This window comes from Staurois parvus, unplaced genomic scaffold (genome assembly GCF_062004578.1).
Source record: "Staurois parvus isolate SC_StPar_1 unplaced genomic scaffold, SC_StPar_1.0 ptg001283l, whole genome shotgun sequence".
Taxonomy (NCBI): Eukaryota; Metazoa; Chordata; class Amphibia; order Anura; family Ranidae; genus Staurois; species Staurois parvus.
In genome coordinates this window covers 27,201-99,289 of record NW_028319079.1, presented here as the reverse complement: position 1 = coordinate 99,289, position 72,089 = coordinate 27,201, and the positions used below count along the sequence as shown (strand labels likewise).

Below are 72,089 nucleotides of genomic sequence, written 5' to 3'. Positions count from 1 at the left end.
TAATAACTGTGGGGGATGGACTGGTAGGAGGAATAGAAGATTTTGTTATTAGCTGAGGGCAGGATAGGCTTCCCTAAAGAGACAGGTTTTCAGAGATCGCCTAAAAGAGGGAAGAGTAGGCGATAGTCTGATAGATTGGGGTAGAGAGTTCCAGAGGATGGGGGAGGCTCTGAGAAGTCCTGGAGATGAGCATGGGAGGAGGAGACAAGGGAGCTAGAGAACAGGAGGTCATGGAAAGAGCAGAGAGGACAGTTTGGGTGATATTTGGAGACAAGATCATTGATGTAATTTGGGGCAGAGTTATAAATGGCTTTATACGTTAATGTTTTGAATTGTATTCGTTGGGCAACGGGAAGCCAGTGGAGGGATTGGCAGAGAGGAATGGCAGATACAGAACGGTTAGTAAGGTGGATGAGTCTGGCAGCAGCATTCATGATAGATTGAAGAAGGGATAGCCTGCGAATAGGTCGGCCAATGAGGTGGGAGTTACAATAGTCAAGGCAAGAGATAACAAGGGATTGAATAAGTTGCTTAGTAGTTTCAGACATTAAGAACGGGCGTATCTTGGAGAGGTTGCCGAGGTGAAGTCTACAAGATTTGGACAGTGATTGGATTTGGGGCTGAAAGGACAGATGGGAGTCCAGGATTACACCTTGTACCCTGGCATGAGGGGAGGGACTGATGATTGTGTTATTGATCTTGATGGAAAAGTAAGGGGAGGGGGCGCGGGCTGGAGAGAATAGTATGAGCTCAGTTTTAGGAAGATTGAGTTTGAGGAAGTGGGGTGACATCCATGCCGATATGTCGCTTAGTAGGTTAGTAATGCGAGAGGAGACTGAAGGGGTGAGGTGAGGGGTAGAAAGATAGATTTGTGTGTCATCAGCATAGAGATGGTACTGAAAGCCATGGGAGTTTTTTAAGTGACCAAGGGAGGAGGTGTAGATGGAGAAGAGAAGGGGTCCGAGGAGAGAACCTTGAGGGACCCCTACAGAAAGAGGAAATGGAGAGGAGGAGGCAGCGTTATAGGTAACATTGAAGGAGCGTTGCGATAGGTAGGAGGAGAACCAGGAGAGAGCAGAGTCTCTGAGGCCAAGAGAGTAGAGTTTTTTGAGGAGGAGGGGATGGTCAACAGTATCAAAAGCCGCAGAGAGGTCAAATAGTAAGAGTATGGAGTGGTGGCCATTGGTTTTAGCAGTTAGTAGATCATTAGTGAGTTTTAGTAGAGCAGTTATAGTGGAGTGTAGTGAGTGAAAGCCAGACTGTAAGGGGTCAAGAAGGTTATTGTCAGTGAGGTAGGAGCTCAGGCGATTGTAGACTAAGCGTTCTAGTTTAGAGGTAAGCGGGAGCAGGGAGATGGGTCTTAACTTGTTCAGGTTGGTGGGGTCCAGGAAGGGCTGTTTAAGTATGGGAGTGATGTGCGCATGCTTTAGAGGGGTGGGGAAGGCACCATTAGAGAGGGAGAGATTGAAGATGTGAGTGAGGGAGCATAGGATGGAAGAAGAGGGTGACTGTAGTAGTTGTGAGGGGACAGGATCCAGGGGGCAAGTAGTGAGACGGGCTTCTGAAAAAAACCTTAGTGACCTCTTTGGTAGTAGCAAGGTCAAAAGAGGAAAGTGTTGAGGGAGGTTTAGTATCAGGTATGCTAAGTGGGATGGATGTCTGTGCAGGGGAAATGCCCCTACTAATTGCATCAATCTTGTTTTTGAAATGATTTGCAATCTCGGTAGCAGTGAGTGAGGTACTGGGTGGAAGTGGAGAAAGTAGAGAGTTAAAAATAAAGAAGAGATGACGAGGACTGGATGACAAGGTATTAATAAGAGTGACAAAGTAGGCTTGTTTGGCAGCATGGAGGGAGGAATTGTATGTTAAGAAAGCAGATTTATATCGGGTGAAAGCTTGCTGGGATTTGGTTTTACGCCACAATCGCTCCAGTGCATGGCTATGTCTCTTAAGATTTCTTTAAGTAATGGCTTTGAGAAAAGTCCCCTAAATGTAATAGATTGGTGTGCTCTTGGGTCCCACTGATGCATAACCCTCAACCTCTAAAAGGAAAAAAAAAAAAAATTCCTTTTCCCACTCCATCCCCTCTACTCAGATTAAAAACCACCTAAAATCCCCAAATATCTTACCCAAAACTCCAGTCACATGACAGGCCTGGCCACAGGTCTTTCTTCTGGTCTGTAGTGCGAGAGGGTTCAGTCTGCAGTGCCAACATTACTATCAGGTGATGTGGATAGTGCCCACTGGCTGTCAGAAGAGTCCATCACTGGGTCCTTGCAAAGGACCAACGTGACATCAGGGTAAGGGGTGGACACAAGGCTGGTAAGCTGAGAAGCGGAGAGCATGGAGAGGAACTTCCGATCACCGTTACAGGAGGTGGTGCTGCAAGAATAACATGACCGTGGATTCAGCTGAGTTCTCTGGATTACAGATTTTAAAAAAAAAAACAAAAAAAAAAACGAGTAGTTGTGGATGTTCCTAATGTTCTTTTTTCAACTAGAGCAATGTTTCAACCCTTTCGCTGGCAGGTCCATACATCGTACGGACCTGACTGTGGGGGGGATGGTGGGTATACACAATACGGTGGCTGCAGCCACCAGGATTGTGTGCAAAACCGATTGCTTCCATAGCCCCCGGTAACAGTGCTTCCCCCACATGCGCTGCCGCTGTGTATTCCGGGCTCTGCTTGTCCATCTATGGGCCCGGGCTGACATGGCGTGTGCCGGCAGGTGGAAGGGAGAGAGGAGAGCGGTTTGTCTGCTCTCCTACCCTTCTTGCTGTGACCCTGAAAACGAAGTGTGTGATGTCACTTCCGGGTCACCACTGTCACTTTTAGAATAGCCAGAGAGAAATGTATTTCAATGCATATTGTGAGTTACACCCCGCATGTCTCATTAAAGAGAACCTGTCACCTAAAAATCATCACATAGGGGACTTTGTGACCCCCTATGCAATGAAAAAAAAAAAACTTAGTTAAGTGAAAAAAAATAAAAATTATCTTTGAGGTCCCCCACCCTTACATATACACACGTACAATTTTATCATACCCGGGATGTTTATTAAATTATAATTTATGATTTTGTGTTTCAAGTTTTATCATATCTGGAATGTTTACTAGACTCTTGTTCTGACAGATTTCAGTGAGTTATTCCTAAATTACAGCCTACAATAAAAAAAAAATACATATTTCCATGCTAAAAAATGGTACTGCTTTCAGCACCAAAAATCTGAAATAATCATACCGCCAGGGAGGTTAAATATGTACCTATAAAGATATACTAAAGTAAAACTTCCCACGCACATCATTCATATTCCTGTACTGCCATCCAGTGATGAAATGTGATATTGCACCAACTGCTCCAAAAAAGGCCAAATTACAAGTTTTGGGCACTAAATCTAAAGCACAACCACAGTCAAGATTACTTCTTTCTAGTTTTGGATTGAGTGGGAAAAGATTGAAATCTTTGTCAGGTTTTCTCTTCTATCTTCCCATTCTGGCTGACATCACATAAACAAAATGGCCAAAAAGTGACGGGAAATCTCTGCAGCAGAGAGCAAGTGGCACTAAACAGTGTCCATATTTTTAAATATACACGGTCAAAAACATTACAGGAACCCATTTTAATCAGAGTATAGCATCAAGTCAATGAAACTCCTGGAATATTAATCTGGTCAGGTAACTAACAGAGGGGGTTGTTAATTAGTTTCAGCTGCTTTGGTGTTAGTTAAATTAACAACAGGTGCACTGGATGGGCAACAATGAGACAACCCCCAAAACAGGAATGGTTTTTCAGGTGGAGGCCACTGACATGTTTTTCCTACTCATCCTTTCTGTTTTTCGCTAGTTTTGCATTTGGCTAGGGTCAGTGTCACTGCTGATAGCATGAGGCAATACCTGGACCCTACAGAGCTTGCACAGGCAGTCCAACTCCTCCCAGGATGGCACATCAATACATGCCATTGCCAGAAGGTTTGCTGTGTCTCCCAGCACAAGTCTTAAGAGCATGGAGGAGATTCCAGGAGACAGGCAGTTACTATAGGAGAGCTGGACAGGGCCATAGAAGGTCCTCAACCCATAAGCAGGACCGATATCTGCTCCTTTGTGCAAGGAGGTGTCACAAGTTAGCTTGCAGCCTCTTGTGTGTTTATTCTTACCTCCTTGCTGCTCTTGATTCCTTCACGTGTGTTTGTGCTTACCTGTGGGTGTTGTCTGCTATTCCCTGGGTTTTATGTTCTTCCCTTTCATCACTTCTTGGGCCTCCTCCTAGCTGGCTTGTCTATTTAAGACATGCTCAGTATGTCCCACTTGCCTGAGCAACTTCGTGTTGTTGGAGCTCCCAATGTGAATCCTGTATTGTCTATCTGTGTACCGGCCCCGGCTTTGTTCCTGACCTTGCTAGTTTTCCACCTGTCCTGACCTCAGCTTGCCCATTGGATTCCCTGTGTCTTCTCCCTTGCACCCTGCTCCCGCTAGCGGTCTCCTCCACCTCAGCTGGGTGTACCTGGGGGCTTAGATTCCACGGCCTGGGGAACCCCAAGCTGTGGATCTATAGAGCTCACTACCATAGGCGTTGACAGGAGGAACAGGATGAGCACTGCCAGAGCCCTACAAAATGTCCTCCAGCAGGCCACTGGTGTGAATGTCCCTGACCAAACAATCAGAAACAGACTTCATGAGTCTGTTCTCCATCTCCCCTTCCCCTAACTCCCCCCCCCCAGAGCGCCAAACCATCACCCTCCGCAACCTGAACCCTAACCCCCCTCCACTCAGCTGCCGACCGCTTACACGACAGCATCCTTCCACTGTCTTGTCCTGACCTAGCCACTAACACGTACAACGACTCACTATCAGCTACCCTAGACTCTCTGGCACCCCTAACCACACGCTACATCAAACCCAGACCGCTCCAACCCTGGCAGAACGACCACACTAAATGCCTCAAACGTCGCAGTCGCGCGCTAGAGAGACTATGGCGCAAAACCAGGTCCCCCCGTTCATTCTCCCTCTACAAATCTGCCTTCCTCACTTACACCTCCTCCCTCCACGCCGCCAAGCAGGCTTACTTCGTAAACCTGATTAACACCCTCTCCTCCTGCCCTCGTCGACTCTTCTCCACCTTCAACTCCCTGCTCTCCCCCCCCCCCCTCCTCCACTCAGTACCTCACTCACCGCCCACGAAATTGCCACTCATTTCCACAACAAAATTGATGCAATCCGTCAGGACATAGTCAACTCGCAATCTACCTCCCCACCTAGCCTCCCCCCCATCTCCCCCTCATCTCTTCCCTCCTCTGACCTCGCAACCGCACTGCCCCCCTCCACACCCAAGACCCCGCTTACCGTAACCCCACCAGCTCTGCACTCCTTCAGCCCTACTACCACTGAGGAAGTCACCAGGGTCTTCTCAGAAGCCCGCCTCACTACCTGCCCCCTGGACCCTATCCCCTCTCGACTCCTCCAGTCACCCCCCTCTTCCCTCATCTGCTCCCTCACCCACATCTTCAATCTCTCCCTCTCTACCGGCGTATTCCCCTCCCCCCTAAAGCATGCGCACATCACCCCCATACTCAAAAAGCCCTCCCTGGACCCCTCTGACCCAAACAACCTCAGACCCATCTCCCTGCTGCCACTCACTTCCAAACTCCTGGAGCGCTTAGTCTACAACCGCCTAAGCGCCCACCTAACTGACAACAACCTCCTTGATCCACTACAGTCCGGCTTCCGTCCCCTACACTCCACCGAAACCGCCCTCCTCAAAATCACCAACGACCTACTAACCGCCAAAGCCAAAGGCGACTACTCTGTCCTCCTCCTCCTGGACCTCTCCGCGGCCTTCGACACAGTTGACCACCCCCTCCTCCTTAATAAACTACTCTCCCTTGGCATCAGAGACACCGCTCTCTCCTGGTTCTCCTCGTACCTATCCCGACGCTCCTTCAGTGTCACCTACAATGGTGCCACCTCCCCCTCACTCCCCCTCTCTGTTGGGGTCCCACAGGGCTCTGTCCTTGGACCCCTTCTCTTCTCCATCTACACCTCCTCCCTTGGCAAACTCATACACTCCCACGGCTTCAACTACCATCTCTATGCTGATGACACTCAAATTTACCTCTCCACCCCTCACCTCACCTCCACTTTCTCCGCCCGCATCACTCACCTCCTAAACGACATCTCTGACTGGATGTCGCTCCATTTCCTCAAACTCAACCTCTCCAAAACCGAGCTTCTCGTCTTCCCTCCTGCCCGCGCCCCCCCCCCCATCCTATCCATCACTACTAACATCACCACCATCAATCCCGCCCCGCAAGCCATAGTCCTTGGAGTCATTCTAGACTCTAACCTCTCCTTCCAACCTCATGTCAAATCACTCACAAACACATGCAGACTCCACCTCCGCAATATCGCCAAAATACACTCCTTCCTTACCCCAGACACCACTAAACTACTTGTACACTCCCTGATTATCTCACGCCTTGACTACTGCAACTCCCTTCTCACCGGCCTACCCCAGTGCAGGCTCTCCCCGCTTCAGACCATCCTCAACTCAGCGGCTAGACTCATCCACCTCACCACCCGCTCCACCTCTGCCACCCCCCTCTGCCTCTCCCTCCACTGGCTCCCTATCGCCCAACGCATCAAATTCAAACTACTCACTCTGACCTACAAAGCCATTCACAACACTGCCCCTAACTACCTCACCAACCTGATTCCCAAGTACCACCCTACCCATACCCTTCGCTCTTCACAGGACCTCCTTCTATCTTGCTCCCTGGTCTCCTCCTCACACGCACGTCTGCAAGACTTCTCCAGGTCCTCCCCCATCCTCTGGAACTCACTACCCCAATCCATCAGACTGTCACCTTCCCTCCTCACCTTCAGGCGCTCCCTGAAAACCCACCTCTTCAGGGAAGCCTACCCCACCCTCACCTAACTGCTGCTCTCCTTCATTCCTCCTACCACTCCATCCCCCACAGCCACTTCCTCCTGTACCACTACCCCCTCCCTCCTAGATTGTAAGCTCGAAAGAGTAGGGCCCTATAACCCCTCGTGTGCTGTTTGTAGTTGCTGTAATGTTTCATGTATTGTCCCCCCCTCTATTGTACAGCGCTGAGCAAACCCTTTGGCGCTATATAAACTCAATGTAATGTAATGTAATAATGAGGGTGGCCTGAGGGCCCGACATCCTCTAGTGGGCCCTGTGCTCACTGCCCAGCACCATAGAGCTCAATTTGCTATTGAACACCATACCAGAATTGGCAGGTCCACCACTGGCGCCCTGTGCTGTTCACAGATGAGAGCAGGTTCACCCTGAGCACGTGACAGATATGAAAGGGTCTGGAGAAGCCGTGGAGACGTTATGCTTCCTGTAACATCGTTCAGCATGACCGTTTTGGTGGTGGGTCAGTGATGGTCTGGGGAGGCATATCCATGGAGGGTTGCACAGACCTCTATAGGCTAGACAATGGCACCCTGACTGCCATTAGGTATCGGGATGAAATCCTTGGACCCATTGTCAGACCCTACACTGGTGCAGTGGGTCCTGGGTTCCTCCTGCTGCATGACAATGCCCGGCCTCATGTGGGGAGAGTATGCAGGCAGTTCCTGGAGGATGGAGAAATTGATACCATGGAATGGCCCCCACACTCGCCTGACCTGCACCCAATAGAACACCTCTGGGATATCATGTTTCGGTCCATCCGACGCCGCCAGGTTGCACCTCAGACTGTCCATGAGCTCAGTGATGCCCTGGTCCAGATCTGGGAGGAAATACCCCAGGACACCATCCTTTGTCTCATTAGGAGCCTCCCCCGACGTTGACAGTCATGCATACAAGCACGTGGGGGCCATACAAACTACTGAGGACCATTCTGAGTTGCTGCAATGAAATTTCAGCAAAATGGACTCGCCTGCCGCATCATTTTTTCATTTTAACTTTCGGGGTGTCTTTGAATTCAGTCCTCTGTAGGTCGATCATTTTCATTTCCATCAAATGATGGGACATCCTTACGTTCCTAACACATTACCCCGTCCATATCAGTATAGAGATCCAGCAGGAGATGTTTCCCCATTGAGATCTGATGTGTTTTCAAAGTGTTCCTTTCATTTTTTTGAACAGTGTATAATCCATACACATCTTAATGGCTCTGTAATCTACTTTTCATTAAGTAATTTCTTACTGTGTTTTAGCCTCCATGTAACATCCTCTGAGTTTTTGGACCTCTCCTTTTCCCCCTCACTGTTTGTTTGGAATGAACAGTGTATGTTAGTTGTGATCATGTGCACTGCTCTATAAACACTACAAATACCATAGTCCATGTCAGGGCTCCAGGGTATGACCAGAGGTGTGTGGACTGACACAGGGAAACGCAGGCTTCAGATATGGTATAAACAATATAATTTATTAAGACTAACAATACAAAACGCAGTGCAAAACTAAACATAAACACAGTGCAAACAAACCAAACCACCCACCGATAACAATACATACAATACAAAGAGTAGTCAGGCAGGCAGGGTCAGTAGCAAACGGGCAAACGGAGTACCAGGAACAGGCGGGAGAGTGGTCGGGGTCACAAGCTGGGTTCAGTAACTCACGGGCAGAGCGGTACAGAGGGTCGGGCAGAGAATGGTCAGGGTCACAAGCCAGGGATCAAGCAGGAGAAGTCAGCAGAGGGCAGGGTCGGCAGCAAGTCAGACAGGAACAGGAATACAGGATACACGGTACAGGGGCCCATGGAAAAACACACACCAAGGCCCTGACTGTGAGTCTGGCCATTCCTTAAATACAACCCCTGCAATCAGCTTCAGGTGTTTGGCTGATTGCAGGGGTGAGTCTCTGATTGCTGAGAGCACCCGCTGGCCAGCCCTGGTACTGCAGCCCATAAGGCAGGTGAGTCCCACCATTATTGGCAAGTCCATTCCTGACAGTCCACCTCGGGAGCGAGCAAGGGAGGGTGGCTATGCTCCCACTGACAGTGGAACCATAGAGAATGAATGCAGTCACCCTCTTACAGGGTGCAATTCATAGTGTACAGCTGTCTATGTCCTAACAACCAATGACAGACAGCGGCCTGTGTCTCAGCAACCAGTGATAGATATTCGCACAGCATCATTGGTTCTGACTTTGCTGGTGCCTCCAGCACCATAACAACCAATGTTGCCATGCAGCTCAGCCACCTGTGTGAAACCAATGATGTACAGCTACCTGTGTCCTATCTAACAATGATGTACAGCTGCACAGCATAATTGATTCCTAGGTCGCTGGTGCCTCCTGCACCATAATAATCAATGATGCTGTGCAGCCCAGCCACCTGTGTCCTAGCAACCAATAGCTGCCTGTGCCCTAGCAACCCATGATGTACAGCTACCTGTGTTTTAGCAAACAATGATGTACAGCCGCATATCATCATTGGTTCCTAGGTCGCTGGTGTCTCCTGCACCATAACAACCAATGATGCCATGCAGTCCAACCAATTGTGTGAAAACAATGGCTGCCTGTGTCCTAGCAACCGATGATGTACAGCTACTTGTGTCTTAGTAAACAATGATGTACAGCTGCACAGCATAACTAGGTTGCTGGTGTCTCCTGCACCATAAAAATCAATGATTCTGTGCAGCCCAGACACCTGTGTCCTAACAACCGATCATGAACAGCTACCTGTGTCTTAGCAACCAATGATGTACAGCTGCAGAGCATCATTGGTTCCTAGGTCGCTATTGCCTCCTGCACCATAACAACCCATAATGATGTGCAGCCTAGCCGCCTGTGTCTTAGCAACCAATGATGTACAGCTATCTTAGTAACCAATACACAGCTGCAGCCACACACACCTAGTTGGCTGGTGCTGCCTGCACCATAGCAACCGCTGTGAGGGCCAGCTGCCTGTTCTTAGCAACCAACAATGTACAACAGTATAGAATTATTGGTTCTTTCATCGCTGGCACCACCTTCACCATAAGAACCAATAACGCTGTGTGGCCCAGCTGCCTCCTGGCATCTGTCTTCCTCATTCTCCTTCCTTTGCCAAAAGAAAATGAACCCTAAATTCTAAAAGGGCTGACACTCTAATTTTTTTTTGCAATAAAACTACTTACGTACTGCATACAGTGGGAGCATAGAGAATGAATGTAGCCACCCTCTAACAGGAAGCAGATCACAGCAAAAAAAAAAAAAAAAAAAAAAAAATTTGGAGGAGGCTGAGAGCAATACAAGGGATTTTTTTGCGCTAAGAATACATACATGAATAGAAATATTTTGGGTGGAGCCGCCATTTGCTGATGTTACGCCACCGCTGCCTATGGTCGGAGCAGTGGCCATCTTGGTACACTTTTTATGCTTTTTGATTTCTGTCTCCACATGGATATTTTTTAATGTTCCAATAAATACTGCACTATATGCGACTTTACTGGCTCCTGTGGTGAGCTATTCCCTCTAGGACGGGTGTCGGCAACCCGCGGCTCCAGAGCCGCATGCGGCTCTTTTTCATCTTTGCTGCGGCTCCGGAGCACACTGCCCACCAGGTGACAAGCAATAAGGTTTCAGTGGTCGGCAAGCCGCGGATCGCAAGCCACATGCGGCTCTTCTGTGTGCCGGGCGCCCGCTCCCCTCCCTCCTCTCGGGCGGCCGCCTCAAAAGTCAGGACTCTTTTAATCCGGCCCGCGTGGAACAATAGCTGTCAGGATGTAGGCGGGGCAGCCAGGATGTAGGCGGGGCAGCGTGACGAACTCCTCTCACAGTCCGCCCTGAAGACCGGAACACAGCGTGGGAACACAGCGAGAGGAACGCGCGGAGCAAAGGTAAGTGAATTGAGACAATATGGGGGATGAATTACTATGGGGGATGAATTATTATATGGAGGATTAATTACTATGGGGGATGAATTACTATGGAGGATGAATTACTATATGGGGGATGAATTACTATGGGGGATGAATTACTATATGGGGGATGAATTACTATGGAGGATGAATTACTATATGGGGGATGAATTACTATGGAGGATGAATTACTATATGGAGGATGAATTACTATATGGGGGATGAATTACTATGGGGGATGAATTACTATGGAGGATGAATTACTATAGGGGGGATGAATTACTATGGGGGATGAATTACTATAGGGGGGATGAATTACTATATGGGGGATGAATTACTATGGGGGATGAAGCTAACTGCACGATCCTGTATATAGCATTAAGGTAAGAAACAATATATGCAGTGTTGGATTTGTTTTAAATGTTGCAATGGTTTTGCGGCTCCCAGTCTTTTTTTTTCCCTTCGGAAACGGGTCCAAGTGGCTCTTTATGTCTTAAAAGTTGCAGACCCCTGCTCTAGGACAAGGGCTGACTTCCCATCCGAGTGCCCAGGACGAATTTAGTCTGGTTTAATCTTTTTGCCCAGGACGAATTTGGTCCGGTTTATCCCTTTGCCCAGGACGAATTTGGTCCAGTTTAACCCTTTGCCCAGGACGAATTTGGTCCGGTTCAACCCTTTGCCCAGGACGAATTTGGTCCGGTTTATCCCTTTGCCCAGGACGAATTTGGTGCGGTTTAACCCTTTGCCCAGGACGAATTTGGTCCGGTTTATCCCTTTGCCCAGGACGAATTTGGTCCGGTTTAACCCTTTTGCCCAGGACGAATTTGGTCTTGTTTAACCCTTTGCCCAGGACGAATTTGGTCCGGTTTATCCCTTTGCCCAGGACGAATTTGGTCCGGTTTAACCCTTTTGCCCAGGACGAATTTGGTCCGGTTTAACCCTTTTGCCCAGGACGAATTTGGTCCGGTTTAACCCTTTTGCCCAGGACGAATTTGGTCCGGTTTAACCCTTTTGCCCAGGACGAATTTGGTCCTGTTTAACCCTTTTGCCCAGGACGAATTTGGTCCGGTTTAACCCTTTTGCCCAGGACGAATTTGGTCCTGTTTAACCCTTTTGCCCAGGACGAATTTGGTCCGGTTTAACCCTTTTGCCCAGGACGAATTTGGTCCGGTTTAACCCTTTTGCCCAGGACGAATTTGGTCCGGTTTAACCCTTTTGCCCAGGACGAATTTGGTCCGGTTTATTCCTTTGCCCAGGACGAATTTGGTCCGGTTTAACCCTTTTGCCCAGGACGAACTTGGTCCGGTTTAACCCTTTGCCCAGGACGAATTTGGTCCGGTTTATCCCTTTGCCCAGGACGAATTTGGTCCGGTTTATCCCTTTGCCCAGGACGAATTTGGTCCGGTTTAACCCTTTGCCTAGGACGAATTTGGTCCGGTTTAACCCTTTGCCTAGGACGAATTTGGTCTGGTTTAACACCTTGGCCGCCTTCCATTCTCAGAAGTTTAATGCTTGATTGCCTGTTACCTGTTTTCATCTGGTGAGTGTACATCCAAGAGAGGTGGTGGATTCCTTTGTGTGATCATCAACACATTTGCACTCTGCACCTTCATTTTACTGCGCCTTATGGTTTCACGGACAATGACTTCCATTTATGGATATTTGACTATATAAATAGCACGTTTAACTACAGACATTGATGTAGAGTTTTATCCTATCTATAGATCTCTGATTTTATATTGTATCATCATTTACTACTGCACTTTACTTCATGGATCACCACGGACATTATTGTATTTAGATTCTGCCCGTCATACACTTTATTGTTTGGCATTTGCTTTTTGAGCTGTTTAGTTGATATTTTCATGCTTTTACTTGATGCGCTTTACTGTTTCACTCAGCTCATTACATTCATGATGCACTTTACCATATTGTTTGAATTTTAGATTTCGCATTTACCAATGTTTTTTGCACTTTATTGTGTTGCACTTAACCATTCCGCAATTATTATTTTTTTTTAGTGCTGCACTTTCTTACATATACTATTGTAGGGGATTGTTACCTTCACCTTGTGTGCTAGCTGCTCCCCAGATATCGCCAGCGCTCACCTATATATTAGATTCTGTTATGTATGAATTGATATATATTTTTTAAACCCAGAGTTTTGTGTCACTTTAAAAGCACCCAAAAGATAAGTCTACTGAAATAAAATTCATTACTTTTTACCACAGAATAGCAGTAGGTTGTCACCCTTGAAGCCAATTTGTCCTAACTTGTCTGCCTGATCATCTTCCCAGCTGTCTGAAGATACCCCTACAACTTGTCACTTGATCTGGCCTAAAAGGACATAAAATCATTCCAAGTCTGTGTGTACTATAAAGACACAAAAAAATACCACAATAATAAAAAAGAAAAATTGCATTTATTATTCTTTGCATTCAGGCCTGCAGAGAACTGCAAATGCAATCAGTGGATGGGGGGGGGGGGGTGTAATGCACAGGATCCTGCAGCATCACCTCGGTACAGACTTTTTGTCACAGAGCTGGAGGAAGTAAACAATGGACTATAAGTGCTCCACTGAGATCAAGGAGTCCCTCCGCCATGGCGGCAGATGGGACTTCTGGTCTATCTATTCACTGATCCCTAAAAAACCAGAAGCATGCAGAGAGAGGAACCCTGCAATTAGGGAATGGGGGGGTCCAATTCAAGGGAGAGGTGTTCGGGAATGGTATTATATTTCATGTTACACCCTAACTATGGCTATAACCTTTAAAATTAGTGGTGCCCCGAAATTAAAATTCTGGTGTTGAAAACGAAAACTCAGGATGCACTTGGCCTAAAACCGAAACGGATGGTTTTTACATTTTTAAAAAATTTTTTATTAATGTGGCTGGCAATTTTGCATTGAAGTCACTAGGAGGTGTTCTTGTATTGAAGTCAATGGGGACACGATTGTTTATGAAAGTCTATGGGACGCGATTTTGCATTGAAATCACACAAAGGGGGCATTTTTTTGCATTGAAGTTACTAGGTGGTGTTTTTGTATTGAAGTCAATGGGGACACGATTGTTTATGAAAGTCTATGGGATGCGATTTTGTATTGAAATCACAAAGGGGGCATTTTTTTGCATTAAAGTCAACAGGGATGCGACTCTGCATGAAAGTCTATGAGACGCGATTTTGCACTGAAGTCACTAGGGGGCGTTTTTGTATTGATGTCAATGGGGACACAATTGTGTATGAAAATCTATGGGACGTGATTTTGCATTGAAATCACAAAGGGGACATTTTTGCATTAAAGTCCATGAGACGCAACTCTGCATGAAAGTCCATGAGACGCGATTCTGCACTGAAGTCACTAGGGGGTGTTTTTGCATTAAAGTCAATAGGTACGCGACTTTGCCTGAAAGTCTATTAGACAAGAATTTGCATTGAAGTCACTAGGTAGCATTTTTGCATGAAAGTCTATGAGACACGATTTTACATTGAAGTCACTAAGGGGCATTTTTACATTGATGTTAATGAGGATGCAACTTTGCATGAAAGTCTATGAGACACAATTTTCATTGAAGTCACTGGGGGGCGTTTTTGCATGAAAGTCTATGAGACACGACTTTGCATGTATCGGCACCATTATCGGCACCTTTTTTCCTATCAGCATTTTGCCGATAATGTTTTCAGCCGATATGTTTTGATGCATATCTCTAAAGGCAAACCATTTTTCATTTTTTAATTATCTATTGAGAGGGAAGGGGTTAGATCCTCTGTGAGAACTAAGGAACTTCCACTTACTTTGGAGATATTTCCTCTCACTTCCTGTTGTGTAGTTGCGACAGAAATTGAAGTAAATTCTTCCCGATCAGATATACAGAAGAAAAAAAAATACAGGAGTTTTAACTATTCCCCACTCAGTCCCCCCAAAAATTGCAGCTTTAAGTTTAGGCCTATGTTACACTAGTGATCCTGTTGCAGTGACAACTGAGCAGAAACAGGCTTAACCGGGGGGTCATAGTGACATGTATCTATTCCATGGAATCGATCCTTTTGCAAGAGAAATTCTGCAATGTCACGCTGGTCTGGCCAGCCAGGGATCCCCACTATAGACACCAGTGTACTGTTTCCATGCCCTCCCCAGCAGTCGTTTCCCAGGCCTTACATAGTTATTTAGTTAGACCTAGCTCCCATCTCAAAATGCTAATAATGAAAAAATACTTGTCTCCACTCCAGCCTGGTGTGCCTAGGTGAGAGTGACTTCAGGCATTGTCCTGTAGAGTACCAAGTAGCATAAAGCAGGATCATAAATCAGAGTAAAGTATTTCAGTAAAGGACAGGAACCCGGGCAACTGACTGAAGGGAAGGCCGAAGGTCAGTTTTCTGCTCAAGTGACAAGCTTTAGCTTTCATCTTGTGTGAGCTCCACCATAGACTGGGATTAGGCTGAGGGCCCTGACCGATAAAGAACAATATTAGTTGGGGAGGGGCTGACCTAGAAAGAGAACATGTGCAATTCACCTGACCAAATTCTCTTTAAAAAAAAAAACATATTTTTGTGGCACATGTGAATCACACTGTCATACCAACGTATAGTAATATATACAGTCATGGCCAACAATATTGGCACCCCAGTATTTCTGTCAGATAATGCATGGCTTCGCCCAGAAAATTGTCGCAATTACAAATGTTTAGGCATTCTCATGTTTATTTCTTCTGTTTGTGTTGCACCCTCCTAGTTTATCTAGGGGGAGCTAGATCCTAATTATTAGACAGGAGCTGGTTAGCTGCTCAGGTGTAATAGACAGAAGGGTCAAATTGTGCTCAGGACTGAGAGACTCTGCAGGCCAGCCCCTCTGGAATTTCCCCCTGCTCTGAGGCTGTCAGAGGAGGGCCTTGGAGGCAATGGGTGGATCTGAGCAGTGGCTGGCTGCACGTTTGAAGGACCTAAGCCAATCCCCAACAGAAGGACTGGAAAGGGGCGGGGACTCCCTTAAAAGTGTAGGAGCCTGCTCAGTAGCAGGAGTGTGAGGAGTCGGGTGGAAGAAGAGTAGGAAGATGTGAGGCTGGAGGAGGAAGGCTGCCAGGAGGCCTAGTGCAGTGGTGGGCAACCTTTTTTTTCAACTGAGCCAAATCTCGCCAAAACCACGATTGAAATTTATTTTGAGAGCCATATTTTTAAAACTGAAAATACATCCCCCATAGTAATTCATCCAGAGAGAGATATCATTTCCCCCGGTGCAAATCATTAGTTATACCTCATCTGGAATACGCAGTTCAGTTTTGGGCACCAATTCACAAAAAGAACATTGGGGAACTGGAGAAGCTCAGGTATGAGGAAAGATTAGGGGAACTGAATTTATTCTCTCTTGAGAAGAGGAGATTAAGGGGGGATATGATCTCCATGTATAATACATAAGGGGGATATGATCTCCATGTATAATACATAAGGGGGGATATGATCTCCATGTATAATACATAAGGGGGGATATGATCACCATGTACAATACATTAGGGGGGGATATGATCTCCAAGTATAATACATAAGGGGGATATGATCTCCATGTATAATACATAAGGGGGGATATGATCTCCATGTATAATACATAAGGGGGGTATGATCTCCATGTATAATACATAAGAGGGGATATGATCTCCATGTATAATACATAAGGGGGGATATGATCTCCATGTAGAATACATAAGGGGGGATATGATCTCCATGTAGAATACATAAGGGGGGATATGATCTCCATGTATAATACATAAGGGGATATATGATCTCCATGTATAATACATAAGGGGATATATGATCTCCATGTATAATACATAAGGGGGGATATGATCTCCATGTATAATACATAAGGGGGGATATGATCTCCATGTAGAATACATAAGGGGGGATATGATCTCCATGTAGAATACATAAGGGGGGATATGATCTCCATGTATAATACATAAGGGGATATATGATCTCCATGTATAATACATAAGGGGATATATGATCTCCATGTATAATACATAAGGGGGGATATGATCACCATGTATAATACATAAGGGGGGATATGATCTCCATGTATAATACATAAGGGGGGATATGATCTCCATGTATAATACATAAGGGGGGGATATGATCACCATGTATAATACATAAGGGGGGATATGATCACCATGTATAATACATTAGGGGGGGATATGATCTCCAAGTATAATACATAAGGGGGGATATGATCTCCATGTATAATACATAGGGGGGGGAGATAGGATATCCATGTATAATACATAAGGGGGATGTGATCTCCATGTATAATACATAAGGGGGGTATGATCTCCATGTATAATACATAAGGGGGGATATGATCACCATGTATAATACATAAGGGGGATATGATCTCCATGTATAATAGATAGGGGGGGGGATATGATCTCCATGTATAATACATAAGGGGGGATATGATCTCCATGTATAATACATAAGGGGGGATATGATCTCCATGTATAATACATAAGGGGGGGATATGATCTCCATGTATAATACATAAGGGGGGATATGATCTCCATGTATAATACATAAGGGGGGATATGATCTCCATGTATAATACATAAGGGGGGATATGATCTCCATGTATAATACATAAGGGGGGATATGATCACCATGTATAATACATAAGGGGGGATATGATCTCCATGTATAATACATAAGGGGGGATATGATCTCCATGTATAATACATAAGGGGGGGATATGATCTCCATGTATAATACATAAGGGGGGATATGATCTCCATGTATAATACATAAGGGGGGATATGATCTCCATGTATAAATACATCAGTGGTTCATATAGTGAACTCGGTGTAGAGTTATTCACCCTGAGGTCATCACAGAGGACAAGGGGGCGCTCTTTACATCTGGAGGAAAAGAAATATAATCTCCAAACACTGAAAGGTTTCTTCACAGTGAGAGCTGTGAAAATGTGGAATAGACTCCCTCAAGAGTTGGTTCTGGCCAGCTCAGTGGATTGCTTTAAAAAAGTCCTGGATTCTTTCTTGGATACACAGAATATAACTGGATATAACATTTATAGGTAAAGCTGATCCAGGGAATATCCGATTGCCTCTCGGGGGATCAGGAAGGAATTTTTTCCCCAGCAGGAGCAAATTGGATCATGCTTTGCTGGGTTTTTTTGCATTCCTCTGGATCAACTGTGGGTGTAGGATTATAACTTTTTTTTTTTTTTTAATGGTTGAACTGAATGGACTTTTGTCTTTTTTCAGCCAGACTAACGATAAAACTATGTATAGCGTGAGATGACACAGTTGTACCCTGCGCCTGAAGGTCAGGTTAAGTTTGTCTGGAAGTTGATTGAGGTTCTTTATCCACCATTTGAATAATCCATCGTTGCAATCTTTGATCATTTTCTTATTTCGTCCACATCCAGGGAGGTTAGCTACAGTGCAATGGGCTGGAAAATTCTTGACAATGTTGTGCACAGTGGACACAGGAACATTAAGATGTCTGGAGATGGCCTTGTAACCTTGAGATTGTCCATGCCTTTCCACAATTTTTGTTTTCAAATCCTCAGACAAATCTTTGCTGCTCTTTCTCTTCTCCATGCTCCATGTGGCACACAGAGACACACCACAGAAAGGTTGAGTCAATTTTTCACCCTTTGAACTGGTTGCTGGTGTGTTTTCTATAATGTCAGCACCTATTCCTTGATACAGGTGAGTTTAATTACAAATTACAGAAGAATCACAAACTTTGAATGCAATTATTTCTTACATTCTTAAGGTGCCAACAATTTTGTCCAGTCCATTTTAGGGATTTGCGTGGAATGTGTCAGATTTGGCTTTTTGTTTCTCTACTTTTTTGTGTCATACCAATACAAAATAAAAGAAATAAACATGAGAACGCCGAAACATTTGTAACTGCAACACTTTTCTGGGCAAGGTGGTGCATTATCTGACAGAAATTCAGGGGTGCCAATATTTTTGGCCATGACTGTATACAAGTCATTCCTAAAATGAGGTAAAATGATGGGACCGCCTCTGGTGGTACTCAGTGGAGGGTAGTGCTGAGGTCATACCAGACCTGTGTCCTAGCAATCAATGACGTACAGCTGCCTCTGTCCTAGCAACCAATGATGTACAGCCACACAGCATCATTAGTTCCTAGGTCTCTAGTACCACCTGCAACATAACAACCAATAATGCTGTGCAGCCCAGCCACTTGTGTCCTAGCAACTAATGATGTACAGCTGCCTGTATCCTAGCAACAAGTAACGAACAGCTGCCTGTGTCCTAGCAACCAATGACATACAGCTGCACAGCAACATTGATTCCTAGGCATTCATAAAAGTGATACAGTGCAAATAATACAAATAAAATCGTGAAAAATGTATATATTAAAGTCCCGAATTAAAGTATAATGTCCCAAAAATGTGTGAAAAAAATATTTTATAGAACTGTAACTCAAACTTCATAAATTTTCCAGCATGCTCACATCTTCTGTGAAAAAAAAACATTTTTGATTCACACTCACCAAATACTGTGAATTCCCAGGCTAATATAGCTTTAAGAGACAAAAAGACAAGCCTGCAGGTGGGGTGGGGTGTCCTCAGAAGTTGTAATACTCTCTAAGCGATTTCTCACTGACTCCTTCCCAGATATTTCCACCTATAGCGATAAAACATAAAAGAAAAGATGCCAATGATATATTACTATATAACAAAAAAATATATATATAACCACTTCCATACCGGGCACTTTTACCCCCTTCCTGCCCAGGCCAATTTTCAGGTTTCAGCGCTCTCACACTTTGAATGACAATTGCGCGGTCATACAACATTGTACCCAAACTAAAATTTTATCATTTTCTTCACACAACTAGAGCTTTCTTTTGGTGGTATTTAATCACCGCTGGGGTTTTTATTTTTTGCTAAATTAACAAAAAAATACCAAAAATTAAAAAAAAAAAAACGTTTTTGTTTGTGTTATAAAAGTTTACAAATAAATAATTGTTCTTCATAAATTTAGGCCGAGATGTATTCTGCTACATGTCTTTGGTGAAAATAACCCAAATTAGGATGTATTATTTAGTCTGTAGGAAAGTTATAGAGTTCACAAACTATGGTATAGATCTGAATATTGATCAATCCTGAAGTACTGACAGCCAATCTAATTTCTTGAGGTCCAAGAATGTCAGAACAGTACAGATATCCCCCAAATGTCAGGACAGTACAGATATCCCCCAAATGTCAGGACAGGACAGATATCCCCCAAATGTCAGGACAGTACAGATATCCCCCAAATGTCAGAACAGTACAGATATCCCCCAAATGTCAGGACAGGACAGATATCCCCCAAATGTCAGGACAGGACAGATATCCCCCAAATGTCAGGACAGTACAGATATCCCCCAAATGTCAGGACAGGACAGATATCCCCCAAATGTCAGGACAGTACAGATATCCCCCAAATGTCAGAACAGTACAGATATCCCCCAAATGTCAGGACAGGACAGATATCCCCCAAATGTCAGAACAGTACAGATATCCCCCAAATGTCAGGACAGTACAGATATCCCCCAAATGTCAGGACAGTACAGATATCCCCCAAATGTCAGAACAGTACAGATATCCCCCAAATGACCCCTTTTTGCAGAGTAGACAGTCCGACGTACTTCATAAGAGGAATGGCGAGTTTTTTGAAGTTGTATTTTTTTGTCATAATTTTTCGGAAAATTTAAAAAATTATTTTCACTATTTTTTGGTTACATGCTGTCACCAGTGCAGTACAGCGTCATCATATAACTGGCATGGCGGTGATCAGGGACACTGACTGGTGACAGTATGAAAAAAAATAATTATATATATTTTTTTATTATTTTTAATTTTTTATTACATTTTCTTTTTTTAAGATTTTTTTTTCATATTTCACTATGACCAAAGTAGTATAATGTTACCATAGTAACATTGTACTACTTTGGGGAAGTGATCAGTATTTTTTTATTTATGTTTTTTACACAATTTGCTTATAGCAAAGAATTACTTTGCTATAAGCAAGCAGTTACCTGAATGACATCGATTCATTCAGGGTTTTTTTTTTTTGTGCTTAGCTGTGATTTGGCCACGGCTAATCACATGACACAGCTGGGCTGTGATTGGCCCAGCTTGTGCATGTGATCGCTGTGACCATTCACAGCTAGACACACTAGTACACAATGGATGGCATGAATGAAGCCATCCATTTTACACAACTGTCATGTGACCTGCTGTGATTGGTCACAGCAGGTCACATGGTACCAGCAACAGGGCCGGTACTCAGATCTGTCATCGGCCGTGTCCGAGGTACACGGCCAGTGACAGATCGCGCCGCTGCGCGACTCTGCAAGAGCGCAAACTGCACATGCCCGAAAGGACGCAATATGGCGCCATATTGGTATCCTTTCTTTTGCATTTTTCATCCATCCATGAGAGTGAATTTGGGGTAAATTAAGGAGGAATTATTGGCGAAGGCTTGAGAGTTACAAGCTGGTCACAAAGTACCCCTATCCATCCATCCATCCAACCATGAGTGAGAGCTTGGAGGAAGGTAAGGATGGATTATCATCTCTGATTGGGAGGCATAAAATTCCATGAAAATTGGTGTCTAACCACCTTATGTGAGTGTAAGGAAGGTTTTTTGGCACTTTATATATATATATTTTTTCGTTATATAGTAATATATCATTGGCATCTTTTCTTTTATGTTTTATCGCTATATGTGGAAATATCTGGGAAGGAGTCAGTGAGAAATCGCTTAGAGAGTATTACAACTGAGGACACCCCACCCCACCTGCAGGCTTGTCTTTTGGTCTCTTAAAGCTATATTAGCCTGGGAATTCACAGTATTTGGTGAGTGTGAATCAAAAATGTTTTTTTTTTCCACAGAAGACGTGAACATGCTGGGAAATTTTTGAAGTTTGAGTTACAGTTCTATAAAATATTTTCTTCACACATTTTTTGGACATTGGACTCTAATTTGGGACTTTATTGTTGGACTTTTAATATGTACATTTTTCACAATTTTATTATTTATATTTGCGTTGTATCACTTTTATGACTATATTTTGATGTTTAGTCAATTTCTGAACAGCAGCATTTATTTTTCATTTATTCCTTTGGCGCAAGTTTTCTATATATTTTGATTGATTCCTAGGTCACTGTTGCCCCCTGCACTATACCAACCAATGATGCTATGCAGCCCAGCCACCTGTACCCAAGCAACCAATGATGTACAGCTGCAAATCATTGATTCCTAGGTCAATGGTGCTGACTGCACCATACCAACTAAGTTGTGCAAGCCAGCTGCCTAGCAACCAAAGATGTACAACCCCTAGGTCACTGGCACCACCTGCACCATAACAACCAATGACACTGTTTGGCTCTCTTCACCTGTCTTTCTCATTCAGAATCCGAAGTCCTAAAAGGGCTGAAGCTGTATTTTTTGGAATAAAACTATCTGGGCCTTCTGTGCCCTAGTAACCACTGATGTACATCTGCCTGTGTCCTTGCAAACAAAGACATACCTGTGTCCAAGGAACTAGTGATTTACAGCATCATTGGTGCCACCTGCACCATAGAAACCAATGATGCTGTACCACCTGTGTCCTAGCAACTAATGACATACAGCTGCCTGTTTCCTAGCAACCACTGATGTGCAGCTTCCTGTGTCCTGGAAACCAAAGATGTACAGCTGCTTGTCCTAGCAACCACTGATGTGCAGCTTCCCGTGTCCTGGAAACCAAAGATGTACAGCTGCTTGTCCTAGCAACCACTGATGTGCAGCTGCCTGCGTCCTGGCAACCACTGATATGCAGCTGTCTGCGTCCTGGCAACCACTGATATGCAGCTGCCTGTGTCCTTGCAACCACTGATATGCAGCTGTGTCCTGTAACCAAAGGCATACAGCTGCCTGTGTCCTAGCAACCAATGGCATACAGCTGCCTGTGTCCTAGCAACCAATGGCATACAGCTGCCTGTGTCCTAGCAACCAGTGATTTACAGTATTATTGGTTCCTAGATTATTGGTGTCACCTCCACCATAGCAACCAATAATGCTGTGCAGCCCAGCCACTTGTGTCCTAGCAACTAATGATGTACAGCTGCCTGTATCCTCGCAACAAGTAACAAACAGCTGCCTGTGTCCTAGCAACCAATGACATACAGCTGCACAGCAACATTGATTCCTAGGCATTCATAAAAGTGTAGCTATGCAGTCCAGCCACCTGTGTCCTACCAATCAATGACCTACAGCTGCCTGTGTCCTGACAACCAAAGATGTACAATTGACTGTGTCCTGACCAGGGGCGGACTGACAACTCATGGGGCCCCTGTGTCCTTGCCAAAACTCAAAAAAGCCTATGAAAAAGGTACCAGGGGCATCTCATGGGGCCCCCTACTGACCCCGGGCCCTCAGGCAATGCCCGAGTTTCCAAATGGTCAGTCCGACCCTGGTCCTGACAACCAAAGATATACAATTGCCTGTATCCTGGCAACCAAAGATGTACAACCTCTGATGTCCTAGCAGCCAATGATGCACTGTTGTCCCTAGCAACCACAAGAAAACAGGATGATTGGTTCCTGGGTCACACAGTGTCATTGGTTGTTGGAGCAGTGCTGTAGCATCCAAAGGAGAGGGGGGTGACAGAGATGGGGAAGCCCCCAGAGTATCCATGGGGCACATCATATAGCAGGATCACCAGAAATATTGAAATGTTGGAACATTTCTGAAGGCCTCTCCATTACCATAGAAAAAACGGAGGGGGGGCATCAAAAGCTGACCCCCACTTCCTCACAATGCGTACAGCCTGTCTGCAGATAATCATCCTGTCTAATCAATTCTCCATCCAGATCTGATCACAAATCCCGCTCAGGCAGTCCTGAGGTAACTCACACTATGAGGGTTGGGTTCGGCGCCCAACAGCCGGAGACGCTGCCTTGGCTCACGTGACCCGGATTTGGCGCCCTTTCTCCGCAGACTGACGCAGGGCCTGGTGGGAGAAGGCGGGGTCACGTGACGCGGGTGAGGTCTGGTCCTGTGCGGAGCTGAGAAGTCGCCATGCCTAACAAGAAAGCCTCGCGGAACGCCTACTTCTTCTTCGCCCTGGAGATGATCCCGGTGCTGCGGCGGAGGGGGCTGGAGGTGTCCGGGGTGAAGGACGCCATTCCACTCTGCTCCGGGGACTGGGCGGTGAGCGCGGCCTGGGGGGTAGGATTGCAGAGGGTGTGTATGGAGGAGAGGGGGTTACCCGAGGGTGTATATGGAAGGGAGGGGGTTACCCGAGGGTGTATATGGAAGGGAGGGGGTTACCCGAGGGTGTATATGGAGGAGAGGGGGTTACCCGAGGGTGTATATGGAGGAGAGGGGGTTACCCGAGGGTGTATATGGAGGAGAGGGGGTTACCCGAGGGTGTATGTGGAGGAGGGGGGGTTACCCGAGGGTGTATGTGGAGGAGGGGGGGTTACCCGAGGGTGTATGTGGAGGAGGGGGGGTTACCCGAGGGTGTATGTGGAGGAGGGGGGGTTACCCGAGGGTGTATGTGGAGGAGAGGGGGTTACCCGAGGGTGTATGTGGAGGAGAGGGGGTTACCCGAGGGTGTATGTGGAGGAGGGGGGGTTACCCGAGGGTGTATGTGGAGGAGGGGGGGTTACCCGAGGGTGTATGTGGAGGAGGGGGGGTTACCCGAGGGTGTATGTGGAGGAGGAGAGGGGGTTACCCGAGGGTGTATGTGGAGGGGGAGAGGGGGTTACCCGAGGGTGTATACGGGAGAGGGGGTTACCCGAGGGTGTATACGGAAGGGGGGGGCTACCCGAGGGTGTATACGGAGGAGGGGGGGCTACCCGAGGGTGTATACGGAGGAGGGGGGGTTACCCGAGGGTGTATACGGAGGAGGGGGGGGTGCTACCCGAGGGTGTATACGGAGGAGGGGCTACCCGAGGGTGTATACGGAGGAGGGGGGGTTACCCGAGGGTGTATACGGAGGAGGGGGGGTTACCCGAGGGTGTATACGGAGGAGGGGGGGTTACCCGAGGGTGTATACGGAGGAGGAGGGGGTGCTACCCGAGGGTGTATATGGAGGAGGGGCTACCCGAGGGTGTATACGGAGGAGGGGAGGGGGCTACCTGAGGGTGTATATGGAGGAGAAATGGAGAGGATTGCAGAGGGTGTATATGGAGGGGAGGGGGGTTACCCAAGGGTGTATATGCAGCGGTGTTGACATTTTTGAAACAAGCTACTTGTCCAGGGTCTAAATCGGTGCCCCAATCTACTTGTCCTGTTAAAATTAAATACATTTTAACCAAAACCGTATTTATATCGGAGGTGCCTTATGTAATGTTTGGGGCTTTTAAAAATGAAAGGGGATTTATGGCGACTTAAACAGTTAATATTGTTAACATTGCGCTGTTTACCTCCTCCTCCCCTCCCTGCCTGTCTCCAGCACCGCACCCGGGGACTAGCAGGGAGGGGAGAGACCTTGCAGTGTAATGAGCACTGGTTGGCTGCTTGTCAGGAAAGGGGAGTGTCCGGCTTATCCTTTTTCCCTTTTGCTGCCAGAGCTGTTTTTGCACGTTTAAAAAATAATTTAAGACCTTGATGATTACACAAAACTCCAAAACACGATATATTTTCTGAAATCAGAGACCCTAGAGAATAAGATAGTGGTAGTTCCAATTTTTTATGTCACACGATATTATCACAAAGGTCTAGGAAATGCAACATTTCAGTAAAAAATGCAAAAATACTCTACACAAAAGATGGCTCTTGCTCAACATCTCAAACCCAAAGTATCTGAAAAAAGGAATCTCAACTGTGATTAAACATTGACAGCCAAATCAATCCTTTGATTAAAATGACACACAAACACAATAACAACCCAATATAAAAGAAAATTATGGATCAGAGGTGGTGCCCATGGATCCAATGAATCAAACGTTATCCATATAAATCTTTGGTAATTACCAGGGTGGATTTGATTTAAATCACTAGTCAGTAAGGCTTGATTTAAATCCTAGTTTTCTACATAAAGACTAATTCTTGGTGGTATAACTTTAATATACAAGTAGATGAAGATTTTTAGAATAACAACTTTTCATATTAGTTTTTTTATCCCCAGTTTAATAGGTTAATCATTCATATTTGGACAACTTTTCTGTTGTACTTAGGAAGGAGAAAAATAATCATTACCTTAATAATAACAATTTAAATAGATTTATTCAACTGAAACAATAACATTCCAGCATATGTGATTTGCTTAAACATCCGTGTTTGGTAACTAATTTGGCTAAACGAAATCTATATATTTTAAGAAACTTAGACTGTCAGCCCCTTCCTCCTCACACTTAGTTTCACTTTCTTCTTGTGCAGATCTATTCCACTCCAAACAATCAGAAAAATATTGTTTCTGTTCTATTCACTGAACTTCTTGAAACTTAGCAGTGAAGGGGTTGATTCTGTATTCATAGGTTTGTAGAAGTTAGGATGAAGGTCTTTTTCTTAACTCTGTTCATATTATAACATTTTTGCTGTGAAGAAGAGGCATGTGATCTCCGCTGAGTCAAATTCAGTTTTGAGAACTGCAAAAGTAAACCGAACATCTGTGATAATATCTTGTAGGCAGAGAAACTGCCCAATAATCTTACAAAAACCTCTGGAAGAGCATGACATTGTGAATGGATTCATGGAATTTATTTACCAAAAAAATTAAACATATACAGCCTTATTCTACATAATTAAAAAAACTAATCTTTATTTCATGATGGAATAATCTTTGGATGGTAATATATTTTCCTCAAAAAGCATTGTATTTAAAAAAAATCCGATTTAAATTTTAAAAAAATTTAAATTAAAAAAATCTGATTTTTTTTTTCTTTTTTTTTTTTTTAAATCATTGATTTTTATCCACCCTGGTAATTCCATTCTATGAATATATAATTGATTAGACTGCAAGCTCTCAGAAAAGAGACAGACATGGAGAGTAAGAAAAGCTGAAAAAAAGAGTGGCCGCTCCAAAAATGCAGCTGTTATATTGATATACTCCTCTCTGGTCGTTGCTCATTTTGTGTGAAGATATGCTGCATAAACCATAGAGATCCAAAATGTAGTCGAGCAATATTTTTTTAATTTTTTATACTTCAGTGAAAAATACACTTAAGGTAATTTTAGGGCACAAAAAACAAATTATCCATTCTTTTTTTTTTTTTTTTTGTAAAATATAACAGATGAGGTTGTATCGCGTAAATAGATATCCAACATGTCAAACCTTAAATTTGCATGTGCTCTTGAAACGGCAACAAACTTTAGTACCCTATATTTTCTATAGGCGATGTTTTTAGAGCCCCTTCTAGGTCATCAGTATAGTGTACGGAGGAGGTTTGGTGCTAGAAGTATTGCTCTCATTCTGGTGTGCGCGGCGATATGTAACGTGCATCGCAGTCGTCGGTTTCATGTGTAGGCGCCCCAGCATGTGCTTTTACGTTTGTGTGTACATATGGGGGGGGGGCCTTGAAAAATTTTGGGGGGTTATATACTTGGGTGTAACTTACATTTATAAAAAATAAAAAAATGTTGTACTTGTTTTAATCGCTTACCCGCCGCCGTACAGCAGATATACTGCTACACGGCGGCACCGGTGCGCAAAATCTCGTGTGTATATAGACATGATTTTTGCATTTCTGGGTAGGGGGTGCACGGGCCCTACCTGCACCGCCATTCGCGACCACAGATGTCAATCACCAGGTCCCAGTCGGTGATTACCAACAATCACTGACAGGAAGGAAGACTGTTTTGTTTACAATCTTCCTCCCTGTCATCTCGAGCACACTTCTCGGGATGGCTAAGCACACACCCCCGCCCCCTAGTAAAACAGTCTCTACACACAACCCTTTAATCACCCCTCACATTAACCCTTTCCTGCCCAGTTTCAGTGCTGTTTTTAGCACTGATCACTGTATTGGTGTCACTGGGGATCTCAGTGACACCAAGTTAGTTCCCGCCCCCTAAAGTGTCAGAATGCCCGGCGCAGTCCCGCTAAAAGTCGCTGATCGCCTCCATTACTAGTAGGGAAAAAAAAAATCCCAGTATCTATACCGCCAGTTGTAAACACTATAACTTCTGGAGGGCATGTTGTATGTGGAGAGGGAGGGGTTGATCGAGTGTGTATGTGGAGGGGTTGCCCGAGGGTGTATGTGGAGAGGGAGGAGTTGCCCGAGGGTGTATGTGGAGGGGGCTGGGTTGCCCGAGGGTGTATGTGGAGGGGGCTGGGTTGCCCGAGGGTGTATGTGGAGGGGGCTGGGTTGCCCGAGGGTGTATGTGGTGGGGGCTGGGTTGCCCGAGGGTGGAGGGGTTGCCCGAGGGTGTACATGGCTGTAGCTCTGTTAGTTTTATTTCTTGTAGGAGATTAACTCAATGGCATCTATGGCTATGGGTGAACCCGGGGGGGGGGGGAGAGATCAGGTGGGGGGAGGGGGGACCATCTTAGGACCAGGTCTGCAGAGGTATCAGCAGATGAGTAATGGGTGGTGGGGAGGGGGATACTTTGCTCAAAGGGATACTGGGGGCATCTACAGGTGATTCAAAGGGTATTTTGGGGGGAGGAGACTGCAGTGCCATTGCAGTTGGGGGCTACTGGGGGTATCTGCAGGTTTACTGAAGGGGTTCATTGTGCATTTGGGGAGTATTTGTGGGAGGGGAGTGCATGTCTTTGCCTGTGCAGTTGTATTAGGTGGGTACCTGAGTGGGGGGAGGGGGAAGAACCCTATGGCTGAGCTCCCATGGGGGTACCTGCAGATGTACCTTGGTGAGGGAGCTCTATTATTGTGCCATCCAGGGGAAAGGGAGGTGGTGAAACTAGTGATGTATCTGTAGACACACCAGTGTGGTGGCTGTATTGCTGTGTGCAGCTAGGGAAAGGTGTACCTGGGTGGAGAAGGGCCCTATGGCTGTGAAATCAGGTTGGTACTGGCGGGGAATTTGCAGATACACTTGAGGAGGAGCACTCAATGGCTTTGCAGCCAAGGGGGTACTGAAGGGGGTATCTGCAGGTTTTCCTATTTGGGGAACTCTGTTGCTGTGCAGCCATAGGGGAATCTGAAGGTGAGGGAAGGACCCTGTTGCTGTGTAGGGGGGGTTGTATCTGCAGATGCACCTGAGTGAGGGAGCACTATTGCTCTGCCGCTGCTGGGGGGGAGGGGGGTACTGCACATGCACCTGGGTGGCGGGCTTTATTATTGTGCATCCGGGGGGGGGGGGTGTATGAAGCCATCCCTGGCTTGGGGTTCAGTTGCAGTGCATTTTGGAAGCAAAATCTGTTTGCTTTCACCTGGGTGCGGGGCTTTATGGCTGTGCTGCCAGAGGAAGGGGGGCCTTGGTGGCAGTTCAGTTGGAAAGAGCGGGACACATGATTGTATCTGGTGGGGGGATCCATGCTGTGCAGCCCGGAAGGGGGTTGGTATTGGGGGAGGGGAGGTTTGTGACTATATTTTTTAAGTTCTAATTTTCTCCAATCATTCGAAGTGTATCTGTTTGCATTCCTATATAATAGCGTTACTTTTATCTCCGATTATAAATTGTAGTTGCTGTCGGTTGAAGAAAAAGAAAAGTATGCTGATAAAGCGAAGGAGTGGAAGAATCGGGAGTCGGATCCCCCCAGTCCACCGAGGGCTTCTATAGGTGTCGGACGAGGACAAGTAAGGATGCCATTTGAAGTGGAGCTTCAGGCAGATATGAACATTCTTTTTAGCAAAGGTCTATATATACACTTAGGGCTCATTCACACGGCCGCTGTGACCTGTACAGTGTGAATGAACGCCTTGCTTATGCGGCTGGAGCTGAATAGAAGCAGCCCATGTTTCTTTATGGGAGCGCATTGGCTATATGGACACATCTATTTGTTCTAATGTTACGGGTGAGTAAGGTGCCCCGTACACAGACAGTGCGTTTAGGACTGCTCACCCGCTCCTGAACGCCTGTCACATTGGGATGAGTGGCTGCGTCTCCATAAAGAAAAATGGGCTGCCAACACATGGCTCCAGTCAGATAAGGAGGGCACTTATTCACACTGTACAGGTCACACCGCCTCTGTTAAGGAGCCCTAGAAAGGTTGAAGCTGAACAGAGATTGTTTCAAAGGTCCTCATTACTAAGTTTCCTTACCACTTGCCCTCCAGAGGATTTACCCCCCTTCCTGACCAGGCCATCTTTTGTGATGTGGCGCTGTGTTGCTTTGACAATTGTGCAGTCATGCAACGCTGTACATCTTATTCCACACCGTGGACGAATCCTTGTCAAAAGGGAACCTGCGTTTTAGAGATTTAGCAAAGAACTGCTTTGTCCCCTGATCCTGCCACCGTTCTTTATGGATTCTGCTAGAACTTCGTGGACTGGGATGACTCTGCTTCTGTCCACCATACCCTGATACATCTGATCATGCAACGTGAGGGGCTTTCTATCCTCAGCATAAATGGCTCCCAGTAAGTCATCGACCTCCAGAGACAACTTATATCTAGAGGAGCCTATAGACTCGCTCGAGGGACCCTCCCATTCAGAGTCTGTCTGGGAATCTAAGTCCAGAGATGGATCCTCCTCAACCAACGCAGCCCAGGGACCTAAAGTAGCCATCAGCTCTCTAACTTAACCAGGTCACCCTTGGAAGGAGCTTCTTCCCTAATAAGGCCCTCTATACAAGACCCACACAGCACCTTCATCCAGGTGTCTTTGAGGGTACCCTACATGAGGGGCACATCTTTTTAGGCCCATAGAGTGGCTTGGGCTTCTCCCTGGCTTTCACCTGCAAACAGAGCACACAGAAATAGGACTCCTATTATACCATAGACAACCTGGCCTCCAACCCCCCCTCTTCCTTGCAGGGCGTGGGAATGTCCTAAGCTGAGACCCCCTGTCCTTGTCACTCTGACCACCAGGAGGCCTGAGGACACCCCCGTGGTGTCATCACATTAGGAGGGAGAATGCAGCTATGTTCAAGGATCAATAGGGTGCTGACATCACTTCCTGTTACTGTTCAGCACCACTTTATTTAGCTGCAATTCCCATCAGGCAATGGGAATTAGTGTTATCAGTGGTCAGGGTTGTGGCTGATCAGAAGTGTGCCATTTCATTTACATAGTCTGCCAATCAATTTCATCGTGTGTATGGATGGGACAGATCTGGGTTCTCCTGACTTGTCAATCAGATTGGGCAGACCGGGAGTTCTTCCACTACATAATGACACTGCTACTGTTAAAGATGAACTACAATGGCAATATTACAGGACCGGTGGCCCAGGAAGGGTGAGAGCACAGCGGCTAATGTTATTACATACAAGATAATAGGAACTTTGAGCCCTGGAAATTCTGCTTTCAATAACACATGGATCAGTGGCTGCTGTTTTGTTTGCAAAAGTCAAACTTAGTCAAGGGTGCCTTCACACTTGCGAATGCACCCTGTCCGTGATTAGCTGCGTGTAAGCCCTGTTGAAAGGGAAGCTGCCAGCTCTCCCAATTAATCGCGCCCACTCGCATGTAACATCTAATGCAGCCATCACGTGTGGGTGATGAGCCCTTGATGTGGGCAGTCTGCGTGAGTGGGCGCAATTAGGTGCAAGATCTTGCAGCTTCCCATTGCTGCCTACTCATAGATGATCGCGGGAGTCCCCGCTGGGGTTCTCGCAACTGATCTGATCTTGATCATAGAGGATTTACCTCTCCTTAATGACCAGGCCATTTTTTTTGCTATACGGCACTGCATTATTTTAACTGACAATTGCGTGGTCATGCACAAATAAATAAAATTTGTAAAAACTTTTCCCCACCAATAGTGCTTTTTTTTTTGTTGTGTTTGATCACCACTAGGTTTTTTATTTTTTGCACTATAAACAGACTGTCAATTTTGGGAAAAAAAAAAAACTTCTACTTTCTGCTATAAAACATATCCAGTAAAAAAAAATTTAAAAATCTAATTTCTTCATAAATTTAGGCAGAAATGTATTTTACATGTTTTGGTAAAATAAATTCCCAGTAAGCGTATATTGTTTGGTAAGCACAAAAGTTATAGCGTCTACAAACTATGGTGTGTGTATACTGGAATTTTTTTTTTTAATTTTATGCTAGTAATGGCGGTGATCAGGGACCTATAGTGGGAATGTGGTAGTACGGCAGTCAATCTGACACTGGGAACCAGTAACACTAAGAGCGTCATTAGTGCAAAAAATATACACTGTCACTGTACTAACGATGTAGTACAAGGGCCTCCCTGATTAGATAAAAACTGAGAGGATAGTTTTAGGTCCTCATATTAAATAATTTTAATAAATCTAGAGAAGTCAGAATATTTTATATATATATAATATATAATATTTTATTTATATATATAAATATAGTTTGGTGTATGTGTGTGTGTGTGTGTGTGTGTGTGTGTGTATATATATATATATTATGTATGTATGTGTATATATATATATATATATATATGTGTGTGTATATGTATGTGTGTGTATATGTATGTGTGTGTATATGTATGTGTGTGTATATGTATGTGTGTGTATATGTATGTGTGTGTGTATATGTATGTGTGTGTGTATATGTATGTGTGTGTGTATATGTATGTGTGTGTGTATATGTATGTGTGTGTGTATATGTATGTGTGTGTGTATATGTATGTGTGTGTGTGTATATGTATGTATGTATGTGTGTGTGTATATGTATGTGTGTGTGTGTATATGTATGTATGTATGTGTGTGTGTATATGTATGTGTGTGTGTATATGTATGTATGTGTGTGTGTATATGTATGTGTGTGTGTATATGTATGTATGTGTGTGTGTATATGTATGTATGTGTGTGTGTATATGTATGTATGTGTGTGTGTATATGTATGTATGTGTGTGTGTATATGTATGTATGTGTGTGTGTGTGTATGTATGTATATATATATATATATTAGTGAGCTTTAGTCTTCTTTTTTTGCCAAAAGCCCAACTGTTAGTTTGTTTAAATCGGGTAGGCAACCTTTCAGAAGGGGGGAAAAGCCCTTTAACCACTTGCCTACCACCCCCTTCCTGCCAGGCCAATGTTCGGCTTTCAGCGATGTCGCACGTTCAATGGCTATTGTGCGGTCATGCAACACTGTACCCATATGAAATTTTTTATCATTTTTTTTCACACAAACATAGCTTTCTTTTGCTGGTATTTAATCACCACTGGGGTTTTTATTTTTTTTTGCTAAGCAAACGAGGAAAAAAAAAATTTCAAGTTTCTGCAAAATGTTATAATAGAAACAGGTCATTTTTCGCCTTCACTGATGGGCACTGATAGGTGGAACTGATTGGCAGCACTGATTGGCAATGATATGCAGCGGGATAATCGGGGCACTGATAATCCCTGATTATCATTGTAGATGTCTCCTTTCACACTTGCCAGTTATCTGCAAGTGTATTTACATCGTGATCAGCTGTGATTGGAGACACTCTGGCAGCTCCCGTACCGTGATATGTCCCGCTTCTCTTTGCAGTTGGGGGGGCGTGGAAGGCAGGGGAAGGACCGGCAATGCAGGGCTGAGTTCCCAATCTACCTGCAGGCTGCCCGCGGTCGACTGGTAGATCTGGATCAACAGCTTGCCAACCCCTGCTTAAATTGTGAAGGTCAGCACTTCTTATGAGGATCCTTGAAGTGAATAGATTCTGCAGTGGGGACATACTAATAAAGATGATTTGCATGTTAGCTTCCAGATAATCATAATTGTTTGTTTTTTTTCACTGTTAATAAAATAACTTGGATAACGTAATGGCACTTATTTTTCTAATTTCCAGGGGAGTTCTTTGGCAGCACAAGTTACTGAAGTACTGGTGAGCCAATATTGCCAGCTTTCATTGTATGTCTGTCTAAAGAAGTTATGTAAAATTTGTCATGATGGAAGGAAAAGTGTGGTTACCATAGAATTTGCCTTCTGGCTGTTTTTTTTTTTTTTTTTTTTTTTTTTGCAATCTTACATCACAGGATACAGAGGACTTTATATTCAAAACTACTTGGGTTATGCTGCCACCTTCAGGTGCATGAATGCTGAGCAAAATGTCAGGAACCCTCATCCAGACATAACCCCTTCCAGCTCAGTTATTAGCTGGTATCCTTCGATGATGGATGCGTTTACAGATGTCTCTTTGAAGATCTCCTTTCTTGGTCTATAGTCTCATACTTTGGGTGCACTCCCGACGTCCTTGATGAGGCAGTGGGGGGCTTCATCCAGAGCTGGCGCTATTGCAAGCAGGCCAGGAGGAAGTGTACCCGGCCCAAATGATCAAGTGTGGATATGTCTGTAATGCTCTGTACGGCTTTGGATCATATGGGCAGCTATCTCCAGGATCCAGAGTACTAGGTGACAACAACAGGGTACTGCTTGGGATTTTCTATTACTTTCAATGATTAGGGTGAATCTCCCTAACGGGGGTGCAGACAGCAATAAAAACCTGGCAGGTGTTCTAAACCCTCTCCACTCTATCCAAAACCTTAACAAAAAGTTTGACTTTAGTGACACTTTGGGGTTTATTTACTAAAACTGGAGAGTCCAAAATCAGACTCCCTTCTGCATAGAAACCAATCACCTTCTAACCTCAGCTTGTTCAATGAAGCTTTGGCAATGAAACCTGGAAGCTGATTGGTTTCTATGCAGAAGGGAGTCTGATTTTGGACTCTCCAGCTTTAGTAAATAAACCCCTTTAGGTCAGTGCTCGACAAATTCCAGGTCTCCATGGTGACTAGAAAATGCATCCTGGCGCCTGGGCTTTTGTGTATCCTGTGTTGGCTGCTAACAAAGTAGGGCAGCCGTGGAGTGATCAGCTGTATCCTGAGAGAGCAGAAGGCGGAGTGATCTGCACTCTGTTTCCCTTTTCCTGCAAACCGACCAGAAGCTGGTTTTGGTACCAGTCAACCCTCTGTGTAAGGCTATGTTCACACTAGCTTCGTCAGCAGGCATCAGACAGGAATTTGGGAAGTGTTTTTAATGCTTCTCAAATGTCTATGAAAATTCTGCACATGGCAGCACACAGTGCTGTTCACGCTGAAGCGTTTGTGTCGCATAGCGGCAAAACCGACGCCTTAAGTCTATGGTGATGTTTCTCAAACGCCTGGCAGGCGTTTGCGGAGCGTTAATACCATTAAACTTCATTATAGGCGCTTGTGCGGTTTTAATGCTTTTCAAATGCCTCAAAAACGTGCATAGGGCTTTTGGGGAGAGTTAAACGCTTCCTAAACGCCTGTCAAAAGCTATAGGGGCGTTAGAAATAGTCAACTGTGAACATAGCCTAAGAGTGAGGTGTAGCGCACAGAGGATCGTGTGGATAGTCAGCCCGTCCTCCTCAGCCTCCGGACTGTTATGTGCTTGCTCTAGTGTCGTGTTCACTGTGGTGTGCTTTGGAGACAGTTTGTTTTCTAGTAAATTGACAATGCTGCTGATTGGCCCTGTGCTGGGACTATCTTTTCTGAACTGTACTGTCTTTGCTGGACGTTTGGGGGGCCTCTTTGTTGAATATATGAGGATGTTAGAAGGCACCAATTCCCTGATTTTGCCACAGGCACGGTTAACCCACGCTATGCTAAAAAAAAACCTGGCTCCAAACTTTTTTAGCTGGCTCCTAGAATCAAAGCAAATTTATCATGCTCTGCTTAAGGGGTTTTGGCTTGTGCCTACACTCCTGTCACCTAGGTGGCCATTAGCCTTTGGGTATAACAGGCCTTCAGTTCCTGGTAGGTGTAGGATTCTGTGTTGTACTCACAAACGACTATATAGTCAAGGCACATCATAAAGAACAGCTGGGTCAACACCGCGCTGAGTAACAGTCCGCAATAGGGAGTATAGACATCCAAAAGGCTGACGTGTTTCGAGGACTTGCCTCTTCCTCAGAGCAAGTGCTCAAAACGCGTCAGCCTTTTGGATGTCTATACTGCCTATTGCGGACTGTTACTCAGCGCGGTGTTGACCCAGCTGTTCTTTATGATGTGCCTTGACTATATTGTCGTTTGTGAGTACAACACATACTTTATTTTTTATTAAACATTTTTTATGGTAATCCACTAGGCCTGTGAGCCCTCTGTTTTTTCTTTCCTCATTCAGTATGTTTGGATTTCCCCGGTCCATTTGAGGGCAGCAAGGTGTGCATGTTCCAAGACATTCCTTATGTGGTTGTAGCATCGAGTCCATCCCCAAGCGCAGGAGCATTTGTGTTTGCTTGTAGGATTCTGTACTCTGGTGCTCTGTACAGGTCCGGGGCAGAGCATGCATGAAATGTTTTTACAGCAATCTGTCATTGTTACTCTAAGCTACAGAAGGACTGTTGGGCTCTTTTTCCTTACGACAGCCAGTATGTGTTTTTTTTCATAAAATTTCTGTTCACATCTATATGGTGGACTTACAATCAAGTCCTTGATCACATGTTTTGTGTTTTTTAAAGGCACGACATAAGGAAGAGGGGTCTAGATATCACAGTCAAGTAAGATATCAGGAGAGACTGTATGGGACATCAGAAGGTATGTACTCTGCGTATATGTGAATGATCAGGTACAGTGTCATTTGTTGGCACATACAGTACTGAATGTTAATATTGCATTGTTTAACAAAATTCCTGATGTGAATTTCATGTTGGATTTAGTATCATGTACACATTTTATAGATTGCCCACTTCAATGGCTACCTCAGTACTTGGGGCTGTCACTTTAAATCGAACATACTTGGGCAGATTTTAGTTTTTCCAAATTGAATTTTGGCACTTGTTTTTTCTTATGTTTTTTTTATTTTTATATATTTAATGGCGTGAAATCAGTAGCACGAAATTCTAAAAGCGAATGTGGTTTTCGTTGGGTAATGCCATTTATTCCAAGATCAAATGTACCGATTAGATTTTTTACAAAGACTCTTATGCAGGCCATAGATGGGTCGAAAATCGGCCGAAAATAAAATCGGCCGATTTTTGGATCGTTAGTGGGCTATTTGTTTGGCCGTTTTTTGGTATTTTGGCCGGGTTTTTTTATCTGTAAAGTTGGGGAAAAAATCGGCCAATTTTGCCGATTGGCCGATTTTCGCGGCAATAATGGGCAAATCGGCCGATTTTTTACCAATAAAAAATCTGCGTGTGAGCTGCAGGAGGAAGACAAAAAGAGGATGAAGAGGATGAAGGAGAGGATGAAGAGGATGAAGGAGAGGATGAAGGAGAGGATGAAGGGGAGGATGAAGGGGAGAATGAAGGGGAGGATGAAGGGGAGGATGAAGGGGAGGATGAAGGGGAGGATGAAGGGGAGGATGAAGATGATGAGAAGGATGAAAAATAAGAGGAATTCCAGTCCGGCAAAAAGTGTCCCTGCAGAGAGCTCTGCTATTTCTTTGACAGTTCCTTGACATTTACAGCGGTTGCAACATTGTATCTATTTGTTTCCGAATAAAAACATCTGTATCCGAAATGGATACAAATAGATACATTGTTGCAACCTCTGTAAATGTCAAGGAACTGTCAAAATAGCAGAGCTCTCTGCAGGGACACTTTGTGCCAGCTGTAGACGGGATGAAAATCGGCAGATTTTTTTTTTTTTTTTACCATTGGTGGTAACGTCGACCGCTTGAACGACCGATTTTTCGTTTTTTAAAAGAAAAATCGGCTGTTTTTCTCCCCGTCTATGGCCTGCATTAAGTGTAATGACCAGTTTAAGGTTACTGAAAGCTGCTTTTTTTTTTTTTTTTTTTTTTTTTTTTTGTGTGCTTAAGTTTGCCCTCCTCTTCCTTTCACCCTTTTCTATTGTGGTGACTTAGAGTAAAGTTCTGCTTTACCATGAGCTGTCGACGTATTTTTAGCATGGGTTCCCCGAGATCTGGAAACTATTTCAAAGCTTTTTTAGGCTCTAAAATCTTTGCAGGGAAACTGTGCCACCTGACAAAGTCAAAGGGCCAACACCTACCACCCAGACCTATTGGGTTGACTTGCAGTGAATAATGGCCAGCACAGGCTTTGCCCCTATCTTTCTCTAGTAGCACACACATGCTTTTACTTAAAGCCTACAGAGCACCAGAGGATGCAAGTCTTGTGTCAAATTCATACAGGTCAGGCAGGTGGATGCAGGCTTCATGTGCTGTTAGGGCTCATGTACACTGCAGATGATAAACTCACGTTTAGGAGCTGTTCAGCATTTTTTTTTCAGCAGCCCCTGAACTCACCCTAATGTTTTCCTATGTGTCCATGTACACATCTTCATTTACAGGCATTTGAGTTTAGTCGTTTTTTTGAACGCAGAAAACGTGTGTTCAGCAGTCGATTTTTATCAGCATTTCAAACGCAAAACGCTTGTAAACGTGGCAAAACGCATTTATAAGCGTTTGTGTCTGAAATTTTTTTTAAATCTTCCAGTTCCCAATGCTGTCCAGAGCCTTTTTTCATCATGAAAAATGCATGCGAAGTGTTTTCAGGGTACTCAGATGGACAAAACACTGAAAACAGGATGTTCCTACCAAGCTTGTCACACATTGTAATGACCAAATCACACCTCAGACCTCTCCCACCCTTGGAAACAAAAGATATGTTAATGACCATTCACACCTCAAATTCCTCATGAAGACCCCCTGCCAGGTGACCTTAATGGCTCCCTCCACCAGACACCTTTCCCACCCTTGGAAACAAAAGAAATGTTAATGAGCAACTCACACCTAAGCTAATCTCAACACATCAAAAAAAAAAAAAAAATATATATATATATATATATATATATATATATATATATATATATATATATATATATATATATATATATATATATATATATATAATATATATACATACCTCTTGCGTTTATATAGGATCCCTAAATGAAGCTGCTCTCACCCAACCCGACCCAATAGGCGTGAAAAAGTAAAAAATAGTGAAGCGCTTCACCATTTTTTACTTTTTATTTAATCTCAACACATACTGCTGTCTCTGCTTCTACTCTCTGTATTTCTCTGAAACAGTCTGAAATAGTTACTAATTTACTACTTTTCAGTGCATTCTGGGCATTTGGGAAGTTCTCCTGTGTTTATCTTTAAAAACTCTTCTAAACGCGTTATGCAAACGTGGCTAAACAGACGTTTTTTCAGCAGTCAGTTTCCATCGTTCAGAAGTGTCCCGTGTACATGGGGCCTTAGATATGGGTTTTGTACAAGATACGGTCATGACAGATGCTGTAGAATGATGTATACAATTTAGATAAACACAAAGGATTTGTTTTAAACAAATATTATATCGTGCTGTAGATGAGGGTTGCCATTCATTGTAAAATGCATAAATAGTTAAGTTCAATGCATCTATGCTATAGTGTGCTTTGATAAGGTACACTGCCTTTTTAAATACTGTGCAAATCTCAATTCTTGTTGCGTGCTGACAGGCCATTCAACTGAATGTACTGCCTAACGCAACACGCCTTAGTGCCTGCTTTACAGTGCACTGTCCTGTAAGTGGGACCTGATCCTAGTAATTGACCTGTAAGACAAGCTTTCTGTTCAAATCTTACCAGCAAACATTCAAGATTGGCTGCTAGAGGGTGGCAGCATGTGATGTCTTGTATTTACCCTTTGCATTCTCTTGTACAATTTAGCATGTCTTGACAACTCTGACAGGACCTGTTTGCAGCATTGAATACTAAGATTCCACAGTGTAACAAAGTGATCCATTGACGTTTTAATGTTTTGATTTCCAGGTTTGGAGAATAAAGAGATTTACCTCATAAATATTTTCAGCCATGGAGACATGCCCACTACATGTGAGCAGAGGTTTGTTCCGTGTGAGATTGGCTGTGTGCGCTACTCGCTGCAAAAGGGAATTGTGCATTCGTTTCATGATTTCATAGATCCAGGTAAAAAACTGAAAATATACGGGTTTCTGCTACTAAACTCCTGAAAATGCTAGTTGTCTCTTATGCTTGCCCTCTGCCATTAGTGCTTTGAGTCGTTGAAAGGGAACATAAACTCTTGAATGTACAAAACGAAGGAGGATGCGCTCAAAAAAGAAAGCGGAGGTCAAGGACTAGTTGCCTATAGGTGTCCAGCAATTCATCTTTTCCCAATTACTGACTTACCGTGCCTTCTCTGTACCATGGAGGTAGCCGTCAAAGTAGACACAGGGCTTTGCTTCCTCATGTCATAGCTGCCCCCTTGATGATCATTGCAGGAATATTCCAGCAGCAGGAGTGGTGAGGAAAGACAATGGACTGAATGTAGCAGAATCCGGGATATTCTTACCCTGCAGGTCCTCAAGTAGTATGGTTTCCTCTCCAGCATGGAAAATGCTGAGCAACAAAGTAGTGACATTAACAAAATCTTGTGAGACAAGCAGCAGTACCATAAATGACCTCACACTGCAGAACTACAACTGAGGGTCAAGGTACAGGAACTGCACTACTGTTATTTAGGGGGAATTGAAAACCAGGCTTTCGGGGTACTGGTTAGGCACCAGTTAACATTTGTACATATTTTCAATGCTTCGACACCACTGACTGGAGGAAATCCAGGAGTTTGAAAAATTTCCCTCACGTTTATGGTGAGAAGTACAAGGGGGTTAGACAGAAAAATAGAAACACTACATGATTTGCAGGTGTGAAAGTGATGACATGTTTTGTGTTGAAAGCAAAAGTGATGTAACACTTTCGCTTTTTGCTGTGTGACGAGACGCCTAGTTAACAGGTGGGAAAGCCACACTTGTCATTTACTGCGTGCGCTGCTAGTAATGCGGAGTCATGTCAGAGCTGTCTGAGCTTCAAAGAGGGAAAATTGTTGGTGCCTATTAGCTGGTGTCTCTATGACTGAAGTTGCCAATTTATTTGCTGTGTCGCAATGTACAGGATCAAAGGTTATGACGGCATAGACAGTTTCTGGCAAAAAGTTTGTCTGGTAACCATGTTGACTGCGCTTATGCTTAACTGACCAAAAGAGACAAAAAGGACGTTGTGTAGAATTGTGACCCGGAAAAGGAAAACTGCTGCAAAAGTGACTGCAGAGTTCACTCTCAGTCCCGTGAAAACTGAGAGTGAGCTCTGCAAACACTTTTGCAGCAGTTGTTTCCTTATTTCGGGCCACAGTCCTGCGCAATGTCTGCATAAATGTAAAACAATTCTGTGCTGTGCGGGCTTCCAGCAGTTACTTGCAGTTGCATCTTTCCGATAATGTGACTGCCCGTCACAGTGGTCACTTCTGCCTCCTGACATTTAGAACTCTTAACCCTTTCGCTGTCGAGTCCATACATCGGCAGAGGGTTTTATACACAATTCGGTAGCTGCAGCCACCGGGCTTGTGTATAAAACTGACAAGCAGACTCCTACCTGTCAGGTGGAAGCAGTCGGGTGGCTGCACTGCCGCCCGATTGCTTCCACAGCCACTGGTACAGGAACTTTTTGTCCCCTATGTGATAGAAAAAGTTAAGTATCCTGCAGTGAGCAATGATACTAGACCTCCTCCATAATGCTAAACTGATGGCCTATAGGGCGTTCCAAGCATCGCCTATAGAAAATAAGGTACTGAAGTTTGTCTCCATTTCACACAAATTTATGGTTTTGTTTCTGTTTACTCGACGCAACCTCATCTTCTATATTTAACTAAAAATTTGGGTAATTGAGTTTTTTGTTTGCCCTAAAATTAACTCTAGTGATTTTTTTTCACTGAAATTTTGCATTTCTTAGACCTTTGCGTTAATATTGTGTGGCATAAAAAATTTAAACTACCACTGTATTCTCCAGGGTGTCTTGATTTCAGAAAATCTATTTCTGAAGAAATCTATTTCTTCAGGCCTAAAATGATTTTTTTAAACATGTACAAAAAGGGTTAAAGGCCAGGAGGTGGTGGGAAGGGGTTAAACACTAATGAACTTAATTTCCCAATCATAGCTCAGATCAAGTGTCTGTTAGTACACTTGGCTTTCTTCGTTTCCTAACTTTCTACTTTTTCCTCTTCACTTTTTGCCTGTCCTTTCTTACAGACTGTAGGTTGATGTTGGCTTCCTGTGGCATAGTTTGTTCCTCTGAGCCAGAACTAGAGCTTTACGCACATCAATCCATGCATTCCTACCCTTGTTGCTCAAACTAGATATGCTCATATTCTCCATGTTCAATGGATGATCTGCCTTTTTATTCCTAATGTAATTGAGATCAGTGTTTTTATTGATTTGATGGTGCAGCTGAGAGCCTTTGTGCCAAAAGAGGAAAAGTATTACTCCTAGATTTTGTTCATTGTTGCTACTGTGCCTACATAAGTACATAAAAATGATCTGCTTCTTGTGATTCATTATGCAGCCAAGCTGCCCTGGTGCAGGGGTTTAGCACAAGTGGCCGGTTGTGCTGCAGTGCTCGTGTGCTGGCAAGAAACCTCCTGATAGGTTGAGAGCAGAGAGACGAGCTCATCCATCTGCTGCTTCTCCTTTCACTGTCCAGTCTTGGGCTAGGGGAGGAAGAAGACCTGTAAGTGTTGCCTGCAGTAGAGAGAAATCAGGTCTCCTGCCTTGCCAGCCAGGGCTGTGGTGTGCAAATTTCGGAACTGGATGGACAGAAATACAGAACCTTTTTAAAGTTAAATTGCTTGCCTTTGTGTATTTTTTCTTTAACCTCCTCGGCGGTCTGATCATTTCTGATTTTTTTTGGTGCTGAAAGCGGTACCATTTTTTTGCATGGAAATATGTCGTTTTTTTATTGTAGGCTGTAATTTTTAGGAATAACTCACTGAAATCTGTCCGAACAAGAGTCTAGTAAACATCCCGGGTATGATAAAATTTGAAACACGAAATCATAAATTATAATTTAATAAATAATCATAAAAAATAATATAATAATAATAAATTTAATTCAATAACATATTCAAACCAAAAACACTGAAATTTGAAATATAGCGCCAAGTTCGCACATCGCTGAGCAAAGTCGCAAAATCGTTTTCAGTGTCTCATGAGGAATTTCCCCCAAGAATCATTATCACTCAATTCTGCAAGTGGTTCTGATTTACTATCGCTGTTCTCTAGCCGGTCTAAAACCGCTTTTGACGTAAAGGGACGCTTTTTGGAAGCCATGGACTTTTTTAAGTTTCCAGGCAGAAAGAACAGTAAAAATGCAGGCAGCGCGCCAGACAAAGCACTCGGGACAAAATGTATGTGAAATGCATTGAAACAGCAATGTTTTACTATGTAATAGTCATTTTGAAAAAAATGACATTTTTTTACATTTTCAAATTTGCCGCCGGTTCCGGCGCCCGTACGTCCCGACGTCACAGGGACCGGAACACGGAAGCCGGATGCCGGCATTGGCTGGAGGAGATGGCCGGGGACGCTACAGGGGACACATCGTGGAAGCGAAGGACAAGGTAAGTGCTGCAGGGACCCCCAGAGCAACTCTGCATGGTAAGCCCGAGTGTAGCTCGGGGATACCGCTTTTGGTACTCAAATTTTACCCCGAGCTACACTCGGGAATACCGCTAAGGAGGTTAACTGTAGTTCAGCTTCAGTTGGGTGAGAGTACTGTTAGTGATGTCCTGTATAATTATGCATTGGATTGTCTGATATTCAATCTTTAGGAATAAAAGATTCATTAACAGAAATAAACCTTTTTTTCTTTTTTTTTTTTTTTTTTTTTTCTTTCCCCCCCCCCTCCAGGAGAGCTGCCTTTTGGTTTCCGTTACCACTGTCAGGCTGGAAGTAAGATGACTGTTTTTTCTGTATACTGTAGATGTAGGGTCCTGAGGCTTTTGAATTACAGGATACTGCTAAGTTTGTTTGGCTGACTTGCAGTCTCTTACTCCTCAGGTGCCGCTACACATCAGATTCCGATATCTGGATTTGAGCTTGCAAACAGTAACTATCACAACATGTACCGTTCGTTCTGTGACTTTGTTTGTCCGGTGCCTTCTCTAAAAGTACAAATTTATTGCAGGGTATGTGTATTTGTTTCGCATTTCTTTTGTAGACCATCCATGTTTTTTAATCTTTCAAGTTTCCAAGCAATCATATTTCATTCCACTTCAAACATAACCATGATAGGACAAACACCATGTGTGTGGCACATCAGTTATGGAAGCCTTGAGTAAATATTTTCTGTATTCCAATTGAGAACACACATGACGCCAACATTCTGCATATCCTTTATCCATGATAGGTTCCCCTTAACCACTTCCCGACCGGCCGTTGCATATAAACGGCCAGACGGTGGCAGTGCAGGGTCGGGTGGCCGTTTATAAACGGCCTCCCCGCACCCTGCTTGTGCGCGCTCCCTGGGAGCGCGCAGCACTGCGATCCGGTGCCCGCTGTGTCCTCTTGTACCATGTGACAAGCTGTGACCAATCACAGCTCACTCAGTACTTCTCAATGAGTGCAAGAATGCACACAGAGGGAAAGAGAAATGATTGCTTTTACATCCTATATGGGTGTAAAAGCAATCAGTGTAAAAAAAAAAAAAAAATCTTCATCACCCCCCACAAGTAGTACAGTGTCACCGTACTGGTAGGGTGACAGTATGTAAAAAAAAAAAAAAAATAAGAATATAAAAATGTAAAAAAAAGTTTAAAAATTATAATTTTTGGTTATAAACTAATTTGGATTTTTTTTTTTTTACTAAAAAGATAACAGAATAAATTTTGGCAATGATTTATGATGAAATATTATTTATTTGCAAAATTTTGAAGAAAAAAAAAAACACTTTTTTTCAAACTTTTTGGACATTTTCATTTACATAGCAAAAAAAATAAAAATCCCAGCGGTGAATAAATACCACCAAAATAAAGCTTTATCTGTCTCAAAAAAATGGTAAAAAATTCATTTGGGTACAGTGTTGCATGACCACACAATTGTCATTCAAAGTGTGATGGCACTGAAAGCCGAAAATTGCCCTGGTCAGGAAGGGGGTAAAAGTGTCCGGTCTGGAAGTGGTTAAAGCCAAACCGTGATAAATTTGGGTAATACTGTAGTGAATACTTGCATATTATGGCAGACTTCCCTTTCTGTGAGCTCTCCATCTCGTTGTTTAATCTTTGTCCTTTCCTTTCAGGCTTGTCTTCAGCCATTAGTCAGTCACAGATGACGTAGCTCCCACTCCTGCAGGAAAGAGGTCTCCTGGCAGAAGACAGTCGCTTCTGTCATAAAACTATGTCTGCTAAGAAAAAAAAAAATGGTTGTGACCAGGTTATGGACATTCAGATATTTACATTTTTCTTGACCATTGAGACATGAAAGTCTTTAACATGAAAGTCTTTAAGTTTTGCATTCTGCTGCTTTCGCTGACAATCAGAAAAACTCTAGACTAGTCCAGGATAACCCCTCTTATTACCAGCATGCCTCAGTTTTTTGCTTGTGTCCTAGGAAGATGGATGTCTATTGTTCAACTCTGCTGGAAGACTAACCTATTTTTGCCTTGCACCCTTTTTTTTTTTTCTTCAGTCAAGACACTGTTCTCTTCATAGTTGCTGGAACATTGTAGCTTTCTGGTAGGACCTTCCTTTCTGGCTTTTGGAGTGATTCAACTAGACCCTTCCACACTGGATGTTGTGGTGATAGCCTGGAAGTGACCTTTAAGCAATGCGCACTTTCCAGACTACGTTCTGGTAAAACTTAACTGCTGAGCATGCTCAAGACTCATTCACCTTTCCAACCGCTCCATCTCCGCCACCCCCCTCTGCCAATCCCTCCACTGGCTTCCGATTGCGCAACGGATCAAATTCAAAATCCTAACACTGACGTACAAAGCCGTCCACCACACTGCCCCGAACTACATCACTGACCTAATATCCAAGTACCACCCAGCAGGCACACTCCGCTCCTCACAAGACATCCTTCTCTCTAGTTCCCGGGTCTCCTCCTCCCATGCCCGCCTCCAGGACTTCTCCAGGGTGTCACCCATCCTCTGGAACTCCCTGCCCCAACCCATCAGATTATCACCTACTCTCCTTTAGGCGCACCCTGAAAACCCATCTCTTCAGGGAAGCCTACCCCACCCCCTGCTAACTTGCCGACCTCCACTCTTCCTACCACTCCATCCCCCACAGCTATCTTCTCCTGTGCCACCATCCCCTCCCTCCTAGATTGTAAGCTCGAAAGAGCAGGGCCCTCGATCCCCTCATGTTTTGCATTGTATTGGTATTGTTCTGTCACATGTTCTGTCCCCCTTTGTAATGTACAGCGCTGAGCGAACTATTGGCGCTTTATAAATACTGTATAATAATAATAAGGTCTAGACTTGCAGGTATTGCCTCAGCACTTGCCCTGTCTCTAATGACTCACTGTGTGAGTAGATTGGTCAAGCAGAGCATTGGGAGCCTCCGTTACATCGGATGCTGGGATTGCCATAGGAATATTCTATGAACTTGTGGGCAACATCTGCTGGGTGGAGCGATTGCTAGTCATGCCAGACTGTATGGCCAAAGTCCCTGGTTATGTTGACCCTGGCCTCAGAAACCACAAGCTCGCTCTTGTGCCTTATCCCACAGATCCTGTATGTGATTTACCCACTGTTCTGGCAATTTCTGAGCCATCAGCCACAGAAACGCTGCCCGATTCAGAGTCTCTAATCTTTGGTTTATCTTCCCAATCCCAACCAAGTGCATCTTAGCCTTGTACCCCTTTAGATTGGATGGATTTTGTACGAAGGTGTTCTACTGTCACTGGATCCAGTAGGTTCCCCTCCTCTCCTAACAAAGTGACTGTCATAGTCAGGGGCGGACTGACAACTCATGGGGCCCCCGGGCAATAGGGGATCATGGGGCCCCCTGTGTCCTTGCCCAAACTCAAAAAAGCCTATGAAAAAGGTACCGGGGGCATCTCATGGGGCCCCCTACTGACCCCGGGCCCTCGGGCAGTGACCGAGTTTCCAAATGGTAAGTCCGCTCCTGGTCATAGTGGACGATGCACCTGTCTGTAAGGACTCCACTGCTAAACTGTTGGAATCCCCCTCAAACCATGGCTGACTGGTCAAAATCCCTTAGTGTTACTAAACCCACACAAGTAGGATCCGTCTGTATATACAGTAAAGCAACAGGAAGAAGGGTCAGCCGCACATCGGAGGATAGATGAATATAGTGTGTATTTACTGATCCATAGGACACACAAAACACCAGGACATAATGCGTGTTATCTGTGTTATTCTATTTTTCATTTATAATTTTTTCACAATTATTTTTATCCATTCTTTTTTTTCTCTTTCTTTGTTTATCCTTTTATTCCACTTCACTTTCCTTTATTATTTTCTTCCTTTCTTGTTGCTCTGTGAGATCACTGCTTTTATGTCTTGTTACAATGTATTAGTAGGCGTACCCTCAGGATTCAGGAGTGCTGATTAGGACAGGTGTTCTTCATTAACTAACACCTATATAAGACAGCACTTTTGTTGTTTTTTTTGTTTTTTTTTTTGCTATGATTAATGCAGGCCATAGATGGGTCGAAAATCGGCCGATTTTTCGTCCGAAAATAAAATCGGCCGATTTTCGGATCGTTAGTGGGCTATTTGTTCAGCCGTTTTTCGGTATTTTGGCCGTTTTTTTTTTTTTGGTACAGTTGGAAAAAAATCGTCCGATTTTGCCGATCGGCCGATTTTCGCGGCAATTAGTGGGCAAATCGGCCGATTTTTTACCGATAAAAAATCTGCGCATGAGCAGTGACCTGCAAGAGGAAGACAAAAAGAAGAAGAAGAAGAAGATGAGGATGATGAAGAAGATGAGGATGAAGAAGAAGAAGATGATGAGGGTGAAGAAGATGATGAGGGTGAAGAAGAAGATGAGGGTGAAGAAGAAGATGAGGGTGAAGAAGAAGATGAGGGTGAAGAAGAAGATGAGGGTGAAGAAGAAGATGAGGGTGAAGAAGATGATGAGGGTGAAGAAGATGATGAGGGTGAAGAAGAAGATGAGGGTGAAGAAGAAGATGAGGGTGAAGAAGAAGATGAGGGTGAAGAAGAAGATGAGGGTGAAGAAGAAGATGAGGGTGAAGAAGAAGATGAGGGTGAAGAAGAAGATGAGGGTGAAGAAGAAGATGAGGGTGAAGAAGAAGATGAGGGTGAAGAAGAAGATGAGGGTGAAGAAGAAGATGAGGGTGAAGAAGAAGATGAGGGTGAAGAAGAAGATGAGGGTGAAGAAGAAGATGAGGGTGAAGAAGAAGATGAGGGTGAAGAAGAAGATGAGGGTGAAGAAGAAGATGAGGGTGAAGAAGAAGATGAGGGTGAAGAAGAAGATGAGGGTGAAGAACAAAAAGATGAGGATGAAGGAGAAGAGGATGAGGATGATGAAGAAGAAGAGGATGATGAAGAGGATGAGGATGATGAAGAAGAAGAGGATGAGGATGATGAAGAAGAAGAGGATGAAGAAGATTAAGAAGATGAGGGTGAAGAAGATGAGGGTGAAGATGATGAAGAAGATGAGGATGAAGAAGAAGAGGATGAGGATGAAGAAGATGAGGATGAGGATGAAGAAGAAGAAGAAGTAGGATGAAAATAAGAGGAATTCCAGTCCAGCAAAAAGTGTCCCTGCAGAGAGCTCCGCTATTTCTTTGACAGTTCTCTGACAGTTCCTTGACATTTACAGCTATTGCAACATTGTATCTATTTGTTTCCGAATAAAAACATCTGTATCCTAAATGGAAACAAATAGATACATTGCAACCTCTATAAATGTCAAGGAACTGTCAGAGAACTGTCAAAGAAATAGCGGAGCTCTCTGCAGGGACACTTTTTGCCAGCTGTAGACGGGATGAAAATCGGCCGATTTCTTTTACCATTGATGGTAACGTCGGCCGCTTGAACGACCGATTTTTCGTTTTTTAAAAGAAAAATCTGCCGTTTTTCGACCCATCTATGGCCTGCATAAGCAGGAGATCGTGTGAAACGAATTAACAGGTCCTGTATTCATGCCCTGGTGTTGTGTGTCCTATGGAACAATAAATACACACTATATTCATCTATCCTCCAGTGTGCGGCTGGCCCTTCTTCCTATTGCATAGTGTGTGGTGGCGAGCCAGAGCCTGCACCTGTTGTGGATTGATCTGGATTGTTTGCCTGAGCGGTATACCTTTTTGTTCTTTGTATACAGTAAAGCATGTTTTATACTCACTGTGGACCCTAAGGGGTTAATCCTGATCCTCCCCTTTTACTGTCCCTAATAAATCTGCTTGATAGTATGTACAGAGTCCTAGGAGGCACTCTGCACATGATCAGTTTGGTTTGTATTGCTAAAGAGCTGTTGGGTTTTTTTTTTTTTTTTTTTTTGGGAGGGTGCATGTGATCAGCACAGGGCCAATCAGCACTGTCCAGACGAGGGGTCATGCAGCCTCATAGGGCAGTCAGAGGAAAATTAAAACTCCACCTAAAAGATTAACCAGTGCTTGGTTAGACGCTGATAAAGTCACAAGACTGATGATAAAAGGTATATTTACAAAAATAGTTGCATTTCTATGTTCTGTGTATTGTGGGAGATATAGTGAATGCAAGGTCATGGGTTTAGTAACACTTCAACTACTTTAGTACCAGGATGTTTCCCTCCATTCATTACCCTTATCAAATGGCAATTGTAGACAAGGTTTTGAGAGATGGTATCTCTGAATCTGTGATTTCCTATGATCCTAAAATGGACAGGCTACCTCCTGCAAGATTTATCATTGGACGTGGAAGGCTTACTTCACCTGATATGAGTCTGGTCTTCCACCCTAGGATTTTCTTCGTGAGATGATTCCTTCCCATCCTGCAGCTTGGCATAGTCTAGTTTTTGGCTCTTAGCACTATCAAGTGCCAGGTTTCTGCCCTTTGTATTTTTCCCAGAAAGTTTCCCTTGTAGCTCCATCTGTTTGTTCTCCTGTGACTCTGTGGGACCTGAATTTGGTTCTCTCTACATAGAGTATTCCTCCATTTACTCTCACCCGTAAGATAGTATTGCTTGTAACCAGCTCCTCTGCAGGGCATGTTTCTGAACTTGTGGCCTTCTCTTTCGAAGAACCTTTTCTGGCTTTGCATAGGTACAAGGAGATATGGAGGTTCTGGACTTCCCCTATAACCTTAGTCTGTCTTTTACCTTAACTAGGACATTTTTTCCCCTGTCCCTCTGGCTCCAGTTCATCAAAAGATGAATCCATTCCTTTTGGTTTAGGCTATGAGTTTATTGCTCAGCTTCTGCTTGCTTTTGGGAGTCCCTTTTTGTAATTCCTGATAGACCATGTAAATGTGCACAGTCTTCTTGTTCCACGATCTCTAGGAGGCTCAGGCAGACTATCATCCGAGTTTCTCAGGGATTGGGTTCCCACCCTTTCATGTTCTTGCCTCCGTCCTTTTGCAAGAGTCCACTCTGAATAGGCCTATTCACCTATACCGGGTGTCGGCAACCCGCGGCTCCAGAGCCGCATGTGGCTCTTTTTCACCTTTGCTGCGGCTCCGGAGCACACTGCCCACCAGGTGACAGGCAATAGGGTTGCCGTAGCTCAGTGGTCGGCAAGCCGCGGCTCTTTACACATTTTAATGCGGCTCTTCTGTGTGCCGGGCGCCCGCTCCCCTCCCTCCTCTCGGGCGGCCGCCCCAAAAGTCAGGACTCTGCAGCTAGCCCAGCAATGGGCAAACTACGGCCCGGCGGACCTTTTAATCCGGCCCGCGGAGCGTGGCAAACATTGGCTGTCAGGATGTAGGCGGGGCAGCGTGACGAACTCCTCTCCTCTCACAGTCCGCCCTGAAGACCGGAACGGCGCGGGAACACGGCGAGAGGAACGCGCGGAGCAAAGGTAAGTGAATTGACACAATATGGGGGATGAATTACTATATGGGGGATGAATTACTATATGGGGGATGAATTACTATATGGGGGATGAATTACTATAGGGGGGATGAATTACTATATGGGGGATGAATTACTATGGGGGATGAATTACTATATGGGGGATGTATTTTCAGTTTTAAAAATGTGGCTCTCAAAATAAATTTCAATCGTGGTTTTGGCGAGATTTGGCTCAGTTGAAAAAAAAGGTTGCCCACCACTGACCTATACCCAGAAGTCTTGGTTCTTTAGAGGAGCAGTGAGGCCAGAGAGAGAGTGTGATTGAGTTAGTGTGCCTTGCTGCGGAGGTGGATTATTTTAAGATATCACTTTGCCTGAATGGGCAGGAAATACCATTTCTTTAATGTAAATTCAGAGCATCTACACAAGAAGAGGTAGAGAGCAAAGTGCTAAGAATTATACATCCTCAGTACTTATCTCACAGACTTTGTGAATGAATTGGTCCATAGTGTCTGCAGCTTACAGAGGTTGGTGAGGGCTTGTTAAGAATATGTAAAGAATTTAAATGTCCCTAACCTGGCCATTTGTTCAGTTTAAAAAAATACAATGAAAACCCACCTTTAAAAGAGTAGAGGTTTTTTTTTTTTTTTGTTTTTTTTTTCCTTCCCCATTTATACTTGGGTGGATGCAGCATCAGTACATGCTTGATTTACACGTGGCTCTTCAAACTATCCCTTTATCTATGCGCAATGATATAGGTCAAGTGTTCAGTTTGTCATGACGTTTATACAGTAGATACAGTATATTCTGCACTAGTTTTCAGACAGGTTTCCTCATTCAAATCAATCTCTGCTTAATTGGACCTGCCAAAGAAATGTTCTCATGTCCAACACCACCATAAGCCTTTTTAGGCCTTATCTGTGCTAAACAGACCAATCTGAGTTCAAATATCAACTTGTCAAAATGGGCCATCTGATGTGTGACTGCAGAAACAACAGTTCTTCTCTAGTGCATCAATAGACAGGTCAGGAGGCTGTCAAGAATATTTTCAAAGCTTAAAACTTTCTTGCTGAACTTATAGCCCTCTTCCCATTACTAAAGTATTGCACATATACTTAATTGTACTTCATTTCTATTTTTCAGAATCGTGTTATGTACAGAGTGGGATGGTGTCTTCAGTGGCTTGCTTGTAAAGCGGGTAAGAAGTTTTCTTTCTCTTTCATTGAAAGACTGGCAGTTTTTCTGATGGATATCTGTTTTTTATTTCCCTTCTGTAATCAAAACTCTTCTCCACATCGCTGCTAGAACTTCATCCGTTTGATTTCAGCTTTCAGACATGGTTATTCTCAGGCTGGCATTTAGAGATAATGCAACCAGACCCCGCAGGGCTGGACTTGAGGAATAGCCTCACCTACTGCCAGCTGTCTGGGTTTTTTGAGTATTTGAGTCCTCTATTACATACCCCGAGTCTTTATATTGCATTATTATTATTATTATACAGGATTTATATAGCGCCAACAGTTTGCTCAGCGCTGTACATTATAATGGGAGACAGTACAGTAACAATACAATAATATACAAGGGGTTCAAGGGCCCTGCTCCTTGGAGCTTACAATCTCGGAGGGAGGGGATAGTGGTACAGGAGGAGATAGCTGTGGGGGATGGAGTGATAGGAAGAGTGGAGGAGATCAGCAATTAGCTGAGGGCGGGGTAGGCTTCCCTGAAGAGATGGGTTTTCAGAGTGTGCCTAAAGGAGAAGAGAGTAGGTAATAGTCTGATGGATTGGGGTAGGGTGTTCCAGAGGATGGGGGAAGTCCTGGAGACTGGCATGGGAGGAGGAGACCAGGGAACTAGAGAGTAGGAGGTCTTGTGAGGAACGGAGAGTACGTTTTGGGTGGTATTTGGATACCAGATCGGTGATGTAGTTTGGGGCAGTATTATGAACAGCTTTGTATGTCAATGTTAGCATTTTGAACTTTATCTGTTGGGCAATCAAAAGCCATTGGAGGGATTGGCAGAGGGGGGTGGCGGATACGGAGCGGTTAGTAAGGTGTATGAGTCTGGCAGCAGTATTCAGGTTAGACTGAAGCAGGGACAGCCTGCGGTGAGGTAAGCCGATGAGGCGGGAGTTACAATAGTCAAGTCGTGATATAATAAGGGAGCGAATGAGTTGCTTAGTGGTTTCCGGGTTAGGAACGGATGTATTTTGGAGATGTTGCGGAGGTGGGGGTCTACATGAGTTTGTCAGCGATCGGACCTGGGGCTGGAAGGACAGATTGGAGTCTAGGATGACACCTAGTACTCTGGCTTGCGGGGTGGGACTGATGGTGGCGTTGTTGGTCATGGAGAAGTCGGGAGGGGGGGGGGGGGGGCGAGCTGGGGGGAAAACTAGGAGCTCGGTTTTGGAAAGATTTAGTTTTAGGAAGTGGAGTGACATCCAATCCGATATGTCGTTCAGTAGGCTAGTGATATGGGTGGAGACTGAGGGGGTGAGGTGAGGGGTAGAGAGAGAGATTTGCATGTCGTCGGCATAGAGATGGTAGTTAAAGCCGTGAGAGTGTATCAGTTGGCCAAGGGAGGAGGTGTAGATGGAGAAGAGAAGGGGCCCGAGGACAGAACCTTGAGGGACCCCAACAGAGAGGGGGAGTGAAGTGGAGGTGGCAGCGTTATAGGTAACACTGAAGGAGCGCTGTGATAGATAGGAATAGAGCCAGGAGAGAGCGGAGTCTCTGAGGCCAAGAGTGTAGTTTTTGTTTTGAGGAGGAGGTGGTCAACTGTGTCAAAAGCCGTGGAGAGGTCGAGGAGTAGGAGCACTGAATAGTGGCCATTAGCTTTGGCGGTTAGCAGGTCGTTGGTGAGTTTGAGTAGGGCAGTTTCGGTGGAGTGTAGGGGACGGAAGCCAGACTGTAGAGGATCAAGGAGGTTGTTGTCGGTGAGGTGGGAACTCAGGCGATTATAGACTAAGCGCTCTAGGAGTTTGTATGTAAATGGAAGCAGGGAGATGGGTCTAAGGTTGTTCAGGTCGGTGGGATCCAAGGAGGGTTTTTTAAGTATGGGAGTGATGTGCGCATGCTTCAGAGGAGAGGGGAAGGCACCAGTATTGAGGGAGAGATTAAAGATGTGAGTGAGGGAGTGTAGGATGGAGGAGGAGGGTGATCATAGGAGTTGAGGGGACAGGGTCAAGGGGGCAGGTGGTGAGGCGGGCTTCAGAGAAGACCTTAGTGACCTCTTCAGTGGTAGCAAGGTCAAAGGAGTGGAGTGTTGAGGGGGTTTTAGTGTGAGGAATGCTAGGTGGGGTGTAAGTCTGGGCAGTGGCGAGGTCGAAAGAGAGGAGTGTTGAGGTGGATTTCGTGCATTTCAGGGATTAGTGCCATATGGTCACATGTCTGATTGTAGACATTGAGGGGCATCCCACTGCACCAGGTGCTAATGAATCTGCGACTTCTAGCAGCATGCGTTCGAACGGTGCAGACTTCTTCACCATGAAATCAGTCTGTTCTGTCCTCTTAGTCCTACTTGACGCCACTGGGTGAGGCTTGGCCCTCTTGGTTGAGGTTTTTATTATTGTCTTGCAAGATTTTATAACCCAGATTACCCAGTTATTTGGCCACAAACGCACTCCTGCTTTCTCTCCTGCAGATTCTAATTTGGGTTTGCATGTGGCTTCTGAGAAAATGAGTGATTGAGTCGCTCCAGACCTTGTCCCTGAGGAGTGTCTGTGTAATGCTATTACTCCCAAATTTAAAGAGCGCCATTTCAGCTCTTATTAAAGCACCACTCTGACCCTGGAGGATCAGCCTGTTGCTTCGAGCAGTACTGTTTCCAATCTTGGGTCATTTCAAACTTGTAAGACTGCAAAGACTTTCCCTTTTCACCTGATTTTCCAATAACTTCACTGTGGAGATTGGAAACATCCTTGCTAGCTGTTAGCTCCCTCCAAATGCCTTGTATCTATAATGTGAACATTTTGTGCAGCATTTGTTTATTGCACTGTGGATCTGGCAGTGTCTTTCCTTAACAGGGTGTTACCATTCTGGTAGAGAATGTGCCTGATTTTATTATAATAAACGGTTGGAAGTACTTTCTAGAGCTCTGCCCTCACCGGTGGGCCCTGCACTTTCTCTAAATCTGGCTGTGACCAGAATGTCTGACTGGTCAAAATCCCTTAACCCCTTCACACCTAAGGGTAAAACAAATCTAAATGCCTAAACACAATTCTGCAACGTTTACATGTGTTAGTAAAACTGTACATATCACAACTACTTTGTACATCCAGGTGGATTATACCACGTTTTTTTCAGGACAAATTGGTCTTTCATTTGGTGGTAAATGGTAATGGATAGCGCCTAATTTTTTTTTTATTCTCAAAGGAAAACTGGCCCAAAATAGTAAAAAAAAATCGTTTTTTTTTAATTTAGCTGTGTGTTTCTTGTTATGACCATAACTTACCTCCATAGAACAACCCAAAATAAATTCTCCAGCTCTTGACGATCGCAGCGATACCATATACGTGTATGGTATTTGTTGTTTGTACCCGTAGTACAGCCCAGAAACAATGGTGCGCATTTTGTTTGTCTTTTTTTTTTTTTTTTTAATCTAAAACACAGACGCTAACTGATACCAATTTTTTTTTTAAATCCTGACCTTTGACCCTGACCTTGACCCAAACACTAACCCTGGTACTGAACTAGATCAAACCTTGATCTAGGTATTTTTCTTTATTTTTTCTTTTATTTTTTAATATTTATTTATCTTTTTTCTTTTATTTTTAACACATTTTTATCTCTCTATGTCAGGAGTTGAGAGATACAATGTATCTCTCACCTCCATTCATAGCGAGAGAAAACAAACAAGGGGGCCGGGCTGCACAGTGACTGATCATTGTGATAGCCAATCAGAGGCTATCACAGCGATCACATGACCCGGAATCTGGAGTCCCGGGTCCCAATTGTTAGAACGGGACCCGGGGCTCTCAGTGACACCGTGGTCTCTGTGCTGGGAGCGCTCCGAGCGGCGCACTCCCAGCACAAAGACAGGTACGCAAATATGGGGTCCCACGGAAAAAAGCCCAGTTCCGTGAGGCCGCATATTTGTGTCGTCGGCGTCAAGGGGTTAAGAGATCTAATTACTGTCCAATGTAAATTCCTCCTTTCTTAGAATGTGTGGATCACGTGGTGGTGGCGGCGATGTTACATTTTTAGCTGTTTGTTTCTCATGTCAGCTCATATGCCAAATGCTAAATTGCTGGACTGCGGAACCCCCGTGTAAACAGTGTGATCCACATGGCCTTCAAGGGACATAGTCCCTTCTGACTAGCTCTTTACAGCATCATTAAGGATGGCAGCAAGAGCACCCATCTTCCTCAGCAGAAGAGGTCTAAGGAACAGACCACAAAGTCTTCTCCCAACTTGTCTGTTAAGAAACATCCCTGTTCATTTTCTCCACTCCCTTGACCTTCACGTTGAGACCCCCACCCTACTCTCCCCTTCCCCAAGCTTGACTGTCCATCCGCAAGGTCTGACCAAAGTCTACCAAATTCTTAGACAAGCCGCCTGCACCCTCAGATGCACACTCACTTTCCACGCTTGGACATCTTGCAACGCTTTGATGCTTCAGTGAATACAGCGTTATCCGGAGGCTACACACGAGTTTCATTCCTGCCGCCTCCTCCTCAGTTTCTTCCCTCCAACCTTTTTATGTCACCACAAGTCTCCATCATGCCTACAAGCAGAACTTCCCCTTTTGGGTGAAATTCCGCTGTAAAGACTTTGCCCCTATTGGAGTCCAAGAAAAATTTAACGTGTACAAAAAATTATTTATCCAATGAACTTGGGGAGGACTGGGAAGTTGGATGCCATCTGGAATTCCTTGAGAAGACAGCGGGGTAAAATAAGTATTGAACACATTGCCATTTTTCTTGGTAAATATATTTCTAAAGCTGCTATTGACATGAAATTTTCACCACATGGCGGTAGCATCCCATGAAATCCATACATACAATGAAACCAAAACAAATAAGTTCAGAATTTAAGTTCTGTAATAAAATGGAATGACACAAGGAATAAAAGTATTGAACACATGAAGAAAGCGAGATGCAAAAAGGAATGGAAAGTCATGACACCAGCTGAAATCTATCTGTAATTAGAAACCAATCCTGCCCCTAGTCAGTGCAAATTAATATCAGCTGATTCAGTCTCAACTGATGGCCTATAAAAAGGTGTCTCATTAACAAGGTGTCGCACAAGAAACATCTCATGATGGGTAAAAGCATAGAGCTCTCTTGAGCTTTGCAACCTTATTGTTGCTAAACAGACTGATGCCAGTGGTTACAGAAGGATTTCTGAACGGTCCAGCGAGCACTGTTTGGGACATAAACCGGAATGGAAAGAACATTTCACCATAAACAGGCCACGAGCATGTGCTCCTTGCAGAATGTCTGACAGAGGAATGAAAAGAATTGTACAAGAGCCAAGGACCACTTGTGGAGTGCTTCAGAAAGACCTGGTACAATATTATTATTTTTTTTTTTTTTTTTTTAAGAAAATAAGTAATGCACTCAACCGCCATGGCCTGTATGCACGCTTGCCATGGCCTGTATGCACGCTCGCCATGGCCTGTATGCACGCTCGCCATGGCCTGTATGCACGCTCACCATGTAAGACTTCATTGCTAAAGAAAAAGCATGTTGAAGCTCGTTTAAAGTTTGCTGCACAACATTTAGACAAGCCTGTGAAATACTGGGGGAATATAGTCTGGTCAGGTGACTTATTGGATGGCATAATACACACCATGTTTGGAGGTAAAATGGCACTGTACCAACAGTGAAGGAGGTGGGAACATCATGGTGTGGGACTGGTGGTGTTTGTTTTTTTTGTTTTTGAGCATACGGTACTGGCAGACTTCATGTCTTTTAAAGGGATGAATGGAAAAATGTACATTTTTGAAAAAATTTGCCATCTACTATGATGATGAAACGAGGGCGGACATTTCAGCAAGACAATGACCCCAAACACAAAGCCAAGGAAACTCTCAACTGGTTTCAAAGAGAGAAAATAAAGCTGCTAGAATGACCCAGCCAATCACCTGACTTAAATCCAATAGAAAATTTATAGAGGCCCTTTATTCATCCCCCCTCTCGCAGGTCAGATTAGCTTCTTTTCTCTCGCCTCCCTTTCAGATGTAAAATGGTACACGTCAGGGCTGCCCACTCTCTCCTTTACTGTTTATTCTTTGTCTGGAACCTTTAGCCATTGCTATTAGGTCAAACCCGGATATTCGCGGGATACAGTCACATTCCCATGAGTACAAATTATCGTTATTTGCAGATGACATTCTTCTCACGCTCACGAGTCCCCATACTTCTTTACCGATTTTGCATAAGACCTTGAAACAATTTGGGGCTATTTCAGGTTACAAAGTCAATACGTCCAAAACTGAGGCACTCCCAATACATGTCCCGCCTATCGTTCTGTCCTCGCTTCAGGACGCCTTTCCCTACCGGTGGTGCACACAGTCTTTAAAATATTTAGGTACTAATATTTCTCTTTCTTACCAATCCATATACGAGGCCAATTTCCCCCCTTTGTTGATAGCACTTTCTCGCTCTCTGAAATATTGGGATGCCTTGCCCATCTCTTTCCTCGGACGCATTAACGTTCTAAAAATGACCGTGTTACCCAAACTCTTGTACCTGTTTGCGACTCTCCCCGTTCCTGTTCCTATGTCCAAGCTTCACTCCCTTCAGAAATCTTTCCTACACTTTATTTGGCACAATAAGAGGCACAGGATTGCACGTTCTGTTCTGCTCTCTCCGCGCTCTAGGGGAGGATTGGGAGCGCCGGATATAATCAAGTATTATTATGCGACTCACCTTCGTTTTCTTATGTCATGGTCCATGCAATACCCTCCCAATACATGGACTGAGATTGAATCTTTACAACTGTCCCCAGTTCATCCATGTTCCCTTCTTTGGTCAACCGCGGCAGTGGATGTCTCTTCCTTCCGTCATCTATTCCTTGGTCCCATGCAATTTTCATTGATGGTATGGCAGAAATGTAAGGCTCAATTCACGCTGGCCTCTGAATGCTCCCCTCTGACAAATATCCTCTATAACCCTAATCTGCCAGACAATATGGCCATATCCCGGATGTCTCTTTGGGTGGTATCCAACCTTTTTCAATTGCGTCACTTGGTACATCCGGTGACTCGTAAACTACATTCATTCCCGGATCTCCAGAAAAAAGCTTCTTTACCTCCTCATCACATATATATATATATTTCCAAATACGCCATTTTTTCTCTACTTTATCATCCTCATTGATCCTGGGGAAGCCTACACCCTTCGAACGTTTATTTATGCAGGGCCCCCACCAAAGGGGTATCATCTCCGCTACTTATAAACTTCTTATGGACGCATCCCCTTTAATGAAATTCACCTTTACATGCGTAGGTGGTCTCAGTTTGTACAACGTGATATTGATTTAGTAACGTGGAAGACTATTTGGGTAAATGCATCTAAATCTTCTGTTTGTGTGGTTTTTAAGGAAAACCTATACAAGATTATGATGTTATGGTACAAAACACCTGAGGTTCTTCATGCTTTCAACCCGAGTGCTTCTCCTGTCTGCTGGCGCTGTGGTACGGATTCTGGTTCTCTCTATCGTATTTTTTGGACATGTAAATCTATTGTTCCTTTTTGGGAGGAAGTCCGTTCCTTGTTGCAATCAATGCTGCATACCTCGCTCCCTTTTGACCCTCTGCATTTTTAGCTGGGCTTGCCATTCCCGGGTCTATCTAACCCTGCCAGAAAACTTGCTGCTCATGTGCTGACCGCGGCCAGGAGAAGTATTCCTATGGGTTGGTTATCTTCTACTCCCCCTACATTGCTGACTTTGTACAAACTTATTGCTGAAGTAAGACGGATGGAGTATTTGACTGCCTTACATAATAGTTCATCTGCTGTATTTGAGTTGATTTGGCTCCCGTTGGATTCCTTTATTTCCTCTTTGCCGGCCCGAATCTAAGATCTTGATTGTTTCCGCACTGATTTTGTATGACTCTGTATGACTTTATTGGATGTGTAGTTATGCCATCGATGTTTCTTTCTGTTATGTTTATAATTTTACTTATTTGAAAACCAATAAAAATTGTTAATACAAAAAAAAGAAAATTTATAGAAAGAACTAAAGATCAGAGTTCATAGAAGAGGCCCACGGAACCTTCAAGATTTGAGGACTGTGTGGAAGAATGGGCCAAAATCTCACCGGAGCAATGTATGCAACTAGTTTCTCCATACAGGAGGTGTCTTGAAGCTGTCATTACCAACAAAGGTTTTTGTATGAAACATTTCAGTTAGCATGTTCATTATTTTCCCTGTGTCATTCCATTTTTTTTTTTTTTTTTTTAAATCCAATCATTCCATTTTATTACACATCACTTAATTTCTGAATGTATTTGTTTTGGTTTTTGTATGTATGGATTGCATGGGTTGTTACCAATGTGGTAAAAATTTCATGTCAATAGCACTTTTTTTTTTTTTTTTTTTAAATCAAAACCACTTTAATTGTCAAAATAATAAAGAATGGAACAGTACTTACAGAATCCACAATGACATTACTGCATCAACAGGATTACACATAAATAGAACAATGTGAATACGCAGGTCCCATAATAGACAGAATAACAGAAATCGTAATCAAACAAAACAGACCACAAGGATCCAAAGCCTTCTTGACAATATCTTACTTTTTTCCTACCTTTTTATTCCTTCCCGTCCAGATGTGAACTTAAATGGGGGAAAGGAACAAAGTTCAACAATAGCACCTTTAGAAATATATTTACCTAGAAAAATGGTGTCGTTTTCAATACTTATTTTACTTCCTTGAGCACTAAGTTACATGATTCTGCATTGTTCTCTCCTATTTGGGTGATTTTGTAATTTTCTATGTATAGATTGTACTGTGATCGCACAATGCATACAACAAAACTAGAGGACTCTGATTAATATTTGGGGGGCTGATGATTCATCTTTTCTTCGAATAATTGCACAAGTAATTTATTTATTTTTTTTTTTTTTGTTTTAGCTGCAGTCCTTTCGGGATAATCTTTTCATTAACCATAAACCACCACCACTGAAATATTTCACGTAAACCAGGGAATTTACTGAGCTCTCCAACCTTTAGTATATTCAGTGCAAAATACAACCCTCTTCTGGTTCCAGCCTAATTCTCTTCCTCTTAGAGGAAATGAAATGATTTTATGACTTTTGATGGAGCCTTCGACACATGGCCACTAGTTAGACATTGCTGGTTCACACTGATTTTGCTAGAGCTTAATAGAGCGCTGTCAACCCTATTTTAATTCCTCGCCCTCTCTATTGCAGGAATGGATAACCGTTTTGAATTGTTGGATATAGAAAGTTTAATAGTGAAATTCTATCGAGATCGACTTGGTGAGGAGCCTTCAAAATCAACAGTACATAGACTACTGGATGTCGTTCACTGGGATTATGCCAGTAACACCAGGTAGAGTGACCAAGCCTAGTTAGCAATTGCAGGTCCCAAGCAGGTATGGGTGGGAAATATTGCGATATTGTGTAACATTTCTTTGCTCTTCCTTGGCTCCTAAGCCTACCAGATATTCAGTTTTATTTTGCGTTGTTCTTACTTCATCTGTGAAAATAAACAGAAAAGTCTTTCTATAAACCAGTGGTTCTTAACCTGGGTTCGATCGAACCCCAGGGGTTCGGTGAGTCAGTCTCGCGGGTTCGGCGGAGGTGAAGACCCACACCCGACTCATATGATTCGTGCAGTAAATATTCATTATTATGTTTGTGTGAAAATCATGTTTTAATGGTTTTGTTCTTTGTTCTTAACGGTTTTGTTCATTTTGTGCACCTATGTATAAATATATACCTAAATATATACCTATGTTTTGAATTTTAAAAATCATATTTTATTTTTCCAATTAAGAAGGGTTCGGTGAATGCGCATATGAAACTGGTGGGGTTCAGTACCTCCAACAAGGTTAAGAACCACTGCTATAAACATTTGTTGATTGTTTTCTTAAACCTTGTACCAACAATTTTGTGTCTTGATAGGTGCAAATGGCATGAGGACAATGACATGTGGTACTGTGCTCTTGCGAGCTGCAAGAAAGTTACGTAAGTGTATCAACAAATACAAGTTGACCCCCGGAACGGTTTACCCCCTTCGTGACCAGTGGTGTTTTTTTTTTTGGTTTTTTTTCTTTATTTGCTAATTGGCACTGTGCTGCTTTAACTGGCAATTGTGTGGTTATGCAGCACTGTACGCAAATTAAATTGATATTTTTTTTCAGACAAATAGAGCTTGTGTGTGCTGGTATTTAATCAGCACTGTTGTGTTTTTTTTTTTTTCTTGTTTTTTTTTTTTTGTTTTTTTTAACCTCCTTAGCGGTAATCCCGAGTGTAGCTTGGGGGTAAAATTTCTATACCAAAAGCGGTAACCCGAGCTACACTCGGGCTTACCATGCGGCGCTGCTCTGGGGGTCCCTGCAGCACTTACCTTGTCCTTCGCTCCCACGATGTGTCCCCTGCAGCGTCCCCGACCATCTCCTCCGGCCGATTCCGGCTTCTGTGTTCCGGTCCCTGTGACGTCGGGACGTACGGGCACCGGAACCGGCGGGAAATTTGAATTTTTTAAAAAATGTCATTTTTGCTGTCATTGCTGTTTCAATGCATTTCACATACATTTTGTCCCTACTGCTTTGTCCGGCGCCCTGCCTGCATTTTGACTGTTCTTTCTGCCTGGAAACTTAGAAAAGTCCATGGCGTCCAAAAAGCGTCCCTTTACGTCAAAAGCGGTTTTAGAACAGCGATTAGTAAATCAGAACCACTTGCAGAATTGAGTGATAATGATTCGTGGGGGAAATTCGTCATCAGACACTGAAAACGATTTTGCGACTTTGCTCAGCGATGTGCGAATTTGCCTCTGTATTTCAAATTTCAGTGTTTTTGGTTTGATTATATTATTGAATTAAATTTATTATTATATTTTTTATGATTATTAAATTATAATTTATGATTTCGGGTTTCAAATTTTATCATATCCGGAATGTTTACTAGACTCTTGTTCGGACAGATTTCAGTGAGTTATTCCTAAAAATTACAGCCTACAATAAAAAACTACATATTTCCATGCAAAAAAATGGTACCGCTTTCAGCACAAAAAATCTGAAAGAATCATACCGCCAGGGAGGTTAATTTATTATATAGAAGAAAAAAAAGACCGAAAATGTTTGAAAAAAAAATATTGATATTGAAAAAAGTTATATATTCTGTTATAAAAACCTATCCAATAAAAAAAAATCTAATTTCTTTATAAATTTAGGCCAAAATGTATTCTGTTACATGTTTTTGGTAAAAAAAAATAAAAAATCCCAATAAGTGTATTGGTAAATTGGTTTGTGTGAAAGTTATAGCGTCTAAAAACTGTTAGATTTCCTGGAATTTATGCAGCTCTAGCTATACTAGTAATGGTGATCAGCGAGTTCAGAGTTGAGTTCAGGGAGAAAAAAAAGCCAGATCGCATTCTGTGTATAGAATCGTGGGTGTGTAAATTGTTGTGTGATTGGGCACATCTTATTAGCTGCTATACAGGCACAATCATTGGCTGTAACTTGCTAACAGACTTGTGCCATAACCAGTCACGAAACAGATTGGTAGGTGGCACGCGCAGCCAAAACCTGAAAGCAGGCCCAAAACATACGGGTATGTTGCGGTGCCTACCTGTGCCCGCATGCCCACAATAGGTCTGCAAGAGTTTAAAACTGTAAAGGCTCAATGTTTTTACCTTCATGCATTCTGTGCTTGAAAATAAAAAACCTTTCTGCAGCAGCTCCCCAATACTCACCTAAGCCCCCCTCAATGCAGCAATGTGCACTGGAGTCTTGGCTATCCCAGGACGCCCTCTCCACTTTGGCTGAGACAGCAGTAGGAGCCATTGGTTCCAGCGAGAAGAGATGGGGTGGGTGGCGTGGCTCCATGTGTGAATGGGGACACAGACCAGCGGCTGGGGAGTGCTCATGCTTGGGTGTCCCCATAGCAAGCTGCTTGCTGTAGGGGCACCCTACAGGAGGGAGAGGCCAGGAGCGCCGGCGGGGGACCTGAGAAGAGGATCTGGGCTGCTCTGTGCAAAACCATTACAGTGCAGGTAAGTATAGACATGATTGTTTAAAAAACATTAAGCCTTTAGAATCCCTTTACCCACTTTCCTACCAGGCACTTTTACCTCCTTTGTGCCCAGTCCAGTTTTCAGCTTTCAGTGTTGTCGCACTTTAAATGACAATTGCGTGGTCATGCAACTCTGTACCCATATGAAATGTTTCTCCTATTTATGTAGAAAAAAAGCGCTTTCTTTTGGTGGTATTTAATCACCAATGGGTTTTATATTTTTGTTAAACTGGAAAAGACTGCAAAATTTTTTAACAAAGAAAAACTCAATTTTCGAACAGGTAATTTTTTCTCCTTCAGTGATGTGCGTTGATGAGACTGCACTGATGAGGCGACACTGGTGGGCATCGATGAGGAGGCACTGATGGGCACAGATTGGAAGCACTGATGGGCACAGATTGGAAGCACTGATGGGCACAGATTGGAAGCACTGATGGGCACTTTTAGGACGGCACTGATAATCAGTGCCCTGATTATCAGCGTAGATGTCTCCTTTCACAGTTGCCAGTTGCTAGCAGTACTGAGGAAAGTACTGGCAAGTGTATTTACATGTGTGATCAGCTGTGATTGGACACAGCTGATCATGTGGTAAAAGGCTGCTGTGATTGGTCCTTTACTGTGTCATGTAACCAGCTGTGTCCAAAGGACACAACAGTGGGGGAGTGTCCTGGGAGGACGTCATGGCTCCCTCCCAGAACTGGACAACCGCTCTGTAGCCCTCATTCAGCTATAGCACGGTCAAGAGGTAGTTAATCCCTTCCCACCGGAAGTCTGTAGATTAGCGTTTTCCTGCGCTCTGCTCTGTGTTGAGAGAACCTAAATTTACAGCTGTCATTTTACTCACTTTTTTGTTGCTACCTGTCTGAGCCGTCACTAACAGCTCAGGTGACCCTAACTATTGGCGAACCTTTAAAAATGGTTCCAGATCATGTGATCACGTGCAAACTGGAGGCTTCATTCACAAAATAAGTCTTCAGTCTGCAGATGGCAATATAGCCTAAAGTTAGCAATGGGTTTCTGTTGCTGTAATTTTCAGATGTAATAATTAGGTTTTTTTTCTGTTTTTTTTAAACACAATTTTGTGAATTTTTTTTTTCTTCTCTTATAATAAAACAGCAGACTTTTAATAAAATGATGTACCAAATTATCACCTTTTGTATGGGGGTCACTAAACTGCATTAAATGTTTTCTTATTACACATTCACTTAACCTGTTCATTTCCTTCAGCTACTGTATCAGCAAAGCCCTGGCCTCCGTTTATGGGGTGACGCTTACATCATCTCACTTGCCCAGCCCAAAGCTACATGCGAAACCGTCATCTAATGATAATAAAACCATCATCCTCGATGCCAAAAGATATCAGGTAAGCCAGCTTGGCTGAGGGGTATCTGGGCAGAATGTTTTTGGGGAAGATAAGGAGAGATTTGGAGAACGCAAAATAAAATTTGGGGAAAGCATACAAACTACATACAGATTATTGCCCTGGTGGGAACTAAAAGCAGAGGTGCGGTGCTGTCAACTACGCCATAAAATGTTTTCATGATGAGCTTAATGTTCTGCCTACAAAATAGTATTTTTTGAACGAATAACCATATCACATTATACGAACTTTCTACAGAAAAGATGTGATCATATGCAATTCACTGACAACTTGGATTCTGCAGGAGCTGCTTGTGGTGAGTGTTCTTCCTCGAATGACTTGAGTTGTCTTTAGGTGATGCAGTTTCAAAATAATCTGTTAAAATTAACCTGTTTTTAATGTGTTAAACCAGAAGTCGTTGTTTTTTTTCACTTTAATGGCTTGTTCACATGGCCAGTTACTACTTTCCCGTGTAGGGCAGTGTTTTGCTGGCATGGGGGTGCGCAGGTGCTGCATGCATCCCTTCCCAGAGACGTCTATTGGGACACCCGGCTGCATGGACACAGCCATTGAATACCAATGGGACATCCGTGTGGGTGCACAGCCCCGAATGCACCCAGGGTGCTTTCTTGGCTGTGCGCAGTGGTGTATTTAGGTTTTGTGCGGCAATGCAAAAATCAAACCCCCCGTGGAGAGAGCCTGACATTGACCAACAATGCCCCTTCCCCCCCCCCCCCCCCCCACCTGAAGGAGCCTTCCACTTACACATATCTCCCACCCTGGCGATAGAGAGAGAGACACTCACCTTCACAACTCTGGACATCCTTGGGAATGAGAGTCGAGCTCTGCATACACCATCAAGCAGCTCGCAGCCTCTCTTGGATCCCTCCTGCCTCCTATATGTCCCTTCGTCCGGGGAGCGATGTTGCCCCCCCTGAAAAATGCCGCCCTAGGCAAATGCCTTGTTGTAAATACACCCGAGGCTGTGCAGCCTTGTGTCCTAATAGACACCTCTGGAACTTCCAGAACAGGGATTCACAAAGAACCTGTAGCATCCCCATGCATGTAAAACATGGCCCTGCACAGGACACAGAAGTAATTGGCCATTTGAATGAGCCCTAAAAGGTTTTCTTGGACCAGCTTGATGCAAATAAATGCTTCCTGATACAGATGGGACTTGCCCCTGAGGATGCTGTAATGCACTGAATAAGCTGTGCTGTCTTCCTTGGCAAGTCTTACGCACTTCCCTTTTGCATCTGAAAGTGAGTTGGTTCTCTGGCACCTCAGCCACTCAGGAACAGCCTTGTATTTCTACCAATGAATACAAGGTGCTCTTTAATTGGGCGAGGCAAAGAGGAAGGCAGATGTCGCGATCGCCACCTCAGCTCATCAGAGAACAGCTTATATCCAAAATAGGCCACACCATTCTGTAATGGTAAGCATTAATTTTAACCTCTTGGTGCCGGCCGCATGCAAATATTCGGCCTCCCGATGTCTGGCTTTGATGCCGAGCGGCCGCATATTTTCATGCAATTAAGGAAAAAACGTGCGAAGAGCGCGTGCTCCCAGCACGCGTCCGGTACTCACGGAAAAGTCCCGACCATGTGACAGCGAATCACAGCGGTCGCATGACCCTAATCCCCGCCTTCCGGCTTCTGAAACCCTTAAAGGGCCTGGAGGCGCCAAGGGGTTAACCACACTGGCCCAATAAATTGTTCTTAAAGTGTCAGGAAACCTGGAGTTCCGGTTTAAACTATGGTGCTCTCTTATATTTATAAGAGTTGCTTCCGCTCTGCATATTGTCCACACTGCACCTTCTTTTTTTTAAGTTTTTTTTTTTTTTTTTTTTTTTTTAGTTTGTTTTGTTTTATAAAAGTGCAGATGCAGGAGTGTTTGATTACATAAAGCTGCAGAAAAAACTGTCGGTCCCTGAGTGTCCTACTAAACTGCAGATCTAGAATACACTGCTGTTGCAGTTTACCTACTACAGTTTGTGTGGTTTTTGTTTTTTGGGGTTTTGTTTGTTTAATTGGGACAGCAAGGGGATTGGCTATATAGCTCCAGAGTTAAGGCCCCATTGACAATCTGCACAGGATTGGAAAGCTCTCCAGGTATACAGTTTAAAGAGGAACTTTAGTCAGAAAATTAAAACCTCCTAGGTCATTTCAGGCTGGCCCCTATTGCAGGAGCAATAGCTATAGAAAACATTAAAAATAAGTTCCTATACAGTTTAAAATCCATTAATACACTTTGCACATGTGCAGTTGTGCTCTTTGGCACTTGCCGAAAATGTAGAGGCTGATCTACTGACAGACTAAAGATTTATTGCTGCTCAGGCTCTGGACTTTAGCAAAATGGCAGCCTCCAGAAAGAAGAAGCTGGAGCAATGCTGGTGCTTTGGTAGCATAATTATTAATAATTGTATGTCCCTTGCTGAAGAACATTATTTTTTATCAAGTTATGGGTAAAGTTCTGTTTTAAGGGATCTTCTAGTAAAATGTTAGTCTCTTTAATATACACCACCTAAAGTGCAGCTCTGCATAGTAACCAATCGGCTTCCAGGTTTTATTGTCAAAGCTTAATCGAACAAGCTGAAGTTAGAATCTCCCCGCATCTTCTGTCACAATTCAAAGACGGTGTAGCTCCACCCAGACAGTTTCTTGTGAATGACTGAACAACAAATACCATCAGCCACCATGGCAGCTGGCTTGTAGTGCTGATGAGTGCCCTGCAGTTCATTTACAGGCCTTGCAGCTTTCAAACTGACTTGGGGGTACGGACTGAAAGCTGTAGTGCTTGTCTACAGAAACCTGACATTGCACCCCTGATCACAAGTATGCATTCCAGGCTCCTGCAGGAAAAAATAATAAATGCACTTTTTTTTTTTCAGCAAAAATGTGCATTTATTTCTTTTTAAAAAAATGAACTTATCCTTTAAGTCCAATGAGGTGAATGCCACTTGTGGACTTCTCTAATTTACATCTGACTGATTTATGGAGCTCCAGGAGGATAGCTTTGCTTAGGAAAGATGCCGCTCTCTCACACAGCAGCTCTGCTGTCCATTCAAAGAGGCCTTTGTATTTTGTCAATGGGTTTACATAATACAAAGCGCTCCGATTGGGTAGGGGTGGGTACTGCATGTGACTCATTGGACTTTAACTCATAGTATGCCTGCAGATTTTACAAAGGGGCTGAAGTCCAGCTTTAAAGGGAAATCTTCCAATATGGACATCTTTTCCAGTGCAAACAAGAGGAAATCTTTCAAAAGGGAAAAAAAGGAGAAAATTCCCTCTATTTCCTGTTGTGGCTCTGGGAAGAACAATTTCCCTAACAGGACAAATATGTCAAACAAAAACCTGATCGGATTTTCAAATATTTTTTACTCTATCCAGAACAAACGTAATATTGATTTTACACTTTCACCTAAACTGTTTTGTTTGCCAAAACTTCACCGGAGTGCGGTGTTGATGGTTTGTTTTCTTCCTATACAGGAGCCAGTACTTCCGGGATGAGTGGAGCAGCTTCCTTTACCCCCAGGAGAGGGCGAGGCAGAGGAATCCTCAGACTATTGGAGGAAATGCCAGATTATAACCCCACTGATGGATAAACATTTCTGATTTAATGTTGAATAGTTCATTCCAGTTTCTTGTATCCCTGAGGTGAACATGGGCTTGTTTTCAACATCTTGCATTTCCCAAAGTGTTATCAATTCAGTTCTGTTTTGATCTTCTGACATGTTCTGTAGTTGTGGCTAATCGTAGAAAAACACTACTTGTATCATCTGAGTCTTCATGTAAATGGCGCTGATTTTCTATGCCAGGATACACAACGTGTGTACATTTTGTGTTGTTTGCTGCAACATTCAGATTACTGTTCGTTTACAGGAGGTCATACGTTGTTTTATTTCCCTGGACTGTAGCTTTACCAGGAATACCTAAGTTATGGATGACTTCTGCAGGCAAGAGCAACTGAGGCGTCGTCAGGCACTTAAAGAAGACGGCGGTATATATTTTTTTTTCTTTTTTGTATTTGTCACCATTGTGCTAAAACTTGATTCTCTGTTACCAGTCACTTTGACCAACTTGTGAGTTTTGCTTTTAAGTGCCATTTACATCTCATTACTTATTTCAGTGGAATAAGAAAGGGTTGGAATTCTGCGCTTGCAAATTTCCCTTTTGCTTTCGGTCTGGTATAACCTCTTATGGGAAAATTCATAGCAGCTGCTAAACATTTGCAATCCTTCCCCTCTGTCTGGTTTGTAAGGGCTCGTTCACACTTGACTTTATTTTCTAACGCTTGTCAAACGCTCCTATAGCGTTTGACAGGCGTTAGGGAAGTACTTTTAACGCTCTTCAAAGGCTACGTTCACACTAGCGTTGTGTGCAGGCGGCAGAGAGGTGTTTGGGAAGCGTTTTTACCGCTTCCCAAACGTCTCTGCCAATTCTGCACATTACAGCACATGGTGCTGTTCTAACGGGAGCGGTTGCGTCGCATCAAAACGGACGCCTCTGGTCGAGTCAGGAGGCGTTGAAGCCTCCTATTCTCATCTATGGTGCTGCTCCGCAAACGCCCGGCCGGCGCGTGCGGTTGCGGGGCGTTTGCGGAGCGGTAACACCACTCAAACTGCATTATAGGCGTTTGTGGGGCGTTATTAACGCTCGGCAATTGCCTAGCAACCGCCGCTAAACCGCGCATGCGGCGTTTGCCGAGCGTTAAAAAAACGCTCCGCAAACGCCGGACCAACGCTCGCCAAATGCTATAGGGGCGTTTGGCAAGCGTTGGTAAAACTGCCAAGTGTGAACGAGCCCAAACACTCCCAAAAAACCTTGTGTGGTTTTGAGGCGTTTGCCAAGCATTAAAACTGCACCACAAACTCCTTTTGCAGAGTGGCACCATAGACTTGAATAGAAGGCTTCAAGGACTGGACACGAGGCGTCAGTTTTGCCACGACGCTAACGCTTCTGTGTGAACAGCACTGTGTGCTGCCATGTGTAGAATTTTTATAGGCATTTGGGAAGCGTTCTTAACGCTTCTCAAACGCCTGTCTGTAGCCTGCTGACAAAGCTAGTGTGAACGTAGCCTTAGTGTTTGTCCTGCAAACTTTTTTTTTTTTTTTTTTTTTTTAAGAACCCTGGCACCAGACTATTCATTTGTTCATCAACATTGCCATAATATATGTGCATATAACATATTTTAGGCACATTCATTTACCTATGTACATCTCACCTTGTGTAGACATGCAAAAGCACTGAGATTGCTGTGGGGTGCCGCTATCTTGGATTTAATGGCAGTGTTCTCAGAGTTGTAACTATAATACTCCTTTTGATGGCAGCTAGATAAAAGGTTATGTAGGGAGGGGGTGGAGGCACTGGGCCAGCACAGTAATTGGACACTGAAGAGTGTTTATGACATGGTGGGAGGTCTAGGAAACGGTCACATTTGATAGCGCAAGAGGCACATTGCAGCTTAATTTAAAAAGAAAAAAATTGGATAGAAGAATTGCTACAAGTAAGCATTAAAATACTTTTTTCTCTGCAATATTTTTTTTAAATTGAGGACAGGTTCTCTTTAATTGTGTGATGTATAATGTATCATCTCCACCCTGTTTTTGTGATGTGCAGCTGCTGTTTCATGCACAGTGAAATCATTTTAGGATTGCATTTTTATTGGTTGGGGTAATCTAGGACCTTGGGGGGGCAAATGTATTCTCAAGGTCTAGGGAAGCGTTTCCTAAACCATCAGCATCCATCTGCCTTTGCAATCCACCTGGTAATATGGCCTGTGAGATATTTTTTTTTTTTCCCCTTTTTTGTAGGTAAAACAGAGTCTTCCACTATATGGAGTCAGCCAATGCTGAATTGAATAACATTGTTATCATGGCAAATTGATGTGGTTCATCATGAACTAACTAGTATGGTGACAAGTTTGTATGCTCTGAAAGAATTGTATGGTCTTCTAATGTAGAAGTGTGTATGAATAACATCATTTAAAACCAAAGTGTAGGTTGAAGTGTATTTCTACTTTAGCAGCCAAACTGCACTAACCCCAGTTCTATATTTGTTGCATGTTCCCAGTTAAATGGCATGACTTAAATCACTTTAAGTGAAGAGAAGCTAAAAGTAAAATTTAAAGGGTAGCTTCAATTTGGGGGGGGGGGGGGGAATCGCATATACAATTAATCCTGTTGTAATTGATTTTTGTTAAAAAAAATTACCTTTCCTTTGTAATCTGCAGCGCTGTAACTTTCTGTCAAATGCAATATGGCTACTTGAATGTGTTCTGTACACAGAATGTTTACAAAATGCTCCCCAGAAATATTTTGATCATGCGTGATTTGGCCGGAAGTCTGCACTAAGATGCAAGTCAGATTTCAGGCAAAATGTCGTTTTTTTTTTTTTTTTGTTTTTTTGTTGAGTTACTCGCAATAGTAAATTACATTTAAAGGGATGCAGACCCTGCTACTTTCCTTATTAGATCTCTGCAAGTGCAGCACCTGATTGAAAATTATGAAACCACTCCCTTTAGATTAACTTTACATATGAACACAGAGAAACCAACAGAATTACAAAAGGAAGGAATTTGCAACAAGGTTTTTTTTTGTTTTGTTTTGTTTTTTTTTTTAAATCCCTGCAATATACAAAGATATAGCCCAGAAGGAAGTGTTTTTTTTTTTTTTGTTTTTTTGTTTTTTTTTTTCCTTCTCAACAAAAGTGGAGTTGCTCTTTAAATTTTAATTCAAGGGGCTGGGAGGTTATATTTGCTGTTATTAAAGAACTATAGATAAAGCATTTTTTTTTTTTTAAGAAAAAGAGTGAGTTACAATACCTGTCAGTTTATTTTTTGCCATCTCGTGGGGAGACTTAAATTCACTTCCTGCCACTCAGCCAAAAGAGTAAGTGAGCAAAACTACCTGAAAATTAAGGGAATCCCTAGGGGACCCCCAGGTCACCAAAACCAGTCTCCTCATGGAAATA

The 72,089-nt window shown here is 43.7% G+C and overlaps 1 protein-coding gene across 1 annotated transcript; it reads left to right on the top strand.

Moving 5' to 3' along the window:
• The first annotated feature begins 23,910 nt into the window (after positions 1-23,910).
• MAEL (maelstrom spermatogenic transposon silencer) lies at positions 23,911-69,926 on the top strand. The gene is made up of 13 exons (XM_089660824.1): positions 23,911-24,042; positions 29,424-29,537; positions 33,651-33,686; positions 36,285-36,360; positions 39,547-39,702; positions 43,473-43,514; positions 43,623-43,750; positions 51,689-51,743; positions 60,927-61,068; positions 61,644-61,706; positions 64,983-65,118; positions 65,374-65,431; positions 68,607-69,926. The coding sequence occupies exons 1-13, from the start codon at positions 23,911-23,913 to the stop codon at positions 68,720-68,722; spliced, it is 1,254 nt and encodes a 417-aa protein (XP_089516950.1). The 3' UTR covers positions 68,723-69,926.
• Positions 69,927-72,089: the final 2,163 nt, after the last annotated feature.

Bases quoted from the DNA above. Each gene is read 5' to 3' on its own strand.
- MAEL (XM_089660824.1), top strand. From the start codon at position 23,911: ATGCCTAACAAGAAAGCCTCGCGGAACGCCTACTTCTTCTTCGCCCTG. The intron at 39,703-43,472 runs GTAAAAAACTGA...CCCCCCCTCCAG, and splicing joins TCATGATTTCATAGATCCAG to GAGAGCTGCCTTTTGGTTTC. The intron at 65,119-65,373 runs GTAAGCCAGCTT...AACTTTCTACAG, and splicing joins TCGATGCCAAAAGATATCAG to AAAAGATGTGATCATATGCA.